Source organism: Rhea pennata, chromosome 1, assembly GCF_028389875.1.
Source record: "Rhea pennata isolate bPtePen1 chromosome 1, bPtePen1.pri, whole genome shotgun sequence".
Classification (NCBI taxonomy): domain Eukaryota; kingdom Metazoa; phylum Chordata; class Aves; order Rheiformes; family Rheidae; genus Rhea; species Rhea pennata.
Genome location: NC_084663.1, coordinates 56,271,738 through 56,341,181, shown reverse-complemented (window position 1 = coordinate 56,341,181; position 69,444 = coordinate 56,271,738). Strand labels below are relative to the sequence as shown.

At 50.5% G+C, this 69,444-nt stretch overlaps 3 protein-coding genes across 5 annotated transcripts; all 3 read right to left on the bottom strand.

Moving 5' to 3' along the window:
* Positions 1-4,093: 4,093 nt before the first annotated feature.
* NPTXR (neuronal pentraxin receptor) lies at positions 4,094-14,932 on the bottom strand. The gene is made up of 5 exons (XM_062587890.1): positions 14,345-14,932; positions 5,970-6,192; positions 5,531-5,775; positions 4,696-4,875; positions 4,094-4,318 (listed from the first exon to the last, which is right to left on the bottom strand). Exons 1-5 carry the CDS (start codon positions 14,903-14,905, stop codon positions 4,094-4,096), a joined length of 1,434 nt encoding a protein of 477 aa, XP_062443874.1. The 5' UTR covers positions 14,906-14,932.
* Positions 14,933-18,514: 3,582 nt separating this feature from the next.
* Positions 18,515-38,947, bottom strand: CBX6 (chromobox 6). 2 transcript variants are annotated; one of them, XM_062587865.1, is made up of 5 exons: positions 38,839-38,947; positions 38,633-38,676; positions 38,436-38,501; positions 38,137-38,203; positions 18,515-27,366 (listed from the first exon to the last, which is right to left on the bottom strand). In XM_062587865.1, exons 1-5 carry the CDS (start codon positions 38,905-38,907, stop codon positions 26,401-26,403), a joined length of 1,212 nt encoding a protein of 403 aa, XP_062443849.1. In that variant the 5' UTR covers positions 38,908-38,947; the 3' UTR covers positions 18,515-26,400. The 2 variants fall into 2 exon arrangements, with proteins under 2 accessions (XP_062443849.1, XP_062443860.1); XM_062587876.1 differs by having other exon boundaries at positions 18,515-27,312.
* Positions 38,948-43,800: 4,853 nt separating this feature from the next.
* CBX7 (chromobox 7) lies at positions 43,801-60,817 on the bottom strand. 2 transcript variants are annotated; one of them, XM_062587844.1, is made up of 6 exons: positions 60,535-60,817; positions 58,891-58,934; positions 54,831-54,896; positions 54,245-54,311; positions 53,286-53,625; positions 43,801-51,257 (listed from the first exon to the last, which is right to left on the bottom strand). In XM_062587844.1, the coding sequence occupies exons 1-6, from the start codon at positions 60,601-60,603 to the stop codon at positions 51,109-51,111; spliced, it is 735 nt and encodes a 244-aa protein (XP_062443828.1). In that variant the 5' UTR covers positions 60,604-60,817; the 3' UTR covers positions 43,801-51,108. The 2 variants fall into 2 exon arrangements, with proteins under 2 accessions (XP_062443828.1, XP_062443836.1); XM_062587852.1 differs by having other exon boundaries at positions 43,801-51,254.
* Between the last annotated feature and the right edge of the window lie 8,627 nt (positions 60,818-69,444).

Sequence of the window (69,444 nt, the reverse complement as noted above, 5' to 3'; positions counted from 1 at the left end):
CCTGATTCCCTTCTCTAGGACTTTAAGCTCGCCTCTGCATTGCTTTTAAGCTTCCCACCTAAGCACATAGTTATCTGTAGCTCTTGCTGATGGTTCAGGAGCTCTGTTTCGGAGCATGGCACCTTGAGGGATTTGTTTGGTTTTGAAAGGAGCTACTGCTTTCAGCTGGAGCCTGCTTCTCCTCCCTTTTTGGGGAAGCATTGCTCCATCAGGTGGTTGTCTCTGCAGCACCGGCAGGCCACAAGCACTTTGTTCTCCCTGTGTTCCTTGTTCACCTGGATAAAGTTTGTCTGGCTTCTCCGACAGAGCCTGCTTCTGCTTCGGAGGGGATGCGCTGATCCCTGCAAACAGACCGCCCTGCTCTTAAAAAAGCAAATCTCAGCCTGCCCTTTCTTTCTTTGAGTATCAGGTGCTTGGTGCACAGCCTGCAGATGCCTTGGGGCTGGAACTTTCCTCCTGGCTGATGTTTATCCAGCTCCCAGCACAGCAGTGCCTTTGCCCATAGCTGAAGCTCACGCGCACTGCACTGGTGAAATGTTAGTGATGCTACTGATGCCTTCGGTATGCGTAGTGACGCGGCGGTCCCCTCTGCAGAGGTGGCAATAGCCCTGCGAGCATTACAGGGCAAAGCTTTCTAGCAGTCTAGGTTTGGATTAGTCTCTTGCCTGCATTTCTCCAGCCCCATCTCCACCCACTCATCCCAGGTGGGAAGCGCTGAGTATGTGTCTGGTTCGGGTAGCCCAGGGGTTCCCCGTCTTTCCCTCTAGCAGGATGGCGAAGGGTGAGGGGGCTGGGGCCGGACCATCTCCTCTGTCCCCGCCGGCCGGGCGCGTGCCGCCAGCTGCCGCAGGAGGCTCAAACAGAAATGCCATGTTTATTGTCAACAATATAAGCTTTACAAAATAAATTGTCCCGATAGGCCACGCTTACTTACACGCACGCACGCGCACCGGCGCGTGTCCGGGGCCCGTTTCACAAACGTACAAAAGAGAGCGCGAGCGAGCGAGCGGCTTGGAGCGGGGCGGGCGGTTCACCTCGGTCACGGCGCACGAAAAATCGCCGTGTTTCCCACTTTGCACAGCGGCTGCGCTTCTCTCCTGTCCCCTGGCGCATCCTCCCCGTCCCCCTCCCCGGGCCGGGCTGAGCGGCCCCACAGCTGGTGCCCCCCCCGGGCCCGAGGGCGGCGCAGCCGGGCGCTGGGGAGAGGAGGGATGGGACGCGAGGCCGACGCTGGAAACGCCGCGGCGGGTCCGGCCCCTCGGGCCACCTGCCGCCTCCCCGCTTCGCCTCCCCGCGAGTGGGGAGGGCAGCCGTCGGCTCGGGTCGCCGCCGGTGCAAAGTGGGACCTTTCGTTTTGGAAGGAGAGAGAGCAATGGAAGCGGGACACCACATCAGCAACCATGAGACCCCCCCCCCCCCCCCCCGGTGTACACACACACACACGCACACACACACACGCACAGGCACACGCACGTAGACGTCAGTGACCACGCAGGGTGGAAACACCGCATGAACAGGCACTCCACGGGAAAAAGCTCAGCCTCCCCTCGGCGGCCCTCGCGCTCGAGGCCGGCGACGACCCCCCCCGTCCCCATCCTCGTCCCCATCCCCAGCTCGATGCTGCCACCGGCCCACGTCCCCGCAGCCGTGGGGCTCAGGAGCAGCTGGTGGCGGGGGTCGGAAGAGGAGGGGCACAAGGCAAGCAGCCCCCCCCCTCCCCCAGGCAACGCGCCCCTCCAAAAAACGGGGGCCGGTGGGGGGGGGCTCCTCCGGCCCGGACCGTGTTCCTCACGCCTTCTTGCCTGGCTTCGCTCCGTTTGACAGAGCTGTGCCAGCTGGCTGCTCCTGCCTGGCCACGGGGAGCACCCGAGGAGAAAACAAAACGAAACAAAACCAAAAAAAAAAAAAAAAAACCCTCTGAACAACCAGATGTGCTGGATCTCAGCCAAGGGGTGGTGGCGGCGGGGGGCCGAGGGTACCGGGAAGCTCCGCAAGAAACAGCAGCATCCCGGCAACAAGCCTACCGGCTATTTTTCACAGCATCGCCTCCCTCTGCCTCCAAAGCCTGACTCCCCTCCGGGCAGAGACGCCGCGTACAGGCTCTGGAGGCACAGGAACGAGCTCGGGAGAGGCTCTGCCCTCGCGCATCCTCCCTTCGCCTCCCTTGGGGGGGGGAGGAGGGTGCCCTGGCCCCCTCCTCAGCCCCCCCAAGCCTCCCTTTCACCCTCTGCGTTAACTGCAAAAGGCAACGAGACGATTTTTTCCCCCCAAACCTCCGTAAACACCTCTCTAGTGGATGAGACGAGCCGCGTTAAAAGCTTTCTGAGAGACACCCTGACCCTAACCCTGATCTCAAGGTCCTTGCCAGCCCTGCTCAGGGGCTGTTATACAAAAGAAAAACAAAAACCAACCTCCCTCCCCAACCCCACAAACAGCTCACAAGGCTGCTCTTCAGTTTAAAAGCACTGGCTTTAGCTCTCTGCGTCACCAGGCGCTGACGCCCCTGCTCCCTCCCTCCGGGCGGGCGAAGGTGGGAACAGCTCTTGGCAGGGAGCTGGTTTGGTTTTCCCCTCTGTTTTGGCTGCAGAGGCAGCTATGGAAATCCGCCCCGGCGAGCTGGGCCGCGCGTGGCGGCGCTCCTGGCCGCGGCAGCCAGCGGGCTGCAGGTGAGCGGGGGCCGCAGGGCCCGCTACGCTCATTTATTTTTGCATGCAGGCGACAAACGACCCCCCTACCCCTGGGTGGGTTTGCGTTCACCAACTTCCCAGCCGTGGACGGTTTCGGGTAGAGCCGTCCAGCCATCAGCGTTGCCAGGAGCGGCCCCCGCTTGCTCTTCCCAGGGAAGGAAGCAACTGAGAAACGGGGCGGGAGAAGAAGAGCTGATGGGGGAGGAAGGGAATCTGCTGGAGGCCGCTGTTGAACAGCGCCCAGCTGAAACACAGGCTCACAAAACCACGTATCAGGGCCTTATAAATAAATAAATAAGTAAATAAATAAATTAAATAAATAAATACGTACATTAATTGGTTAATAACTGGCAGGTGTCTGGGGGAGCTGGTCACCTGAGCCCACTGACGGTACCCCACTAGAGCTAGCGCTTGGGGCAGATTAAAGTCTCCGGGTCCCGCTGGAGCCAAACAGAGAAAGGAAATGAGTTACCCCAGTGATGGCAAACCAGTCCCTTAGCCGCGGGGGCTGCGGTTTCCCGAGCAGCCCGGCAGCAGCGACGTGCCCGGCTCCTTCTGCCCTCTGCTCTTCCCCATCCCGGTTCTGACTGGCGATGGACAGCTCTCCGGTCTCCCGGAGGCCAGCCAAGGCCTCGCTCTCGTGCACCAGGGCATGCTGCTTTATCCCTTAAAACAGGCCTGCTGCCAGACCAAACCTCGCCTTGGGTCTCCATCCTCAAAACCTCCCTTCCCGCTTCAGCGCCTGCTGCAAGCCCCACCGGCTCCCCACGGCCACCGAAGGGGCAGATACACCCTGCAGCTTCGCTGCCGTGAAATAACCCAGCGCGAGGGGACACGGAGCTGCTTAGGTGCCTCCAACACTGGTATGGTTACACCAACCCCCCACCCTGGGTGCTGATGGTCCCCAGGGCCATGCTGCCCTCAGCGGCGCACGGTTTGGGGACAGACGATGCCCGGGGCTGGGGGTGCACCAGGGCTGCCGAGCCGGGGAGCCCGGCCGCCCTGGGGCATGCTGCAGCGCGCAGGTAGGGCAAGGTCCTCTCGAGGCAGAAACGGGGTGATTCGAGGCCTCGGAGCAGGCCGGCCGGCAGCGAGCGAGAGGCTGCGCCGGGGGGTCGCCATCCCGGTGCGCTGGCGTCCCCTGCCAGCCCCTGCGGGGATGCGGGCGCGGGGGCCGAGCCTGGCTCCTCCCTAAGCCCGGCCGGGGGTCCCCGCGCTCCCCGGGAGGCCGCGGCGGCACGGGGACAGTGCCGTCGTGGCGGCGAGGCCAGGCGGGTTCGGAGCCCGGGGGCCCTCGGTGCGGGAGGGGAAGGGGCCTCCTGCCACCCCCTTCCTCGGCGGCCGGGAGAATGGGGAGGGGGTCGCTGCTGTGCTCCTTCCCGTGGGTGGAGGGGACGAGGGGCCGCTCACGCCTTCCTCCTCTCCTCGCACACCGTGAAGCTCGCCTTGCCGGCGCCCCCGAAGACCTCCACCGCCTGGTCATCCCACTGGATCACGTTGCCTTGCAGGTGGGAGGTGCAGTTGGCCATGGCCAGGATCTCCGCTGGCGCCAGCATGTGGTCCCAGACACCGAACTGCGCGATCTCCCCCACAAAGGCCTGTGTGGCATCAAACCGGCCGCCCAGCGTGTCCTGGAGGGCAGAGGATGGAGCAGGAGAGAGGAGATGGAGACAGGGAAAGAAGCAGTTTGGGCAGGAGAAGAGAGAAGCAAGGAGGGGAGCAGACAGGCAGATGGGGCAGAGAGAGGAGGAGAGGGATGAGGGGGAAGAGGGAGCACGATGAGCGCACATGGCCCATCTGCAGGAGAGCCCCTCGCCCAAGCACGGAGGTGGCTGCCCTTGCGACACCCCATGGCAGGAGCTCTTGCCCATGGCGGGAGCTCTTGCCCCCAAACCTCAGCCTCACTTGGAGACTCTCACATGAGACTCGCAACCCCAGAGTGTCCTGGGGCTCCTGGCCCCCTGGACCTGCCCTAGAAACTGTGTTGAAGGGCCAGCATGGCACGTACCTGCTCCTGGCCAAGGATTATCACCCCCTGGGGCTTGATGGCATGCCAGGAGGCCAGGTTCTCGCCAGCGCCCCGCTGCTCGCCGTCCTGGTAGGCTGCCCACTTGCCATCCCGGGTGGTCCACGCCACGCAGATGTGGTGCCAGGCCTTGTCCTTCAGTCTCAGTGGCAGCTGGGCAACCTGCAAGCGAAAAGGCCGGAGCCTGGCACTTGGGTACCCCTTGCAGGGGAGGCCGTCAGGCATGGCCGCTACCGCAGCACCTCAAAGCCTAATGACAGCCAGATTTGCTGCTTCTCCCTCTCAACCACCCCTGCTTCAGGCTATCTTCCCCATGCTGCTGCTCCTCCCCATCTCCAACCCTCTGTTCCTTCCTCCCAGCTCTTCCTCACACTCCTTCATGCAGGTTCCAGCACTGCCACAGCTATTTCTAGGGCCCACGGCAGTGCAAAGAGCAGGGCCAGGCGTGCTGCTGCCTTGTGGGTTAGATTGCTGCTTGTTGGCCACTTCACAGGACCATGTGCTGGCTCTCATCCCACCGCACGCAGAAGGAATTCAAGGTGGTCTACCCACCTGAGCTGTGAGAAGTTTCTTGCTACGCAGAAGAACAAAAACAGACTGTAGACTGTTACCACAGGGCAGCTGAGGTGTGGTAACTCGAGGTGAGATGAATTAGCCCAGCTATATCTGAGGGACACCCTCCCACCCCCCGAAGCACCCGTTCCTCTCTGGGTTGCTTGTGACAAAGCCCAGGCCTGGAAAAGCTGTTGAGACCAAGGAGAGAAAGGAAGGAGCTTCATGCCTCTTCCTTTGCCCTCAGTGCCCTGGCTCTGCTGACCTTGTCGTTGATGAGCAGCTCCAGGGGGTTGGTGCCCCACTCCAGCAGCACAATCTCGTTGGCCTGCCCTGGGACGGAGTAGGAGAAGGGGGTGCCGAGCCCACCCGAGGCCTTGGACTTCAGCCACATGCAGATGGTGAAGGCATAGAGCTCTGGCAGAGTCTTCTTCATGCGGGCATACATGTAGTTGTTCTGCACGGGTATGGTCACCTTGAAGGCATCGGGAGGGCTGTAGCTTGGTGGCCCTGTAAGCCAAGCAGGGGGAGAAGGGAGGTCAGTGAACGCCCACTGTCGGGGGTCAGAGTGGTCAAAAGGGGCTGCTCCTGCAGCCATGCACCTTCAGGAGGGGCCCAAGGGCTGATAGCGAGCCCTGCGAGCCATCCAAGAGGGCAGGGTGGGCACATGGGTCCCAGGAAATGGGCCCCGCTGCAGGACTCACCATGCTCCAGCTCAGCGACCCGGTTCTGGAGGGAGTTCAGCTCCTTCTCGATGTCATGCTGCTGCTGGCTGCGGTCGCTGTTGGCCGCCTGGCGCTCCTTCTGCAGTGTCAGGATCTTGGAGAGGAGCTGCTCCTCCAGCTGCTCCATCTTGGTGTGGAGTGCGTCTCGGGTCAGCGCCGGGGAGGTGGGTGCCGTAGCATTCGTTCGGGCTGGCAGCTCTTGCTGCACTCAGGGCAGCGGCAGGTGGACAGCAAGAGGAGGAAAGGAAGAAAAAGAATTCAGCATAATATTTCCGGAAAGGCGTAAAAAAAGAGAAATTTCCAGGCAGCAATGCTGCAGAGAGAGCTGAGACCAAAACTCTGGAGCCACCCGCATCAGCAGGAGAGCCTTCTCTGAGAGCCTCTCCCCTTTAAGCTTCCCCATTAATTTCATTGCAGCCTTTTGCTACAAAATGAAGCTGGCCACCTGGATACTTTTAATGACTTTCACTGCTTCAGAGACAGAGCAAGGATGAGAAACACGAGTGCAGGTCTTCCCTTAGGTGAAACCTAGCCCATATGTCTCCCTTGGTCAATCCAAAACTTGTTTTAGGAGCCGGGTGAGGATGCTCCCAGCCATTACTGCATTGTAAAAAGATCCCAGTCCTCAGCCACTAGCTTGCTGGGAGACCTCATCCTGGCTGGCAGAAAGCAGGGCTTTTAGAAAAGCAGGGGAGCAGGTGGCCCTTTGCAGCCCTGCAGCAAAGCACGTGCATATGTGCTGACCCGCTGCAGCGGAGCTCGCAGGAGGCTGTGGAAAGCCCCAGTCCATGCCGGCCCGGCTCTCCCCGTTCTCGTGGTAGGTGCTGCCACATCCTTGTGCAGGCTCCTCTGCCACCTGGACCCCATGTGCACCGGTGCAGCTCCCAGATGTGTCCTGCAGTGGGGCCTGCAGCCCTAGCAGAACCCCACTGGGCAGCACGGTGGCCTAGGGGAGTGCAGGAAGAGCTGGGGCGGCCAGCCAACCCCCTGCCGGTGTGCTGGGCGGGCTGGTGGGCTGGTTGGCGTGCTGGCAGCTGGTGCTGCAGGTGGCCGCCTCCTACGCTCCTGGCTCCCAGGCGTTCCTCTGGAAATAGCAGTCCTCCCTCCTTCTCTGTGCCTGGGTCACGATGCTCCCAGCCCCCCCAGCGCTGGGCAGAGGAGGGAGTCTTGCCTCGGGGTATTGGCATAACCAGGGAGTCTCCTGCCAAGCTGCCTCCTTTATAAGCCAGTGTCTCCAAAAGGGAGGAGAAACCACCGCAGCTCTGGGTAGTAAGGGAAGTTTTGGTGTCTGTTCCAGCACAACCTCCTCCTTTTTCCCCGATGTGGCCTTGCCGGTGTTGCCAGTAGGACATGAGGTGATGCCATCCCTGCTATCAGGACAAGTGTGCATCCCCTCCGACTGTAAAAGGAGGCAAAATTTCCCCTGAAGGTCTCAGCTCCTGAGCAAGAAAGAGGGAAGAATTGCCTTCTCCAGGCTGTATCTAGGATCACCGACCACACAAAACAGATGTGCTCTGCTTCTCACCCCACACAGAGCCTCAGGGCCCATGAATGTGCTGGGCCCTATTTTCTTCTTCTCATAGGATTGCCTCTGAAGAAGGTGTCTCTCCTGGGCGGCCGTGGGAAGCTCAGTAGAGCTTCCCAAGTGGTGCAGAGTGGGGTGTGAAGGAACAGGGCAGCTTTGCCACTGCAGCTGTGGCCTCAGAGCTGGCCTGAGAGAGCATTGCATGCACTTGTGGTTCCTGGCTGCTTGCTGCTGAGGTAATTACTTGTCAAGATGGCATTCGGGAGAAGAACCACCTTGGAGAAAGGATGATACTGCCCTAAGTGGCTGTAATGCTGCCAGTGCCCCTCTTGCAGTATGAGCACCATCTGTAGGGGTCAACCAGAAGAGCCCTGGTGCCTCTAAGTACATCCATGAACCATGATCAAACTCCTGCAAGTTTTGCAAGTTCTTACTACCATGCCCAGCTGGGACAAATAAGCCCACTCTGGGTATCTGCTCACAACACAAGCTGTGGGAGGCCTTCTTCAAACAGCTCTCTGCCCATCCTTGGCTGGCCAACTTGTTCCTCAGCTCCCTAATCTGAACCGCACTCACGCAAGGCTTCTTTGCGTGGTGATTGCCTCCTTCACATTAAATGGAGGTGAGCTGCTGGCAGCGAGGGGGCAGTCGCTGAGCATCCCTGCTCTCCTCCCCGCTGGGGTGGAGGAATCTCTTGGGGAGCTGAGACTGCATTTGCTGTCACATTTCTCCACTGAACTTATGCGGAGAAGTTATACCGTGCCCCTCCGCAAATCAACTCAATGTGACAAGTCCTGCCTTCTACCATGGGCCTGGTCCAAAGTGTTTCCAGCTTTTTATTTTTCTTCTCCATACCTCTTTTTCCAGAATGGACAAGATGTTAATGTATACAAAATACAAGGAGGGAAAAACCCTAATGCACCTCCAAAGCTTTTCTATTCGTCATAAACAACAAAAGGGAGAGAAGGCAAGCCAGAGTCAAGGAAGACTTCAAGTATTTCCAAATTGCTGCCAGGAAGGGCATGAAGAAGGCTCCCAGCACCCTCTGAGCTCTACTGGGGTTTGTTGAGAAATAGCTCGGGGGCTCATTTTGTGGCACCTTTTAGAGGCCTCACGGTGTCCACAGCCACCTGTTCCCTCCCACCACAGGGTCTCCCCCTTAGCTCCATCCCTGGAGATTTTTGCTCGTGGCCGAGGACGGAGAGCAAACCAGCACCCCCCTCCCAACACACACACACACACACACTTGCTTGGGCGGTGATGGAGCCAGATGTCGCCTGGCATCCGGGCATGTGTCCTGCTCGCACAGGACCTGCAGCGGAGCGCCTGTCCTCCCGGAGGAAAGCCAGGGCACGAGGCCGGCTGCGGCCGCACGCGGCCACTGCCAAGGAGGCCGGCGGGGGGGGAAAGTGCCGGGGGAGGAAGGGCTGAAGGATCCTGACGGATCGGAACCAGCCAGGAATACAGCAAGGCTGGGAATTAGACGGCGGCTGCCAAGAGAAGCAGGAGGATCTGGAAAAGCCTCCCAGAGGGAACCGCGAGGGCAAAGCCTTAGCTGCTTGTAAAACCGAGCGTCACAAGTTTATGAAAGAGGCTGTACGGCCTGAAGCAGCCAGCAAGAGGATCCAGGCACTCGGGGGACTCCTCCTCCGCCTGCCGTTGCGAGTTATGTCAAGACTCATCCTCCCAGTTAAAAAAATAAAATAAAAAAAATAGACAGACGCTTCTCTCCTAAGGGTCTCCGTCTTCGTCTCCCTGCCCGTGGATCCCGCTCTTCTGCCGTTTTGTGCTCTGCTAAGCCCGAACGGCGTGTCCCGCCCCGGGGACACGCGGGAGCAGAGCCGCGCCAGCTCGCCCGCGGGACGGCCGAGCGGCGCCGTCGAGGCGGCTCTGCGGGGTGCGCAGGAATGCCCGGCCTCTGTCGCTCGGCTTTCGCGAGCGGCTCCTCCTCAGCAAGCAGGAATCATCACGAAGAACGAAACGTCTTTCAGGAGGGGAGAGAAAAAGAGAAAAAAGAAAAAAAATAAAAATAAAAAGGCCGCCGCCCCTCCCCCCCCCCGCAGCCTCATTGCTTTTCCCCAGGAAGCCTCCGTTTGGGCCTCTCCTCTCCGCGGGGTCCTGCGCGGCCCGGGGTGGGACGGCAGGGCGCAGGCAGCAGGGACAGCCGGGTGGGCGACGGGCAAGGCGAAGGCCGCGGAGACGGTGCCCGCGGCACGCTTTGCTCGTGCTGCCTGCCGCTCCGTGGCCTGCATCCCGCTCTCGCGCACAGTTCCCTCTGCTAATAAGGGAAAAAAAAAAGAAAAGACTCAGGGCTTTTGTCACTCTTTTTGCCCCCCTGATAGCCTGGCCTACATTTTTCAATAGCTCCCAATGGCTTTTTCTTTTAGGTTTTTTCTCCCCGCCCTGCCCCCCCCAGCTCTTCTCTCTGCCTCTGTTTTATTCTGCCCTCTTTGAAGCTTTTTTCCCTTTGGCTTCTTGTATTCCTATTCCTTTGTAATTTCTCCAATTTTCCTTCTCCCCGTATACGACCTCCCTCTCACCTCCTCTTCAGTTCCCTCCCCGTTTCTGCCCCTTTCCAGCGCTTCATCCCACTTTGCCCCATCCTCTCCATCCCTCCTCCTCCTCCTCCCACCCCGGCAGTCCCCGGGGTGCTGCTCAGGACCGCCAGGTTGCAAACCCGCCTTGGAGGCTGCCGGCAATCGGGAGACACCAGGAGCACCCGCTCGGCCCCCTCGTGCCCAGCCAGCTCCTGGCCCGCGGGCAAGGATGAGGCGGTGGGTGGGATGTTTTCCTTTTTTTTTTTTTTTTTTTTTTGGCCCGGGAGAGGCTGGGCCGTGGGGCGAAGCGAGACCGCGGGCTCGTCTTGGAGGGGCTTCCCCGGTGCTTTTTGGCCAGCGAAAAGACCAAAGCGTGCCAGGTTAACGTTACTCATGAGGGGCCGGCAGCGGCCGGCGCGGGGGCGAGCCGGGCTCCGGCGGGCAGCACGTCCGCGCGCCCTCTCCTCCAGCGCTCTCAGGCCAACGCACTTCCACTTGCCTAAGGAGCTCAGAGCCTCATTTGCTAATGCGGTGGCAAATCTGCTCCCCGGCACCCGCCTGCCTGCTTGCTGCCACTGTGGATGGACAGACGGACGGATGGATGCCCGCTTCCCAGCGCCCACCACCCCCAAAGCTGTGGTGCTGGGGTGGGGGGGAATTTCGGAGCACCCTGGGCACCCACTGGCTCTCCCCCTCCCCCCCCCCCCCGCTTTGGGGGACATCAGGGAGGAAGGGGGTATCTGCACCTGGGTGCGGTGAAGGGGGCCGAGGTGATTGCCTCCCCGCTCCAAAATCGCTCTGGTTCAATTTACAGCTGTAATTAAAAGCCCATAAAAGGAGCATCTGGGCTGCCTAGCTCTGCACACCAAGGAGATGTGCCCACACGTATGGATGCAAGCACGTGCAGAGAGAAGGGGGGGGAGGGAAAAAAAAATAAAACAAAAAAAAAAACAGAGGGAAAAATCCCAGCCCCGCTGTGCGTGAAGAAGAAACAAAGAGAAATTCATTCAGGAGACTGCACAGCTCAGGGGATTAGAAACAGGCTCCAGAAGATGTTCCTGCTCGAGTTTAGCCTCGGGTTAACAGCGACAGTCGACCCACCCGCCCCTGCCGCGCGCCTGGGGATCCGCGCGTACCGCGGAGGGGAACGCCGGCTGCGCGCGCTCCCTCGGCGCGTGCCGCTCGCCCTTCCCCTCCCTCCTCGTGTGCCAACGGAGCTAAATCGCTTCTCAAATATTAAGACTCAGGCGACTTAATAGGTTTCTCGGCGCATCGACAAATCTCGTTATGGCTCTTTACGGCCACGCTAACAGCATCCAGATTATGTCAACGACCCTGCGGCAGCTCCCTCCCCGCGCCTCGCTCCTCGGCAGACTCGAGCGTCGAGCCTCGCTGGCGAGGGAGAGGCCCTTCGGCACGGCCTCCCTGGGGTTCCCCGCAGCGCCTCGCTTGCCCTTCCTCTCCTGAGCCAGGATCTTCTCCCGCGCTTTCCTTTCTGTCCCGCTCCACCCGTGTTTCGCGGAGGAAAGGCGGGGAGGGAGGGGGTCAGATGCAAGCCTGGGGCCGGCGACCACTGCCCCGCAGCCCTCGTCGCGGGGGCGAGATGCAAGCAGCCGGCGCGGCCTCCTAGGGCTGCACTTGTCCCTGGGCCACCCCGGGAGCGAGTTACGGCAGGCTAGAGCCAAGGCAGCGCTAGCCCAGCCCATCCGCGATGCGCTGCCCCATTTCCTGAGCCTGCAGGGCTTGGAGCGGCGAGACGCTACGTCTCTGCTGCAAAGTACACTTGGGACCTTCAGCTCCCAGGCAACACGAAAGACAGCATTTTTTGGCAGCGTGCCGGTTGTCTTTCTCGTAGGTATGTGTGTACAAGCCTCTTCCTGGCATCGCTTCCCTTTGCAACCTCCTTCAAGCCATTCAGGCTCTCTGAGCGCACGCGAGAGCCTGATCCGAGCCTTGCTGCTGTGGGCTTGTGTCCACATCTGCATCTGTGACCTGACCCTCCTGCACCCCACGGCCCAGAGCTTCCTACCATTGCAAGAAATCCCCAAAAATATGTCAGCGCAGCTCATGGGTGGCGCAGCCCCCTCCAGCGCTGGAAGCTGGGCTTGGGGAGGGTGGCAGAGCACATCTGGAGAGCAGCTAAATGCATTACCCTGCATCCAGCCCAGCGTTTCCTGGTGTTCAAAACGTGCCTTGCATACCTCTGCTGGGCATGAGCCCTCTGGGTATTGCGTGCTCCTCACGCATGTACACACGTATGTGTATGCCAGAGCTTTTTTCCTCTCCATCTGCATTTCTGCATGTATAGATCTGTTGTCCACATGCATCTGTGGGTACACTTCTGTGTTATCCTGCATGTGTGAGTCTGTTTATTGGGGTAGCAGGTCTTCGTAGGAGATTTTTGGAGGTGGATGTCTGTCTCTATCTAGCTGTATTAGTCTCTGTGCCTTTTTGTCACCTGGGTTGCACATCCCTCTCTCCCTGCATATGCTTAATCCATCTGTACGTATTTGTTTCTGTGCATGCATTACTCCAATAGCTCATGGGCACTTCTTCCTGTCTCAGTCTCTGTGCATGCATTTGTTTACTTGCCTTTCCCCCTCTTTAAGTGGGTTCACACACCTGTCCATTAGAATATCCCTCTCTCCCCTAACACTTTTCCCCCTAGTTTGTCAGGCCACGTGACATACGAATGATCTCAGTGGCTCTGAATTTTCTGTCCAGATCTGTGCCCATACACCTGCCCAAGTCTGCACATTTTTTTTTCTTGCATGCTTCTGACAGCAGTGACAGGGACAATGAGTTTAACCACTGCATTGTTTTGGCTGGAGCAACACCACAGCTGCCTCTAAGGGGGACGGGGACATTGCTCCACTGCAGGTTCCTAAGGACAGGATATAGGATATACAACCGCCTGATAAGCGTAGCCCAAGTCAAAGGGGTCCTTGGGGGGGGGGAGGCCACAGCCAGACCCAGGGCTTGGGAGAGTCCTGCTGGCAGCCCCAGAGGAGGCAGGGAACAGTTGCAAGAGTGAAGCATGAAGCCCCAGAGGTGTATCCTTCCCCGGGTGCTGGCTGATGGAGCCTAACAGCAGCAGCTACTGCTCCCATGAGCCTGGGTGAGGTGGGCAGAAGGGCAAAAGCAGCATTGAAGACATGGGCCATGACCTCGCCGATGTGCCCCAGCAGAGAGGGGCCGCATCAGATGTTGTCCCACATCCCTCCCCGCTCTGCAGGGCTGGGATTCATGGAGAGAAGCAGCCAGGGCAACAGAGAGCCAAATGGGAAGACTGAGAGGTTCAAGACTTGGGATGCACAAGGCTCCTTGCAGGTGGCCCTGGCCCCTGGCAGACCCACAGGCACAGAGGGACAACACAGCACCCTCGAGAGAGGTGGGACATCTGGAGCAAACACCACTGGGAAAACCAGACAGATTTCCCCTCCTGGAATTCACCTACCCAAACTATTCTCACAGATATATTCTGCGAATGCAGCTCTTACAGACCTAAGGACCCAGGACAGAGCGGCTGCGCTCAGAAGCGTGCTCTTTCCCACGCCCTCCTCCACGTACACCAGTTCTCCTAATAAAAGATGTCACTCTTCCCTGCAAACCCTCATTTTAGCAAATAATCAAGGCACCAAACACACTGCCAAGGTCTTTCCGACCGCTGAGGCCGCAGCAGCCCAAAGCAATTTCCAGAGACGCGCGCGCACCCCGGGACGGGACCGGTCGTGGTCACCCCTGTGGGGCATTCGTGGTTGCTTGCTCGCAGCTGGGCCGCAGCTGGGCCTGCCGGTCGGGCACCCGCTGCATGGGTGCAGCAGGGACCAGCAGAGAGGGGCAGGAAGCGAAATGCCGGGCGGCCCGGTGCTCTGCTTTGCGCGATGCCCCGCAGATAACTGCGGGGGGATCCGGCAAGGATTTACCTTCCCGTGAAGGGCAGGGGCCAGCCCGGAGCAGACACCCTGCCACCCTCCCGCCTTCCCTCCCGCAGGGGCTCTGGGGAGAGTGAGGTGTCCTGTGCAGGCGCAGGCTGGGGGGAAAGCGGGGTGATCCCACAACGCAGGGAAAAGCGGGCAGGGAAGGGGGGTCAGGGTAAACCTTGAGGGATGCTGCTGTCCCTCAGAGCCCACGACCAGGGGCGGCGGGGGGGGGGGGGACCCTCCTGGAGGCTGGCGGAGACGGCGGGAGCTTTGCAAAGAGGGAGACGGGCGCGGGGTGGCAGCGGGGCTGGGGGACAACTTGTGCGGGAGCGACCCCTCCCCCCGCCCGCCGCGGGGGGTCCCCCGCACCTCGATCCGGTCGATGCGGTCCTGGAGGGCGCGGACGGCCTCCTCCAGCTCCCGCACGGCGGGCGGCTCGTCCGGGGGGTGCCCCATGGTGCCGGGCCGCGGGGCGGCGCGGAGGCCGGCGGCAGCGGCGGCGGCGGGCTGGAGGCCGCCCTCGCAGCGGCTCAGCTTGCCCGTGAGCTCCCGGATGGTCTCCTGGTCCATGCGGATCTGCTCCTTCTGCTCCAGCGCCGTGCGGCGGAGCTGCGCCGCGGCGCTGCGCAGCGCCAGCAGCTCCTCGGGGCCGCCGGCGGCGGGGGCGGCGGCGGCGGGGGGGCACTCGGCGCTCAGCGGCGTGCACACGAAGCGGCTGAAGAGCGGCGGCGGCCCCGGCACCCGCGGCCCGGCGCTGGCCAGCGCCTCGGCGGGGCCGTGCAGCGCCCCCAGCCCCTTGTCGGCGGCCGGCAGCAGGGCGGCGGTGGCGGCGGAGTCATTGTCGGCGGCGGAGGCGGCAGCGGGGGCGGCGGTGCCCGCCGGGTGGACGCTGGCGATGATGCAGATGATGGCCCCCAGGAAAGCCAGCATGCCCGCCGCCAGCAGCACCGCCAGAAACTTCAGGGTGGCAGCGGCGTGGGGGGCCCGAGCCCGCGGACGGCGAGAAAACAAACCGTCGGGCCGGAGCGGGCCGGGCCGGGCTGCACAGGCGGCGGTACCGGAGCAGCACCGGCGCCGGGGAGCCTGGCGCGCCGCGCCGCGCTTATATGGGCCGGGCGGCGCGGCACGGACCGCCCCCGCCGCCGCCGGCGGGCCGCCCCCGCCGCCGCCGCCGCCGCCGCCCCCCGGCCCGGCTGCTTCGGGCAGGGCGGCCCGAGCCGTGTCCCTCATGGGGACCCCCCGGCCCTGGCATCCCCCCCCTCAGCCCTGAACCGCAGGAGGCTCTCGGGGGGTTCGGGAGCCGGGGGGCTCCGCGGCGGCAGCTGGGCCAAAGGAGCCGGGGGGGCAGGTAGAGGGGCACAGGGCTCTCAAAACGATCCCCCGGTGCAGGGCTGCTGCGGCCCAGGGCTCGGCGTGGCCTTGATGGGGACCCGTGCGAGGGAGGGCAGCCAGGCTCAGGCTTTCTCTTAGCCTCGCTAAAAGGGAAGGCGCCTGCGGGCTGCACGCGGTGGGCTCCTGCTCAGGCGCAGGCGAGGTGGGCAGCTTAGAGGCGGATTTTACACCGAGAGATCTTTGCGCTGAAAGTCAGAGCCCTGCGTTCGTGTGTGCTCCACGAGCACCCGCCAGTGGCTGCCAAGCCAGCGGTCAGCGTGGCTCTGCCGGGCTTGCACGTGCTCCTTTCCTTCCCTGCATCGCCTTTTCCGTGCAAACGAAACCGCCAACCTTTCAGCTCCTCGGAAGATGCCTTTTCCGGAGGGCTGCGAAGTGGTTGTCCTGCTCTTGCCCCCGCGAGGTGTGACTAGAGAGAGCAGCCGTGAGGTTCCTCTCCCCCCCCTGCCCTTCACACCCCCGCCGTCTGGGAGAGAAATAAATAAGTACAATTACTCTTCCCCTCCCTTCCCCGCCGAGCCGCTCGTAAAGAAGGTGCTTCGCGGGCGTGCTTTCTCCTCGCTCCACGCGCGCCCGCGGCGAGGCAGCACATCGACACAAGCAACGCCATCCCCTCTCCCCTTCGCGGACGTGCCGCTATCCCAGCTGCACCCGGCAGTGCAGTGAAGAGGAGAGGTGGAGAGCGACCAGACCAAATCGATATCAAGCTCTGCTCGGTAATGGCAGGAAATCTTTTCTAGCTGGCAGGGAAGAGGAGGCATGTGTATTTAAAACAGCACCGGCGCTGGATGTGAAATACCATTAAAGCTTGCATCTCCTACCCCGGGTGCGTTTTAGCGGGTAGCAACAGAGTGAGAGCTGCAAAAGCCTCCTCAGCCCCCAAAGTGTGCGGATTCGGCTCCCCCCCCAGCAGAGGAACGGAGGAGGGGAGGGAGCCGGGCGGTGGGTGCTGCTTCCCGACACGTGAGGGCTGGTTGTCCCCAGCGGTGGATGAGCCCTCGCCATCCTGCCGGCCAGCTGGGACGGGGTTGAAGGGGGGGGGGGGGGAGGAAAGGTTCAGGGTGATGGATGGAGGAGAGGCAGAGGGAGGACGTGTTGTGAGGAGGCTTAAGCAAGAGGGAGCTGGGGGAAGGAAAAGAGGATGTGGCTGTGGTGGGAGACGCGAGCACAGCCGTGAATACAGAAAGAGCAAAGCAAAACTCCCCCGGGCGCAGCAGCAAGGCCGGTGACTGCTCCTGCCCAGTAAAGGCCCGTTGCATTGGCGCGAGAAGGCGCTCAGCGATTAAAGCATTTCCTTTCTTCTGCAGTCAGCGCCCAGGCGGTGCTTTCGGCTGGTAGCTGCTCCGAAGGGGCTGCCGCGGTACTCGCGTGCCTGGGGGCCGACAGCGTGGTGGGGTGAAGAAAGGGGACAGCCCCCCCTCATTACCAGACACATGAAAGCAGGCGCGCTTTCCCTCGTGTTTGATGCATTTCAATACAAGAAAGTATCTATCTAGGCAAACGCAGCTGGCATTTACGAGGGCAGTTTTATCTGAGCAGCATGCCCACGACGCACCAGGCTCGCTTCGCTTGCTAACCCACGCGGCAGCCTGCGGCGCTCTCTCCGCTGCCTTCCTGGGAGCCAGAAATTTGCTCCCCCCTCCCTTCCTTTGCACAAACAGGTTAGAGCAACGCTGCCAAAAATCCTGCTTCAAAGCCATTCCTGCACCCCCAAATTGGCAAGCTGGTGCATGGCCTTGGCGTGGCACAGGCCCCGCTTGCAGGCTTGCCTCCAGGGGAAGGGCAACACACGGCCTCTGGGGCTAGGGATTTACCACCGGGGCAATTGCCCAGCATGGGGGCACACCTAGAGTCAACCTAACGAGGCAAAAGGCTTCACTGACACCTCTCTGCAACTGCCAGCCCCCCTACCCTACACAGGTGCCCCAGCTTCAGCTCCTGCTCAGACCAGAAGCTTTCCGTCCTTCTTCCTTTGGGATCTGCAGAATCCACACAACAAGAATGTTCACCAACAGTCTGATTGCTTTTATTTCCAGGTCTCAGGTCCCTGCGAGTGCAGCTTGGGTCACCTTACACAATTATAGGGTCTGCCAGCATCAGTGCTGACACAACAGACCTCACTGGAGGTGTCTCTGGTCAAGTTTGGCATCTCTGCCTCTCCAGACAGCAGAGGTTGGAGGGAGATGGTGGTTGATGGAGATGCATTTGCTTCTGAACAAACCCAGCAGCACAGGCAGGAAGAGGAGAGGAAAGGGTTGCTTTGGGCTGGCCCTGCTGGCATTTTGGCAGGCAGCAGTAGTGAAGGAGGAAGGCCTACCAGCACGATACAAATGCCGTGAAATCTTGGCTGTCCTCCACTTTGGTGGGCAATAGTCCCTGCTCCCCGTGGGCCAGAACCTGTCATTTCTGCCCTATGACTTTTTGAAGCTCAGACCCTGCTGAGATATCTCAAGCTAACGCTCTCAGTAGTCACTGACAAAGCAGTGACTCTCCTTCAGAAAGACCCAAGGAACTCATTTCAGTCTCTTCCCCTAAGAGTGAAACCCAACCATGACTGTGTAGAAAGGTGTCATTAGGGCAGCTTTGGTCAGAGACAGCTGTAAAGGTAGAAGTTTTGACTACACATATTATGTTTTACTGTATTTCTTAGGTTAGCATTTGTCATAACATGCATTCAGGCTTTTCCCAACTCCCGGCCTAAAACGTTTTTCAGCCAAACACTGTTGCTCTTAGACTCTCATGAAAAAAAAGACGAGGGAAAAGATCAGAGGTTCTTCAAAGCACGTTGAAGGAGGGAGTTCTGTTTTCCCTAAGCAGCAAGCTTTTGAATTCAACAGTTTGGGGTTTCTCAAATGTCCCCTTCCCCCCAGTATTACAGAAGTCTTTTTTTTGGACTCTCAGCTGTCCTTTTTTTGGAGCTTCTCTGCAACCTCTGTGTCCAGTCAGCAGCACTTCATGCTCCGTGGCCAACCAGCTCAGGGCAGGCTGGCCTGCTCCTGTGGCTAGCAGTGTCCATCCCAACAAGGCACCACACAGCCCCTCTGCAGGGGAAAAATTCTGGTGTTCACAAGCCATTTCAATCCCAGCTACCAACTCTGTAGGTCATTTGCACTGACAGTAGGGCACAAATCACCCAAAGAAAACAATATGTTTTGGAATGTAACAATTTATTGGGGTTATTTTTTTTTTAACTCCCCATTTCTGGCATTGATACAATATTCAAGAGCAGCAGAAAGAACAAAATGTACAAGAATACAAGAGTAATTAGCACAACCCCCACCCCCAAACCTGGAGCAAACCATTTTCTTATGGGAAGCACCAAAGGAAGGGGTGATCAAATCATCCCCCCCCCCAGTGGCTATGCCTCCCACCCATCCACTCTAGACAGAGTTTAGCCAGCTGGGAACTGGATTAACAAAAACAAAACAAAGAAAATGCAAACACTATATTTAAAATGAAAATTGTAAGACAAAAAAATATATAGATATACAATTCATTCGTGCACAATTTTTAATTAAATGTTTTTTTTCAAAATAAAAAAAAATACAAGATACATATTTAGGTTTACTTTAAATTAAAAAAAAAAAAAAATCACCACCTTCACTCTGTGCCAAGTGAGGGGAAATAAAGAGACAGATGGGTTGCATCAGGACCACTACCACTCTAGGAGTTAGGTCTGACATCCTGTTAGATAAAGAACAAGGTCCTGATGCTGCCAAAACTCAAGCACAGTGTGAACCTGGAGCACTCAAGCATCACAGAGTTCAATAGGATAACTTGCCTGCTCCAAGTTAAATATTTGCAGAAATCTGCAGGACTTGATGCCTAAGCTTGGCACTGGGGAAGGTGAAAGGAAGAAACAGATGAGGCAGGCCCTTGTCCTCCACCACCACTGGACAACTTTCTACCCCAAAACAAATGAAGGAAAGAAAATGAAACAAAAACACTACACTCCCCAAAACAGAGAATTCTCTATTCTTAAGGAGAAGATAAGGTTTAATAGCAGGGGTAAGTGAGCAGAAGAGGGGAAGGGCAGGTCAAGTTGTTTAGCTCCAGGAAACAAAAAACAAAACAAAACAAAAACAAGAAAACCCAAAAAACCAGCCCAACAACAAAAAAATCCAGCTTTTTTTCTAAGAACATCATGGCAAATTTTTGTTCTGCTTAAGAACTTGATCCAAGACTACCTCCTCCTGTGCAGCAAGTATGCCTGGATGCAGCAGCAAACTTACTCCAAGGCAGACAAAGAACTGAGAACCCACCTGCTGCCTTGACCTGCAAGGAAGCCCGCAGCACCTCTGCAGAATTGGGCACAGTTGGGTGTTTGCTCTGGAGTTAGTAAAAGCCCTGCTACTCACATGAGGCCCCAAAGCCCCATGAAGTGCTTTGATGCAGTGAACAACGCTCCTGAAAGTTTATTGCAAGCTTTAAGTGCTTGGCTGAACAAGGAATGAAGTCAAGAACGTGCTCTAGCAATTTGCTGGAACAGGGCCCTGCAAAAGGAAATGCTTTTTCAACTACTTGTTCCCAGGCCCCTTCCCTCCCACCAGACATAATTTGAGTCATTTCTGAAGCTGGTATCACTCTGATTGCATCTAGCTGCTCTTCTGTCACCTTATTTCTTTCTCTCTTCTACTACATTACAGCCTCTGCTCTGTGCTTTCCAGCCTCTCCCCAACTCTGGCTCCCCTCAGCCCAGGAGTGCTGAGGGAATTCCCCAATAACTCCACCCCCAGCACTGCCTCTTCTGGGGCTCCCAGGTGGGCCCTTGGAAGGGAAGGGTGGAAAACGCAACACTCCAAGGAGGAGGTAAAACTCCCACCCTAAGGACAGCCTGGAAGCATTTCATTTCACACCACACAAGCCAGAAGGGTCAGAAGAACTGCCAGGGACAATCCACCACCACAGGAGGATCAGATTAACTACATCATCTTTCACTCCTGGAAGGAGAAATTTGGAAGAAGAACTCAAGGCTCCTGAACACCTCTATAAGAAAGGACACAGGGCACATTAGATCCACTATGCAGAATGCCTGGGAAGTTGCTAGTGCCAGGGCCATCGCCCCTGCACAGATAAGGGCACAAACCCCACTAGACATGTCAGTCTGACAGAGGCCAGCATTAGAAAGGGACAGAAGGATGCAGGATGGGGGGGAGGTTTGGGGGTAAGGGTGGAGACAGATGCCAATACCTCCTCCCATCCACATCCCAAAAAAGAAGCCATACTCATTGCACTCTGGGGAGGAACATAAAAAAAATAAGTCACTTATTTGCGCAAACCCAAAGCAACAATGAAATAAAGTCGTTAAAGTTATCTACAGAAGGAACCACAGACAGGGAGAGGGGGACTTCTGAAGCAATGCTCAGCACTCCTCTAGGTCTCTGCAAACATCATTGGAGTCAACCTCCCAGCACCCTCAGTGGGATCGCCCCCTCCACCCACTGCCACTTTTATACTAGGAAGACAGAGGCACAGGGCAGTGAAACAGCTGGCAAAAAGGCCACAGCAAACCAAGAAAGAACAGAAGCCAGGAGGCACCTAATCCCCAGCCCCAAGTCAATCCTCTACAACACTGCTTTCAGAACAGAGATCAGAACAGGCTACACATGGGGTGGTGGGTAAGGAGGAGGGAAAGAAGGGAGAGGGGGTTTCTTCTATATTTATATATTTATATATAAAAAGTAAATAAGATCCCAGCTCTTGCACGATTATTGGGCGATTGAAAAATGCAGCAAAAAGCAAGCAACATTGGAGTAAAAGGATGCACCAGGCAAGGAGGAAGAAGTCTTGTCAGAAGGTAGGGAAGGAGGCAAGGGACAAATAAGCACTTAGCCAGACACATACTCCAGGTTTGCTACACCTCTCTGGGAAGAAAGATCTGCCCCCAAGCAGTCTCACTAACCTTAAAGCCACTGAAGTGGGTAGAAGCACGTGGGACTTGGGACACTATCCTTCAGCACAGCAACCCAGAGAAAGCTGTTCCTCCCTGCTGGGAGGTCCCCAAGAGGTGTGAGCTGCTGAAACCTCCTCTACAAAGAGGGGCTGTGAAAGGGAGTGAAATCCCTAGGAAGACTCAGCTCAGAGACAGCTCCTACCTGGTAAAGGGCTGGATTGGGTTTTTTGTTTCATAAATCTCCCTGGGAACTTCGGTAATGGGAGACATGGAGAAATGCTCCCTTTCCCTTCTGAAAACAGATTAAGCTAATGGCTCACTACAGCTGGGCCTGCTCGCTGCAGTCTATTTCTATGTTTTCCCACCCCGAAAAGAACTTGCATCTCATTAGCTTCACACATCTCTATTCCTGCTTTGCGAGGAGAAGAGAACACAAGACAGGAGGCTGCCATTCCAAGTTGAAGGCTGAGGCAACCACTAGCAGAGCTCAGTGGGCAGAGAAAAAAAAGGTCCCAGAAAGACCTCAGGCTATGGGAGGCATGGATACGCCCTTTACCTGCCATTTCACACCTAAGGGCACAAGAGAAGTCCAGACAAGTAAGACTATCCTAGCATCCCCTGCCTGCCACCTTTAGTTCAGACACAAACATCTGGTTGCTTCCCTCTTCCTTGCAGTCTCTCCCACACACCAGATGAACACATGACAGAGACATCTTGGATGGGGAAGCCAATACACAAAAGCCACCTCCTCACTTTGTAGAAATGTTAGGACACCTCTTCCTTCCCACCCCCCATAAAGCTGGGGCAGAAGAATGCAATCCTACTCAAGTGAAATCCCATCAGGACCCTTGTCTCTCCAGCTCCTCCAGCATTTGCTGGTCTCTGGCAGTCTCAAGGACAAGGTATGCCTCACTTGGCAGAAACTTATCAGCACACAAAGCAGCTCTCATCTTCTCCTGAAGATCTGGCCACTGTCAGAGGTGAGACATTGGACTCCAAACAGATGGGATTCAGTCCTTTGTCCTAATGGGGTGAATCCTGTATGAAAAATGCCACTCCCCAGAACTGACACTGGGAGAAGCTAAGAAACCCTAAGGAGGGGAGGCATATCTGTTTCTGAGGAGATAAGCCCATCATGTTTAATCCTGCTTGGATACAGGGGAAGGAAAACAGAAAAGACAGCAATTTGGCAAGAAAGGTACATGCCAACCCCAAGTCTTAGCAGCTTGCTGTGCATGCAAAGTCAACTGTTTCTATGTTGCTGGCCTGATTCTGGCAGAACAAGATCAACCATTTTTGAGGGCCACTTGGCCAGAAAATGATTTGAAGACTCCACCTTAGCTCACAGGAAAGGTATGGGAGGGGAGGGAAGGAAACTCACTCCAACACTTGGGAGGCAAGGACGGGAAGGGTTTGTAGACAGGGTTCCTCCAACATGCAACTTGCCTTTTCAGCTCAGATTGCTGCTTAGTCCCAGAATGCCTTTCTCTCCAGTTCAAGCAAGCCAAACACCATCCCAGACATACATGCTTCAATACTACAAAATACTCTTTTCTCTAAGGACCATCTAAGACCGCTACAGTTTGTGCAATCACTGCATTTATTATTCATTTTTAAACTCTCTCTCGCTTTCTCCCTGTAGAAATTTTTTTTTTTTACTTTTCTTTTTTTATGCAAAACTAATCATTTCACTTTTTCCACTCCATCATAAAATCTCCTCTAAAAACACAACAACAAGAGAACAAACATGGCACAGACACAGAGAATATTTCCCTGTTTTTGTTTTTTTTCTAGGGGTTACGGGGAAAGGAAGGGGATACTTTCAAATGAACTCCTCCACCAACCCCATGCCTTCTTTAAAGGGCATGGATAGATCTTCCTTCCCATCTCCAGTAAAGAGCAGGAATAAAAATTTAGGGGGAGGAGCGTAAACCATGTGAATGCAAAGGTAGGTTAGTCAGCCCCAAGTGGCTTGTCCACTTGAGACTGTTGCTGCATTCAAGTTAACAGATCTCTTAACTCAAAACAGCACCGGATCTTGATTTCAGATCCAGAGGTTCAGGGTTGATTCCCACCTGGCGACCCATCCAAGAAGAGATTTGTCACACAAGTGGCTGAGCTATGTCTGCAATCCGGATCATACTCCTTTCTTCCTCCACAAAGAGGATCTGCTGCACGAGTTCCTTTGCCACAACAAATACCCTTATTGCCTCACCTCAGGAAGAAGGTCCTCACGGAGTATCCCTACAATGACCCACTGTTTTGCTCTTCACAGACAATCCCCTTACTTGTCACTCTGGAGAAAGGCAAAAACCCTTCATTAAACAATTCCTGCCCCCTGCCCCCAAAGAACACCATACAAGAGACACTGAGGAAAAGAATTCTGCCAAGCGAACACATCTTGGCCAAAATACATCAAGAGTTTCCTATTCAAGTTCCCTTTTATCTCCCACTTAAACTCTTAAATTTTTTTTTCAGAATCTCATCACCACAAAACAAAACACATCACCACATACACACCAAACAGTAACTTAACAATCAAGAAAAGTGACTGGCCAGTATGCATCCACCCCATAAAGAAGTTCCTCTTATCTTGCAGCCTCAGATTACAGTTATTTGTTTAGACAGGAAAAAAAAGAAAGAAAGAAAGAAAGAAAGAAGAATCTTCTTGCTATTTCCCTAAGATAGAGCTTTTCCCCATAGCTACAACCTGCTCACTTTTGAGGCTGCAGTCATAAGGATAAGCTATGTTAAAATAAGGGATCCTTAGGTGGGTCAGGCACAGGAAAGATGCAAAAATAAAGACACAAATACAGACAGGTATTAATACAGACGCACACACAATTCCAACAAGTTATAGGAAGCCTTAGCTTGGTGAATGAATTGGGGAAGCTTTTTTTTCTCCCCATCCCCAAATTCAGTTATAAATGCAACTGCTTCCCCATGAAGTCCACTAAGCTTTCTGAACAAGGGGTAGGGAGGGGAAAGGTATGCAAAGGGTGGGACTAACAGCACCTGGAATCCCCCCTCAGACTGTCTACACAAGCACTGAACCACAACTGGTTTGAATTCATCATGCTCTGCAATTTTGAACTCTACCCTCTGTGAGGCGATGTTTGTGGGAAGAGCAGCTAAGATTTTATTACACCAACTGATGAGTTGGAGGAGGGGAAGAGACAAGCTCTGGGCACAGAAGCCCTAATTAAGGTCAGAAGATGGTCTTCCTCTGCCATAACAACTGTACCACTTGCACAAATAAATATTACCTCTCTCCCACAAACTGCCTCATTTCTACCCTCAGACCATTACAACCACAAAATCACTACTTCACACGAGAACACTTCTCACAGCTGATAGCTTCCAGCTCCTAAGTGTCCTCATGCACAAGCACCAAAGGGGTGAATTCCACTTGTGTTTGCTTGTCCAGGACAAATTTTTACATAGATGAGCCCTGATGCAGGGAATTTTTTCCACCCTTTTCACCTCTGCAGCATGTATGTGAAAGTAACACCCCTCTGACCCATCCCAGGGGACAGAGCTGAGAAGGTGAGTCTCCCACAGACTGATACTTCAGCACCTCTTTTCCTTGCACCTACAGGTTCAGCCATGGGCAAGTAGGGCAAGAGAGAGCAAAGGAATGGTATTACACCGCGAAGCTTAGGAGTGACAGAAATCAAGCAAGCCACAAAAGGCAGGTGAAATAAAGAACTTATTTGGGACATGAACAGCATGTCCAAGAAAGGGCAAGAAGGAACTACAGGTAAAAAAAAAATGACAAGTTATGGTCTTGCTTCCTCCCACTTGCAAGGGGTAAAGATTTCTGGATCAACTCACAGGAATTTGGGTGTGTGTGTCTGTGGGGAGAAATCAACACACATGCATATGATGTGAGAAAGTTATCTTATTAGCACCTTTGGTTGACAGTTGTAAGGGCCATTTCAGATCCTGAAAGGCAAAGGGAAGCCTTCTTCCAGGCTATCCACAAAAAAGGGGAGAAAAAAAAAAGAGATGAAAAAAACAAGAACAGAGGACCAGCATTAGCGTCCCTCCCTCCCTCTGAGGGAGTGGAGTAGGCAGGAAGCAAAAAGGTTCAGGGGAAGCTGACACACAAAGCAGATCAGCCTCACCCAGCTGGGGGAGCATCGCACCATCAGCATATCTTCTCCCAAACTGAAGGATGGATGTGCAGCCAGCTCCCACTTCCATCACAGAAAGGCTGGGGAAGGGCATTTTATGCCCTCTCCTCCAGGCAAGTGCAAGTAATGAGAACATGAGGAGGAATATCTGGGCCAGAAGTAGAACTCCCCTTTTCCTCCCTTCCCCCTGCAAGGCTGGGCAGGTTGGAAGATACAAAGAGGAGGGACCAGACCACATGAAAGTGCCTATACAACTGCCAAGGTAGCACCAATAGCCAAAAGGGAAGCCAGTGTGGGGCATACGTCGCATGGGGCAGGGCCCAACCACCCCAGCTTTGTCACAAGCACCTTCTAGGCATGACACATCACCTCCCCCTCTCCCTACTGCTCTGTGGGCCTCTGGATCAGCCACTGCCATGACTGCAGCATATGAGTTGGCAGATCCAGGCCACAAGCCAAGAAGGGGGAAGACAGTAGGATCAGAGTCACGGCAGCAGGAAAAACAAGAGGAACGGAAGAGACTGCATGCACATTGTTGGAGAAGGCTTAGGGGGAGTGGGTGAGGGCTCCAATCCTCTTACAACCCCCTCTCAAGGGTCTGGAGCTCCTCTTCATTTTTAGAGAAAGATGGAAGGGGAAGGAGGGGAAGAGCACCTTCCCCACCACCCCCACACATACACACATTCACTGACCCCTCATCCTCAAAGGCTCCATGGCCAGTTGGACAACACCACATTCAAGGACAAACAACCACTCCCCAGCCCCACCACAACCTCCCCACTTTCCCCCAGCAGCAGTGGCACCCAGGAACATTGGATGCCCCTGTCCTCTCCACTGCAATGCCACAGCCTCTGAGCAAGAGGGAGTGGGCAGGAAGAAAGGAGGAAGAAGGGTGGTGGTGAGGGCAGAGGGACAGCAAAGGGGAGAAGGAGAGAACTAAGGACAGCCATTCACACAACCACAGGTAGAGCTCCCCCCACACTCCCAGAGTAGGGGGACCTGGCTGCTCACTTGCTGCCTCCTCCGCCACCTGCTGCCACTTTCTCAAAATCCTCCGCGTTGCAGAACTCTTTGATGGTGACTGTGAGGAGGTTGCTGGTGACATCTGTGACCACCACATTAGAGCAAGGTGACATCTCGGGACGCCAATCGCTGGTCTCCTGCTCTGGGTCAGAAGAAAGGGACAAGGAGGGCGTCTGCCCCCCACCACACCCTCCTTGAGGGGAGCGCTTGCTGGTGGCAGCTGATTCAGGCGGGATTGAGAGGTCGAGGACCTCTGACTCACGCCAGTCAGGGATGGCTGGGCTGAGGGTCTCGGGAAGCAGCTTCGGAGGGGAATCATCTGGGTCAGATGAGGAGTGGGGGGCAGGTGAGGGGCAGCCAGAGGAGCTGGAGCTGGGGGCATCGTAAGGGGTGGAGCCCATAATGAGCCCACAGGAGGCCGCTTGGGAACCTTCAGCCTCCCCTTTGCCCTCCAGAGAGGGGGCAGGTGCAGCAGACGGTTTATTGTAGAGTGAAAAGGCGCCAAACTTCATGTGGCGGATCTGGGTACGGAGGACACTCTCACTGAACTTTTTGCTCTTGCCGATGACACGGTTTCGGGAAGGGATCTTGGGCCGAGCCAGGCCTCCAGCCCCATTGGCAGGCTTCCCACTTTTGTCAATGACTTTGAGGTTGAGGATGATGCGGCTGCGCTTGGGCTCACGGGGCTTCACCTTGCGGTTGATAATGCGGACGGTCTCAGAGAAGGGTGAGACAGGGGGACGGATGCCAGCCCCTCCACCCACACTCCCACCATTCTGGGGGTCTGGACGGGGCAGAGGGCGCCGGGACATGCGGTGGCATCGCCGGATATCTTTCTTGAGCCGGTGCACTGCAGCACTGGAGTGAAGCTTAGGAGATGAGGTGCTGGAGCCAGGCTTGACAGAAAAGTGTACATCCCCAATGTGGAGGGCCTCCGCTTGGGCCCGAGCCTGCGGTGGTGGGGAGAGAAAAGAAAACAGGGTCAGAGAGGCAGTCTAGATGCAGCCATGTCTCAAAAACAGGCCTTCCTCACCTGGGGACAGACCCTTTCTGACAATGCCATGCCACAGGATCTCATTTATACCCACACTGATGATAACTGCCTCCCCTGCCCCTCCAACCTTGTGCTTAACCTACCAGTGAGAGGGGACAGACAGCCTCCCCTCTGTGCTGGCTCCACAGAAGGGATGAGACAAATTCATAACCCCTCAGCTACAAAGCTTCATCTCAGACTGCAAAAAGCCATGTTTTCAGCACCAAGGACTCCCAGTGCAGTCTGCAGCCTGACAAAGAAGCAGGTGGTCGCCACAAGAGACACCACTGCATGGTGACAAACATGCTGAGGATTTTAGAGATGGGGGGCAAAAAGCAGGTATTGGCTGATGACCTATGGACTATCAATAGCTGTGGCAAAGGCCCTATGCAACCAACAGGCACTGTCTACATCCTTTGGGGGCAGCTAATTACTCCCACAGCAAATGTCCCTGACAACACATGCTTCTCCCAGGAGGAAGCAGACACAGTCTCTAGCTATGTTTCAGAGGCACAATTAATGGTTTCTAGCACCCTTCTCCTTCACCAGACAGTAGATAGAGCTTCCCACTGTCAGCCACACAACTAAGCACCCTGCTAGGTATTTGGGCTGTTGGTGGGGCCCTGCATCAACAACATGGCTTCCGCTGAGAACCCAAACCTAGAGGACTAGACCCAAGTGAGAGAACTGCATTTGATCATCTAGGAGATGATTAAAAGACAAAGGATAGGGGAAGAGTAATGCATACTCTCCCCCTCCCCATAAGCAGACTCTTCTGCTCTAGTAAGCATGTTAGAAAGGGGTCAGGAGAGAGATGGAAGTGGTGAAGATGGCCTGATGAACTTAAGTATCAAATCCAAAGGTCAGAAGAAAAGAAAAAGAGAGGTTATTTCAGCAGATCAGTTCCACCAGAGCCATTTTAGTTAAACACAAGAAACAGAGCCTACAAATCACAATCCCAACTCTGCCTTAGGAGCCAGGTCCAGTATTCAAAGCCGGAGACTAGACCAGCTAGAACTCAAATCAAAATTAACTGTCTCCAGAGAAGAGACTGTCTTGTCCTTTTGAAGGCTGCACTTGTTTAAGAGGTACTAATGCAACAAAATAGGAATAAACCAGGAACAGGAGCCTACAAGGAAGGGTGTCCTGCTGGACCTTGTCCTAATCAACAGAAAACGACTGACTGGAGATGTGAAGGCTGGGGGCAGCCTTGGCTGCAGTGACCATGAGATGATGGAGTTCCGGATCCTGCAGAAAAGAACTATGGCAACAAGCAGGATTGCAATCCTGGACTTCAGGAGAGCAGACTTTGGGCTCTTCAGAGACCTAATTGGTGGAGTCTCATGGGTTGAGGCCCTAGAGGAAAGGGGGGGGCAGGAGAGCTGGCTAGTATTCAAGCATCACTTCCTCCAAGCTCAAGAGTGGTGCATCCCTATGAGTAAGAAGTGCAGCAAAGGGGGCAGGAGACCTGTGTGGGTGAGCAAGGAGCTCTTGGCCAAATTCAGACAGAAGAAAGTACACAGAATGTGGGAGAGAGGACGGGCTACAGGCTGCTTGGGAAAATTATAAGAATGCAGTCAGAGTATGTAGAGATGCGGCAAGGAAGGCTAAGGCCCAGTTGGAATTGAGTCTGGCAAGGGCTCAATTAATGTTAAGGACAACAGGAAGGGCTTCTTCAAATACATCAGCAGCAAGAGGAGGACTAGGGAAAATGTGGGCCCTCTACTGAAGAGGGCAGGGGCCCTGGTGACAAGGGATACAGAGAAGGCAGAATTACTGAATGCCTTCTTTGCTTCACTCTTCACTGCTAAGGGCAGCCCTCAAGAATGCCAGAACCTGGAGGCAAGGGAGAAAGCCTGGAGAAGGAAAGACTTTCCTTTGGTTGAACAGGATAGGATTAGAGACCTTTCTGGGCAAGCATGACATTCACAGATCCATGGGCCCGGATGGTGTGCACCCATGAGTACTGAGGGAGCTGGCGGGTGTTGTTGCCAGGCCGCTCTCCATCATCTTTGAAGAGTCATGGAGAACTGGAGAGGTGCCTGAGGACTGGAAGAAAGCCAGTGTCACTCCAGTCTTCAGAAAGGGCAAGGAGGAGGACTCAGGCAACTGTAGGCCAGTCAGCCTCACCTCCATCCCTAGAAAGGTGATGGAACAGCTCATTCTGGATGTCATCTTCAGACATATGGAGGAAAAGAAGGTCATCAGGAATAGTCAGCATGGATTCACCAATCTGATAGCCTTCCATGATGGAATGATTGGCAGGGTAGATGAGGGGAGAACAGTGGACATTGTGTACCTTGACTTCAGCAAGGCTTCTGACACTGTCTCCCATAACATCCTCTTAGAGAAGCTCAGAAGTGTGGGTTAGAAAAAGTGGACAGTGAGGTGGATTGAGAACTGGCTGAAAGGCAGAGCTCAGAGGGTTGTCATCAGTGGCACAGAGTCTAGCTGGAGGCCTGTGGCCAGTGGCATCCTCCAGGGCTCAGAGCTGGGTCTCATCCTGTTCAACTTCTTCATCAATGACCTGGATGAAGGGACGGAGTGCCTCCTCAGCAAGTTTGCCGACAATACCAAGCTGGGAGGAGTGGCTGACACACCCAAGGGCTGTGCTGCCATTCAGAGAGACCTGGACAGGCTGGAGAGGTGGGCAGAGAGGAACCTCCTGAGGTTCAACAAGGCCAAGTGCAGGGTCCTGCACTTAGGGAGGAATAACCCGAGGCACCAGTACCAGCCTGACCTTCTGGAGAGCAGCTCTGCAGAGAAGGACCTAGGAGTGCTGGTGGACAACAAGTTGACTACGAGCCAGCAAAGTGCCCTTATGGCCAGGAAGGCCAACGGTATCCTAGGGTGCATTGGGAAGACTGTTGCCAGCAGGTCGAGGGAGGTGATCCTGCCCCTCTGCTCAGCCCTGGTGAGACCTCATCTCGAGTACTGTGTCCAGTTCTGGGCTCCCCAGTGCGAGAGAGACATGGAGCTACTGGAGAGAGTCCAGCATAGGGCTACGAAGATGATCAGAGGGCTGGAGCAACTGCTCTGTGAGGAATGGCTGCAAGAGCTGGGCCTGTGTAGCCTGGAGAAGAGAAGACTGAGGGGGATCTTATCAATGACTGTAAGTACCTGAAGGGAGGATGTCAAGGGACAAACTCTTTTCAGTTGTCCCACGCGACAGGACAAGAGGCAAAGGGAAAAAAAATCCAAAAAACACCACATACACACAAAGAAAACTAGCTTAACTGCACTGTGTCTGCTCTCCCTGAGGGCCAGGGACAAGAAAGTTTAAGCTCTGCCACTTTGAGATAATGCCAAAGCCTGCCCTGGTCACACACCAGACAGACAGGAACATTTGCTGGTAGCAGAAAGAGCAGCCTCATTGGTAAGCTAAGCAAGTACAGCCTGAAGACCCTGTGGGCAGGGAAACTCAGAACACACTCTTACACCTTCTTATTCAAGGCAGAGCTACTCTTGCTTTGAGCTCAGTCTCCCAACCTGCACCCTGCTCCTTGCCCCCAAACTTCTTATCTTATTCCCTCACCCCCAAAGGCAGTCACTGACAAAAGTAACCCACACCTTGATTCCAGAGGGTCAGCCTCTCTCCAGTTACCCACCTAGCGAGCTGCTTTCCCCATCTTGTGGGCACGAGAAGAACTGCAGCACCGAAAGACAGCTGCTTTTCCTACCCAACTTTTCTATCCCGTTGCCCCCTAGAACACGCCAAGATCAGGATGGCTTCTTGCCAACTATAAGCTTTAGCACTCCAACACCATCTCCTTTGTCCCCCTGCAGGCCGTGCCTCCTACCAAGGAAACGGCTGGGGAAGAATGTTCTTGTAAAGCCCGTGATCTTACAGATTCAGGCGAGGGGCCCAGGGTAGCTCTGCACAATAAGCTCAGAGCCCTGGGCCCACACCCCTGGAGAGCTCCATTGCCACCCAGTGGGCTTATTATCCCACTAAGATCCCAATGAGAACTGCAGAAGACCCAGAATAAGTAAAGAATGGAGACACGGAAGACATTTTGTTCCTCCCTGGCTAATGCTGGATCATTCACTGCAGCATTTTTTATGTCCTGGCTTTAAAAGGGCTGCAAAAATGAGGCCTCCTTCACCTGCTTTATGAGAAAGTGCAAACTGATGGCTCACCTGCACCAGGTATCTTCAGTTTTATATTAGATGACTGACAAATACTTCAGGACAAGTGACATGACTGCAAAGACAGCACAGACAATGCCTGAACCTTAGCTCTGGTGTGTGTATAGCTTCTTAATGTGGCTAGAAGTAAAAATTCCCAGCACAGATGGACCCCAAAATGTATAGGAAACATCTCGAAATTCAGCTAGCTTTTCTGCTCAGCTTCACACATTATTCCATGCCCCAAGTCAGCTCAGAAAATGAAAAGTTAGATAGTGTTCCTGTCCTGGGACCCTACAAACCAGAATGTAGTGGCAGTACCATGAGAACTCCCTTCATCGCACACAAAGTCTCCCCCTACACACACACCCCAAAGCACTGTGATTTACAGACACCCCCGCAAGCCACAACCTGAGAGGAAGGCAGACCCCTGCAGACTGTCACAGGCATAGACTGATGCAGATTTAGGGCTGTACTTGCTTCTCCTTTTCATGGGTCCCTCTAAAGACACAAGGACAAAAACCTACAGAGATGGTCGTGTTTGCTTTCTGGTGTTACCATACCAAGACAGTCTGGGTTAAGGACTTTATTCCTCCTTTTTCCCCTTGCTCACCATAGCCAGCCCTTTAAGCATAGCTGCTCTCATGCTTTGGGCTTCTCTCCAATTTACCATTGTTCAGTGGAGAATAAAGTGCAACACAATGCCCATTTCCAAAAAACAGTACAGTGAAGCCAGGCAAAGAGTACAGAGACAGATGGATTAGCAGAAATCCTTGATCCACACCTTGGGTAGACACACACAGACATCCTTCAGGATTCTCCTGCTGCCAAGACCGCATGTCTTCTAGATTAATTTACTGTCCTGTATCACACCTCAGACTGATGAATTCTGCTACATGTCACTTTCAAGGCCTCCTCTGTGCCTCACTGCTCAGTCAAGACATCTAATTGCTACTGGCCTGCAATGTTACCTTCTATCACCCACTGGGGAAAGAAGCAGGCCTTCCCCCAGCAACACCCCTCAAGCTTGGTGGAAGCAATCACAAACATCCACAGCTCCCTTATACACTGCAAACTCCTCAGTGAAGTATCCCATCAGCTACACTAAGCACAAAACAGTAATGCTGGCACGGTCACTGCATGGCCACTTTCATACCCCTGCTGATCGTACTTTCTGTCTTTGCACATTAATCTATCAGCTCATGTCTTGTTTTTACCAGAAGACCTGTCTTTGTTTTGTGCTTACATACCAGCTAGCACAGAGCCCTGGCCCATGACTACTACCTTTAAAGTGTGCCAAAAATACTAGGTATCCTTTATTTGCTACATGTCTGCACTTTCAGTTACTTCTGGGGCACTTTTTCCAGCCTGGACCTATTTCTAACTCATGTTTCAGCTCTCTGCCTTTACTAAAAATTCCAGCTTCAGTAGTTTCCATGCAGAATATATGCACCATTGATCTCCTCTGCCAGACTATTAAGAGATAAGCTAAGTTGAGACCTAACAGTCCTCCCCAGGTGCATCACTGCTATTCCCAGTGACCAGGTTCAATGTGAGCTCCAAAGAACAGTATGCAAATATTCAGCTTACCTTGAGCTTGTTTTTCCAGGTAAGGTTTCAAGAAAAATAGTATCAGATGCTTTATCTAAGACCAGCCCCCACATTCCTCTCACTTGCAAAAGGTCTGTAGTTCTACCAGACATGGGATCAGGTTTAGTCGGGCATCAACTATACAAATTCAACTCTACTCTGCAGAGGACAGCGTATTTTCTGGGCTCACTCATTTCTATTTCTTGCTTCTAAGTGCCTCCTGTTCGCAGAAGGCTCACCATTTAGTTTTACCTGCTGCAAATGCACTTCTCCCTGTTATAGATCCATTCCTCTATCACACTCGCATAATGTTTGAGCACAAAGTCTTAAAAACAAAGCTGTTTTGTCCTTTCAGCTATGCCAACACAATTTATGCTACCTAGCAAGAACTTTTCCAAAAGGAAACTTATTCTTTGCGTTTTTCCTTTTTTTTTTTTTTTTTTTACCTGCAGGATTTGCTCAGTACTGAAAAGTTACTCAGCACACATAGAGAATAACTCACTTCCTACTTACAGCTCAGCCTACATCAGGATGCAGTTTCTAGAGACTTGCTGCAGTGCTCTGTCATGACAGCAAAGCAATTGCTAGGATTGCTTCCCTTCCTTCCCTCCCTTTTGGGACCTCTATCACCTTTATTTAGCTCATACAGCTCTCTCACTGCCCCAGGAATCATCATCTCCATTGTTCCCTACTATTTCTAAATAAATGTCCCTTGAAGCCCAGCAAGCATATTTGTTCATTCCCTTAACACACTGAGGTGCATGAGTAGATACACTAAAGTCACACTTACACATGCTCTGTAAAACCTCACTCACTCATTTATGTCAAAGTGTCTGCAACTTGGAAGTAAAAAAAAAAAAAAAAAAAATCTTGTAAGGCAACAGATTCCTAGTTAATTATTTCAAAGTCAAGTAATATTCAGTAGTGCTGCTGCAATATAGTAGCACTACTCTCATAAAAGACAAAGCAGAACCAGTAATGCATATTTCACCAGCATTCCCACAGTCCCTGCTCCAAACAGTATCTGTAAGAGCTCTTCATTCCCCTTTTTGGCTGCCATTCCATCTTTTTATTGCCCTTTCTTCTGCAGCCTTCCAAGTGACAAGACAACTGCAAGCTAGTTTGTGGTCCAGTTCTACCAAGCAACACTGCCATAAACTACATAAACTAAAGTCTCCTCACTGGATAGTGAACAAAATGCTACAAAGAGGAACAGTGGTTTCAAACTGCTCAGGGATAATTTACAAACAGGGAGGAGATCAGAAGAAACTCAGGTTCAAGGAAGGGAGAAGTGACCACGCTATTCTGTCCCTTCTTCCACTCTGCTGAATTAGACAGTGAGGGAAGCAAATGGGAAAACTCATTCTGCAGCTGGGCCCCTCCTCCTTACTCTGCTCTCAGTAACCTCTTCCTCCCCCTTAGCCCTTTCCAGCATTTTCACCTTAGTATTTGCAGCTACCCAGAACAGAAATATTCGCTAGCCACCCACTAAGCTTAGAGACCAGGCTAAGTCTCTTAATAGTACTTGCCAGACTTTAGACTGGTGAGTTTTACATTCCTCACAGCCTAGCACTGAGAGGAAAAGTAAAACAAAATAAAAATCACCCCCCAAAAAAACAAAAAACCCAAACAAAACAAAAAAGCAAACTAAGCAGAGGAAGAGAGAGTGGTTACTGCAGCATTTATGGGGGTTAACGTCGTTAACGTCTCTTTCTAAGCTTCCATTCTGTCCTCAAGCTGAAGCGCTCATCCTCAAGGAAGAATTCTGCCACAGGTACCTAAGTAGTACGGCAAGAGCCTTACATGTAGTGCTACCTGTTTCAAACCAAGGACTCTGCTTCTCACACGAAGAGCTTACAGCATATCATCAGCTTCCCAAAAATTACAACTGCCTCCAAGTTTGATCTCAGCTGTGGGAAAGTTTGCCCCTAGACACACAGAATAAAGACCCATTTCCTTTCCCAAACTTTGGGATTGAAGTTTGAAGGGGTCACTTTCAAGGCCAGCCCTCTTGGTAGCGATATTACAAAGCCTGGACTGTGATTTCCCTTTGAGTCTGATCGAAAGGGCAAGTGTTAGACAGCTCACACCAATCGGAGCCTGGCTTACAAAGGCAGCAGGTGGCCAAAGATGCAGCTTTTCAGAACTTTTCCAAAGGCGTGGGCAACTAACCTGCTGGAATGCTTTCTGTAAATCCCCCTGGGTGCCTATCTGCAGCTTTTCAGAACTAATCCCTTGAAAAAAAATCCAGCCCCAACTGCAAACTAGAACACCCGCACAAGACGGTGGCTCAGACAGCACCACAGCACTTACTCGGATGCCTTACTAGAGGCTCAGTTTAAATATACGAAAAATCCTGGTAAGCCACTGATTCAAGGGCAGGCTAGTCCACCAAAGCAGTCCTAGGCCAGACCCCTATTTAAACATCATTCCATCCAGGCCTAATCTGTTTAGTTGGTAGATCAAAAGGAATATTGTTCTAACTGCCAACTCTGAAGACTCCCTCTGGGATGTTAGAGTCAAATTTCTCCCCCTGCCTCTGAAATTCTCATTGGCAAACGATTCTGCAGCTGAGGGAACTGAAAACACTGTTAATGATGTGCGAGGCAGAACAGAATCCCGCTACTCCTGTAGCAGCATTCAGTCTGCAGGATTAACAAGGTCAAAGTCCCGTCTTCACCAAGTCAGAAGAAGTGACTGAATCAGATATATGGACCAAGCAGAACTGACTAGCATGTTGGTCTTAGCTGGTTTTCTAGCAGCAGTAACACTGCTAGCTGTTTGTCTGAACAGAGCTTGAACATGTTCAGATAGGGCTAACTGAGATAGAGTTACTTCTTGCTGCCTGGCCGGGGGGGGGGGGGGTTATTTTTAGGGTAGGATCAGAATTCACAGAAAACGACAAGACAAAACTCTAAACAGTTTCACCAGTATGTTTCCCAGAGCCACAAATCAAGTGGCAGTGCCAGTGTTCTGCCCCGCTCAGTGTTTCCCATAAAGAAGCATCAGTTTTCATGAGATCATGTCTTGCTCCCTATCTGAATCCATCCTCTCCAAAGTCTCAAGTCAGTTATACAAACCCGTTAAGTTTTTCAGTAATTTTTGACAAACTGGGAGAAAGATGATGTACTACAGAAACACTTCAGGGATGCAATTCAAAAGATGTTATTGAATAATACAGGTTCCAAATTCCAGGGGTTTTAAAGAGCGAGGAAAGAAGAAGAAAACTGAGTGTGAAGTTTTGTTTTTTTTTTTTTTTTCGGGGGGGGGAAGGGGGTAGGGGAGACGAAAAATTAGCAATGGATTTTAGAGACACCTGTTACACACGCAAAGTCAAAAAAGACAAAACTGATTACACACAGTAATGCTAAAACTATAGCATAAACACAGAAGAAACGCTTGTCTGCCACTATGAAGAGTGTCAGGTGTTACAAGCGACACTTTTTTTTTTTTTTTTTAATTCAAGCAGAGAACTATTTTAAGCTGGTGATTTCCCTTTAAGTTTTCTCTGCACTTTTTGAAATCTAAACAAAAGGCTTTCGTTTAATGCACAACCGCCAGAAAAACCAACTAGTCCAATTTAACTGAATAAAGAGTAAGAAGTAGCACACATCACTTATGTTTATGGCTTTCAGTCTGTAGAGACAGAAAAACGTTAGCAACAAAACAGGCTGTGTGGGAAAAGGCAGACAGTTCCATCAACAGGACTTTCACAGCATCACCATAGTTCCCTGGGTTTTACTTAGGGCATCTGAATACCCTTATTCCTGCATTTCTCCTATGTACTTTCTTAAGTCCTCTCAAAGCAGGGGACAGATGACACCCTACCCCTCACTGCTCTTCTCCAATGCTCATATAGTTAAAACGCTACACTAACTTGAATAAAGCTCCAACATCTGTCATGTAGACAAGAGTATTAACCTTTTTTACAGATGGGGAAACAGATACAATGACTTAAGCCACAGAATAACTAAGAGACACCTTACTAGAGGAGTAGTACCTGGTTGTTCCAGGGCTTTTTACTGGATCAAACCAGGGAAGCTGATTACTCCCTTAACTGTCTTAACCGCAAGGGTGTGTTGTGTTTCTCCATTTTTTTAAGGTCTGATATTGGGATAGTTGGGAGGAGGAAGAAGGGGAGAAGGGAGCAAAGAAAGGAGGTTTGTCTGTGGAACAGTAATCCACATAACTCATATGAGTTGTCATGCAACTACCACATTTCCTAGTTAAAAAAAAAAATCAGAGTCAGGGGAAGGTGTGCTAGGGACTATCCTCATTATTCATCTTCCCCACAAGAATACAGAGATGCTATAAAGATACCTTCTTGTAAAGGTATTATCTTGTAAATAAGATTTGGAAGATCTGAGAGAAGATCTTGAAGATTTGGAAACTTCAGCTGCTTTCCTAAAGAGAAATGAAACGCTCCTCCTTCCTTCCCCCCCTCCAAAAAAAAAAAAAAACAAAAAAAAAACAAGCTTGCAGTTTTCAGATCAAAACACAAACCCTCCATAAAACACCCATACAGCATCTACATGCTGAAAGATGGTAAGAACAGTACAAATGGCAGTTAGGACTCTAGCCACAGCTGCCCAATTACTCAGTGTGCTGCTAAGTTACAGGACACAGACTGAATAGAATATTCTGCTGTAGGAAGAGGGAGTGGGGCAGGCTCACTCTCTACTGCGACAGCAGAAGGCCGTAAAGAGGGAGAGAATATTGGAAAAAAGAATGCAGCCTCACCACGCACATCCGCATGTACTGACTGTCCTGCTGGGGCACCCGTCACACGCACACCTCATGCGCTTACTTCTGCATCCCTGCCCCCCACCCGCTTTCCTGTCCAGTCGTCCCCATATTCCCAGAGCAAGGCACACACAAATCACTTGAAAGTTCAGTTCTTCCAAGGGCATAAGTCAGTGAGTTTTTCTGAGACATTTAGGCAGGCCTAAGTTATTTAAATAAGAGTTACCTTCAAAAGAAAAGTTTTAGGCTTAGGTCCTCTCTTCTTGGGCCCATACAGCTCACGTTCTCGTTCCCTTTAGGGAGTCAAATTTGTTCAGAAGTTAAAACTTTTCCCAAAGGAAAAAAAAGCCAAGCACACAAGTTCTTTTTAAAGGAAAAGAGGGAAGGGGGAAGCGTATATGTCTTTTCCCGCTCAACCACACAGAAGCCAACCAAACCTGCTTCCCCCCCCCCGCTCCCCACCGCGCCCGCTCCCCCCGGGAGGGGGAGAGGGGATGGGGGGGGCGGGGGGGAACGGCCACTCACTTCTGCTCGAAGGCCGCGATGAGCCGCGAGTCGAGGATGTTCTCTTCGGGCTCCCAGGTGCTGTACCTGCCGGGCCAGAGGCGCCGAGGCGGCGCGCAGCGACGTTAGCGCCCAGGCCGGTCCCGCGGCCCCGGGGGCGGCCCGCCGCGGCGCCCCTTGCCTCCGGCTCGCCCCCCCCACCCCCCGGCCCCACTCACTTGATGGCCCAGCCTTTCCACTTCACCAGGTACTCGATGCGCCCCTGCAAAACACACAGCCGCGCACGGGGGCGTTAAGGGGGTGGCGGGCGGCGGCGGGGGGGGGGGGGGGCGCCGCGGGCCGCCCGAGCGGGAGCGGGAGCCGCCGGCGGTGGCGGCGGCGGCAGCAGCGCGGGGCCACGGCCGCCCCCCGGGCCGCCCCTCACCTTTCGGATGCGCCGCTTGATGATGGACTCGGCGGCGAAGACGCGCTCCCCCACTGCAGACAGCTCCATCTTGCTCCTCGGTGGCGGTAGCGGCGGTGGTGGCGGTGGCGGCGGCGGCGCCCACAGCCCATAATAATCCCGCCCGCCGCCCGCTCGCTCCGCCTCCCCCCCCCCCCCCCTTCGCCGCCCTCCTCCTCCTCGTGCCGCCGCCGGCTCGCGCACGCCCGCGCGCCCCCTCCCGCCGCGGCCGCGCGGCGGCACGTGACCTCCCCCCCCCCCCCGCCCCGCGCCCCAACCCCCGCGGCCATCCCTCGGGGGGGCGGTTGCTAGGGGAAGGGGAGGCGGGCGCAGGCGCCGGCTCTTAAAGGGGCCGCGCGGCGAAGGACGGGGGGGCGGGGAAGGAGTGTGAGGGAGAGGCTGCTTCCCGCGCTGGTCAGTCGGGCAGCACGACGGCTGTGCCCCCCGAGCCCATTTCCTTCCCTCCTGCCTTCTTTTATTTAAAACGTTATTCGCCGTGGAGACCACACAGCCTCATCTAGGGGCACAAGCACAGGGTCAGGGCGAGGTGTCGCCGCCCTGCGCCTCGCCTGCTCAGACCAACATGGCGGCGGCAGGAGGCCTGGGCGGGGAGGGAGGTAGCCTTAGCCTGGCGGCACAGGCAGAGGCCGGCCACAAAGGCACTCGAGTCTTCCTTTCTCTTTCCTTTTGACTGGCAGTTTTACGTGCCCTCGTTTTTGAGCCAGCGTGGGGTCCTGCAAGGTAAACGGGCCAAGCATTAAAAAAAAAAAAAACATTTTGTTAAGTCACTTAAAGGAATTCCCCGTGCTGCGTGTTACTGCAGAATCCTGTTTAACTTGCAGTGTGCTTTACACTATCTTTGCAGGTGCTAAAAAGATGGAGCAAACTTCCATCATTTAAAAATAATTCCCTGTAATTCAAAATGGAAGGCCGTGGCCCTGCGGCAGTCAGGGAATGGCCCCTGGTGCTCGTGGCTCTTCCCCAGGAGATACTCCCTGGCTTGGCTTCAGTGCTGTTTTTAGGGCGAGTGAAAGGGATGCATCTCAGAATAACGCTCTCTGGAGGAAGAGGGGGCTGTGACGGGCAGTTCAGGCATGGCCAACTTGCTTTTTGCTGCTCCGTCCCAAACCAGCGTGAGCTCGCCAGCTGCCTGCAGAGCGCTAGCACCCTTTGGCTACTGTTCACCGGGCCTCAGGGAGCGCTCCCAGGGCCTGGGCCTTCACCGACCCTTTCTTCACTCGTCTTTCACCAGCAGGGCCCGGAGAGGTGGATTTCCCCCAGATCGAGGGAGGCAGAAGGTAGAACTAAGCATTTTGTCACAGCTGGCACCATGCTTGCCATCCAGGCAAGAGCATCTCATACTCGTTTGGTCTTTTTCACCTTGCAGCCACCACCAGCTGCCTGCGTCAGAGGGAAAGGACTTCAAGAGGTGACGCATCCCAGCCACGTTGTCCACATCTGAGGCGGAGGGGATGGAGAGGTTCCTGAATGCTGACAGAGAGGAGGAAGGTGAGATGGGAAACGGACAGAGCCTTACAGACACTGGTTGCAGGGCTGGCCAAGACCCGGACTGTGCAGAGAACAAGGTGTTTCTGTGGTCAGGGCCTGAACCACAGTATACTCCACCATTGGCGATTCTGCATTTAGGTCACATCACTCACTTTAAGGGCCTCTTTCAGCCTGTACGCTGGTATTTACCGTCGCAGGACAACAGAGTACAAAAATCCCAGACAGATCCCTTAACTCCCTCATGTAGAACAGGACAAATCCTTCTGGACTGGACTCACTTCCCTAGACACTGTGTTTTTCCCTCCCAATCTTTTATACACTACAAAATGACTTCAAAAGAACAAGCTGATCACACTGATCACACCTGCTACGTTTTGCTTTTCACATTTTAACTGATTTCAACTTTGCACTTTCAGTGCTCAGTAACACAATTCACATTTCAATTGGCGTATTTGTTACTGTTCACTTTGTTTAAACAATTGCTTTTACGCTGGTGGCTGACTGTCAAGTAATTTGTTTAACTTCCAACCATCAGTATCATAAACCTATTTCCAAGTAAAACAGGGAAAAAAGTCCTTACACAGCTACACTAACACACATACAACAACTTGATTGATGGCCTTATCCCCAAACAGCCATACAGGCCACAAGCAGCACATACCACCTTGAGGTAGAAGCACAAAGCATCCCTGATCCATGGTCCAGAAGGAGTAGCAACATTTCAGAGCACTCCACATGCTTTTTTCAACGTACTTTCTCCTTCCACCTGTTAGCAAGATGCTCTCTCCAGCTACAATAGTTGGTAAAATCATTGCAAGTAGCTATTTTACAGGTATTACTCAGCTCCTGACTCTTTCATCTAGCCTTTAGTTTCCCATAGCAAAACAGCAGCAGTTGTTCAGTTGTTCAAAGCAATATCCAGTTGTTCAAAACATTGCTGGGTACTTTGTTTCATTCACTTTCCACTTTTTTTTTTAAAAAAAGCTATTGTTCACAGTGGCCACAGGAACAAAATATTTTCTTGGCATCTCACTGTCCTGAAGACCCTGGTGGCATAGGTTCCAGCAGATCACTTCTTGCTCATACTGATAAGCCTGCAAAGGGAAGCAGTAAGCTTTGTGGGAGCAGCAAGAATGACCTTTCTCACAAGGAAGATTGGCAAGTGGTGCACGAGAATAGGGGGAGAGCAGTAGTTTCAAGAAAACATGTTTTTTAAAAATATGGCACTTGACTGTGAGAAACTGACCTGCACAAAGCCAGTAACCACCACCAAGTTCTTTTTTTTTTTTTGCAGACTTGTGGCCTGCTAGAGGTAGCAGTGCTTATCTCCATTAGAACAACTTCAGGAGTTGATCAACCAGCTCTAACTCCAGGTTGCTCGAGGGAAGTAGCTGTCAAGAGCAGCAGACTTGTAGAAAGAAATGGTCCTACCCTCTTGCATACTAAGCAGCAGGGATGTGTTCTGCTACACCAACTCTCAAGCAAATTCTGTATGGGTTTTTAAGCAAATACTTGATGTTGTAGTCATTCGTGTCCAAATAGTGATATTTCCTGGCTACAACTCAACACACAAGGGCAGAGACAGATCAGTTAAAGATGACAATGTATCTGCCTGCGCTGCAGTTATGGATGGCTCAGCATGGCCCAAGCAGTGATCAGTAGAACAATCCCTCCAACCCACTACCTTTTTGCTGTAGCCTCAGTTGAGACTGGAGAAGGCCTTTGGGCTTCATCCAGTACCCGTACCACCACAGTACTTAAGATATTCCTAGAGCCTACCTTTGAGTTTCCAAAGCAAGTCCAGCTGCCCAGGCTGACACCAGATCATGGGTAGATATACAAATGCCCCAGGTTTCTAGGAGATGTGCTTCAAAACTAGTAGCTTGGGGAACAAAACCCCAGGAACAGAAGGACCAAGAGCAGAGGAGGTAAGCAACACCGTGTGAAGCTGCACCAGACAGACGAGGTGCACGCCAGTCTCTTGGCTGCACTCTGTACTGTAAGAGTTGCAGTTGCTACATTTCACTCAGTGCTCCTCAACAGAGAGGGCTGAGAGCAGCTTCCCCTTTCAGGTGATGCCAACCGTAGCAGGTCCCCAGGGACAAGTTTTGAGGCACGGCTGAGTCCCTGAGTTCTCAAGCATCCTATTAGAAGAGCCGTGCAAGCGAACCTGGCAGCAGCGCACGGATCAGAGAGGCAGCATAGCAACGGATGATTAAACAAAATTTACTATCCAGATTAATCTTTAATCCAACCAGCACATGTGTGTGAAAGTACAAGCCTGAAGGCTTTCTAATGCCAACCAGCCTCTGCAGCATTGGCAGGGGTGTAGAGAAACAATCTTTCGAGTAGGCTTTCCGGTAACTCTGCACTGCAGTTTCTTGCAAGTTCACCTGACTCACTAGCTGCTGCCAGAAAATAAGTATCTGGCTGAAGCCCTGCTGTGATGCCATCCATTAAATCCAGCCTTCCTGGCTCAGGGCAAGCACAGGGACTACCCTTTGGTAACACAGGCAAGACACAACCACACAGGCTTGAGCTATGATTGAATCAGGAAACACAGCTCACCCCGCTGCTTTTGCTCCATGTGCTTTTGTGTTTGAAGTCAAGGCTACATTCAGACGCAGGGCTCATCCCCATAACATTGCCAGTTTCAGACAGCCCTGTTAACTTTCTGAAGTACCTCAGTTAATGGGAGCAAGTCAAAAACCAAAATGGAGTACATGAATACATTACACTTTGTGATTCTCTGGGAAACTAACTTGGGAAAGCCCCAAGTTAGCTGCAATACATCAGGGTCAAACACCACTCAGGAGTTTCTGTGCTGTGTGTTGCTCCTTGAAAGCCCTGCAGTCCTGCCCACTTGGGGCTTTAGCTTGAAGAAGAGCGGGCTCCCCTGCCTTGTCAGGTTGGTAGTCAGTGCAGATGGTGTTTGGCTGCCCAACCTCACTTGGGATTTTCTCCATTCACGCAAGAGACCAGCGAGATGGGGCACACCAGCACTCTCTTCAGCATAGTGCCAGCAGAGCTTCCTGGCATGGGGGATTTATGCAAGGCTTCAGAAACTCACTGAAACCAGAGAAATAATCACTCTGCAACTGGGCTTCTCCTTTTCAAATTCAAATCCATCAAAGACTTTAAATGTACCAGGTCATATCTGTACAGCTTCAACGTACTCAGCTGGTTAAAAATTAATAAAAACCTAACCTCCTTGAATCAAAGGAATGAGAAATGTCAAAAAGAGCTTTTGCAGGCTCCACTCTTCACTGATCCTTCTTAACCGATCACGCACACATGTACACACAGACACACACACATATGCTTTCCACTCTTTTTCCATTGTATGTCTATACCAACAAAAGTGACTGGGGAAAATAATTCAGCTGTAGAATTAAAGCAACGGGAGGTAAATGACCACACAAACAGACCATTAGGTAAATGTCAGTTCTCATATTTAATATTTTAATAATTTTGTTTGCAACATTTACCACATAAATCATCTAAATAAATAGATGCTGTACAGTCTCTTATCCATATCAGTACAAAAATAAAACCACACTTTGTGTCAAATTATACTTGAGCCTGCCCTCCCTTTGCTATTACAACCTCCATTTACAATACACGCTTGCTCAGAAAAGGCATTATACTCTGATTGGTTTGTTTGGAATTGGTTTGCTCTCTATTTCCCCCCCCTCCCCAAATACATTCAATTAGTCTGTACAAAAGCTAGAAGCTCATTCTGTGCAAAAGGAAGCTTTCTTTGTGCAAAGACTCAGATACTCTAGCGTGCTGACAGAACAACAGCAACAACTGAAGGGACAGGAACAAAAATGGGGACCCTTGCTCCCTACTGATCCTATCCCCCACCTTCTCCCCCCAACAGAAGTGTACCAAATTAGATGAGTCAGAGTGTGTAAAAGAGACCAGACTGATGTGTATAAAAGGGTGGGGGAAAAAAGCTCGTGCTGAAGACCCAGCAAGACAACTGGGTTCCTCCAGCTCTGGAGCTTGAGCTTGCTAGGGGAGGAAGAAAATACTTCCATCTTAGCCTTTCGAAAGGTTAAAGATATGCAAGATAAAAGCCTTGATTGATTTTTATGCCCCCCCCCCAAGTTATCTCATTGCCATTCTGTTGGAGATAAGGTGAGAAAACAGCCTTTGGAAGAATTCAACAGCTACTGAAGACAGCTTCTGTTTCACCCTCCTTTCCTCACCCCCATTCCCTGTGAATGGGCAAGTAACTCTCCATTCCCCAAGCGAGCTAATAAGGTGCTATTTGTCAAAGATGAAACTAAAAAGATGCCTCCAGAGCTGAAAGAAGTGATCATAGTTCCACACTAGGACCACTAAAACCAAAACAGAACTTCATTTTCCCCCTTTCTCAAAGTGTGTGTTGGGGGCGGGGAGAGGAGGGGAAATGCCAGCATGAATCCTGAAGGTCAGTTAGGGATTCTGCAAGTCTCATCTCCTCTCCTCTCCTCTCCTCTCCTAGGGAGCCCTTCTTCACTTGGGATGGCTGGAGTAAACTCCACCTTCAGCCATGGGAGGGAAGCAAAGGGCCCAATGGCAGCTCTGGAAGAGTGATAGGGAACAGCCAGAAGCCTGTAACAGATGCATCTTTTGCTTTTCAAATGCCACTTTCAGAGAAACGATAAGGAGTATTTAGCACTCCTAGTGCTTTGCATTTTCAAAGTGCTTCAAAACATACTTCAGACTCAAAAGCCAAAAAAGCAGCTTAACATTTTGACAGATTTGCAAAGAGCTTCTTTGTGCTGACACTACACTTTCTGGTTTAAAAAAAAAAAAGAAAAGAAAAGAAAAAGAAGGGCTATCCTCCTCCTCCCAGATCCCCTTCCCAGTCAAAATTCTGCTACACCAATAGCGAGATAAGCTGGGACAGAGGTTCTGAACAGCCTCATGAGTTTTCCCATTCAACATCAAGGTGGCATTCCCAGACATCTGCAACTGTGGATGACCAGCATCAGGTTTTTACTTGTCTCATCTTAACAGCAATCTATCTCCCTTTTACCAGCCATTACAAACTTCTACTGAGCTCTGTCTTCTTTACAGCTTCCAGTTATCTGACCTGTCCCCTCCCTGCTAAACCACTGTATTTTAAGAAACTAAGGGTGCAAGAGAACAAGGTCTGGAAGAGAGAAAGGGGTCATCCCTTGAGGAAATACTTCTTATAAGGAAGAATTAAAATTCAATTCTAAGTGATTGCTTCTTTATCTCTGACTCTTGGTCCCACAACTCCTCACCTGCAGGATGGTTTTATAGGCATTTCAATTTCTTGGGTGGAATCCAGGTGGGTCAACACCCAGAACATTCGTGCTTTCTCTGCAAGTTCAGCTCCCTGGCAGTCAACCTCAGTTGGCAGAGGACAACACAGTCTCTTGATCATAAGCTATTGTCTCAAAACAAACTTGCCATGCCCCTGGGGACAACTGTTTTGAGGGAAGAAATGTGGAAGAGACACATTCCTCTACCTATATTTGTCAATGCTATACATTACTATGTAAAACTTAACCTATATAACCTGTTTACACATATATACCTCCCTTGCTTTCCCACTGTGAAAGACAGCTCTGAGTGCTTCCTCTCCACATGGCCCCCTCAAAACTCAGGGACATCCACCCGTTGATCACACTGAGGCATTGATACACCAATACTGATGTGAGTGGTCACAGGTTTGTGAGCAGAAGAGCCTGCATTTGAATAGTGGCTAAACATACACCAATTCTATTCCCCACTGGTCTCCTCTTCTTATATTGACTTTTCCCAACCCCCATTGTTTAATTTTCATCATCTTCTTGGAGACTAAGACAAATCTACAGCCAAGAGAAGAGTACTCACAGCCTGTAAGGAACAGATTGCCTTAATGTGATGGCCAGCAACTAAACTGGGCCTTGATGGACGGCAGTTAACATCAGCATCAAAAACATTAAAAATAAAGTTCCATGTTTATCACCTCAGCATTTCTTTTTAGTCATGGTATTTTTTCCCCCTGAGGTCCTAGGTGGGTCTTGAGTTTCACTACAAGTTACTTGCATTAATAATATGCCTTCTTCGTTATAGTTCACCCAAAGGCCTGTCCTCAACAGCCTAGCAAGCGCAGCTCTAATGCCTGGAATGCCACCTCTTTCCCTGCCTTCCCCTAGACAAGCTGAGCTGCCCCTACCATTTTCCTACAAAGTTACACTGTCCTCTTGTTCTCAGGCTGCAGGACACGTAAGCTGGGGAGGAACAGAAGAGAGGTAAATATCACTTAGTTTTAGAAAAGTAGGTTTTTACACTTTCCCTGCTTCAGAAAGCACAGACTTAAAGCTTGAGAGGAGAGGAAGGGGTGGAGAGGTGGTGGTAAATTTAGCTTTAGCTCAAATACCTGGATGTGGCTAACAACCCTCAGTGCTGTCTTCCCCACCCTGGCCTCTGTTGTGGCTACCACTAAGGGTCTTGCATGAGCCATTCTGCCTATTTTTTGAGCTATGCAAGGCCTCCCCTCTCTATTCTAGCAAAAAACAAATAGCAGTAGCTGGCAGTACTGGGGCCAAGGAACCTCTGTGAGGTGAACAAACAATTTTATACATTCACTCACAAAACACCAGAAGAACAATTCTGGACAGTTTCACAACACTAACTACAAAAACAAAACAAAACAAAACAAAAAAACCCCCCAAAATAAAAACAACCCAAAGCCATTCATTTCTCAATAGGCTTCTTTCTGTGTGAGGCTCTGACGTAAGCAAGGGTCAAATCACTAACAAAATTGGGTTTATTTTGGCAAATGGAACTGCATTTGGGTGTTCTCACAATAAAATCCCGGCTGTGCTTGAAAAAAAAACACCTTGGGCTGACTTTATGAGCAGAAGGGCCTCCAAGCAAATGCAAGACAATAAGGAGCATGCAGGAGCTGTGAAGCTGCTTAATGCCACTATTTACGTGTTAAAACTTGCTGTTCCAAGGCATCACTTAACAAATATCAGAGCAATAACACCTAGTATACAACCAGCAAGGAACAGAGACTGCTTCCCAATTTTTAACACAGTGTTAACAACAAAGCTTTCCTGATCTGATGAGGCCCCTCAGTTCTGTCATACCACATACAGTAAATTTACTGCAAGGTGTATGAAGTAAAAGCTTCTGTCTCCAAAACACGGCTGGTAAATTTTCACATGGAAGCAGTTCTGAAGAATGACTGTCAGAACAGTTCAAGAAGTTTGTTTCTTGTGTACAGCTCAGTAATTTCCACTGGCTGAAGTTTGTTTTCCTTGATTACAGCCCATGGAGCCAAATGAGGTATGGGAGAGTTAGCTCGATTCTATTCTTGGCTTGTGCTTCAAATAGAATTATTAAACTCTGCTTCAACTGGATGCTATTTTAGCTCTTCTGATCAAATGGAACGCTTAACGAAACTCCAAGCACAACATCAGATTTTCAAGATATATTAATTTTCAGTTTTTGGGTTGAATATGCAGATAGGATTAGGGAGAAGGGACTAGTTAACTCAAACTCAGCAAACCTCTCCTGCCCCCAAAAGCAAGAAAACCTTATGCATCTACACTTGAAGTGGAGTAAAGCTGATTTTAAAGCCCCCGAAGACCAGCTCCACCAAGTGAATCTACAATGTCACAATGTCACCAGCCACTATAGAAGTGAGCCACATTTTAAAAAGGCAAGAGTTTCTGTTCATGAATGTAAAAAAAAAAAAAAAAAAAAAAAAAAAAGTGCTTGGTTTCCTACCACAAACTTCTCTTCATAAAAACCCAACCTACGCACATGTAACTTGTGTCTCAACCGATAAGGGTTAACTCCTCACTGACCTGTACACAAAGCAGCATGGTACTAAGGGACTCTATTTAACACTTCATGTCAGGAGATGATTTATTAGTCACCAAAAGAACACAAGCTAGCCTGATCCAAAAAGTGATTAAGATATGAAGCTGTGGGTGGATCCTCTTTTGAGAGCACCACAGGTTTTTGAAAACTCCACTCTAAGAGGAAGAAAAGACATTTAAAGAGAAGTGCCAAAACAAAACATTGAGAAGTCTCAGCTGGTGAGTGGAAAGAAAAAGCACAGGATGGAAATCCAGTTACTAGGACAAGCTCTTCTTTCATGCCACAGGATTGGTATTGCTTCTGACTTCAGCCAAAGCTAGAAACATCAGTAAATAAGTCCCCCCCACCCCTGGCCTCGTATTTGTACACTGACCTGAAGACAGAACAAAGGTGATGGTAGCTGTATTAAAATAAAGAAAGCAAACCTTATAAATACCATAAAGATTTAGCACAAGGAGACGAGTTCGACTTTTCAAAATTAAGCTAAAATATTAAGCTTCTGCAACCATAACCACACAAACTGCTGTTATCCTGATGAGCAGGCATGCTGAGTTTCTACTGATCACACCAAACAAAAGGAAGATGCAAATATTCAGCACATTTTGCAGGTGTGCTGGTGGAGGTGGTGGGGTACTCTGTGACCCCACTCCCTGCAGAAGAGGGTGATCCTACCTATATGATACAACTCCACATTCAGAAGCCTAGCTCCAGACACCCACATTCAACAAACATCCTGGGTCTATATGCTTACTTCATCAGTTTGCCCTTGCTAGCTATTCTAAGCTTCTTTCCCACTCACTCTTCCTCCCACCACATTAAAAAAAAACACCCCTCCCCTCAAAAAGAGAAACCCCCGCACAATGTGCTCCACTTTTCACCCTCTCAGATTTCTCCGTAATAAGATTCCCATATCACTTCCTCTGTATGTACTTAGGGAGACAAAAGACTCGTCCTGAAATTCAGGATCTACCCAATGGTCCTGAAGCTGCTGTCACACAGTGGAAGGTGGTCCTTTTTGATTAGCTTGGAGACAGAAGGGGAAATCTTAAGTCTACACTGAGCTGCATATCCTATTTAAGGTAAAACCTGCTTTTAATAAAATGCTCAGGGCTGTCCAAACACTGCCAAAAGTAGAAGTTTGGAGGACCAGAAGCCCCAGAGTTCCCAAATTCTGCGGGTCAGGAGCCAAGCCCTTCAGAGGAATTGCTGCAGAGGTCACATTAAGGATTTCCACAGGTGTCTTTACCTTAGGGCTCAGCAGGCTCTTAGCTTCATATAACATAAATACAGCAGATAAAAGATGGAGGTGGAGCAGTGAGAGGAAACAATGGATTTAAAGATAATTATGACAGTAGCCAATGTTGCCTTGTAGCACTCTGTCCTGCAGGTCTCACCTTAAGATCTAGCTTACCTTTCTTGCTTGCCATAGGAAAAGATCTATATTTATAAATTTAAGTTATTTAAATAAGATTTGACTGAAAAAAGGAAGAGGATACACATGTGCAAAAACAGATGCTAAACTACCAACTCAAAATACAGCAATTCTTCAGAAATCTCTAAGTGTCACAGGCAGTCCAGCACAAGGCATTAAGTGCAAGATCATGCAAGATCTGTTGAAATGCAGACCACTTTCCTTGGCAAAGATATTTAAGCTTTCCAAGGGGAAGTTCCCATTGGTTAAGTAGTACAAGATCACAGATACTGTGAGCAGACTGGAGTCATGGAAGAATATTACTCAGATGGTAAAATCCAAGAATTCTCATTAGTAAGAATTAAGATTTTTTTTTCCTTCCTCAAGTCTAATACATGCCTTCCCCACATGCTGTTTAACCTGGGCCTCTCAATGGGATCCAAGAACAGAATTTGCTGCTAATCAAGGTCCATTTCCAGCTCAGTTCTATCAAATTCCTCAGTCCTGGGCCTGTGCCAGCATCTTGGATATCTCTGCAGTGCCAGGCAATGCCTCAGTCCTCCTATGAGCCCCTCCTCCCAGGAAAGAGGAGTCAGTTTCCAACCAACTTATTACCACAGATTCAGGACAGCATTTGTTATTAATACTGAATTTAGCAAAGGCTAAAAAACACCTCACTTTCCATAATGCATTTCTCACACAGCAAAGACAGGGTTTGAAATGTTGTTTTGTGTATATGAAAGGTAGAGTCTCAACTGTGCTGCATTTCTGAGCTTTTAATGAGGGTAAATTCAATCTGAGTAGCCAATCTAGACTTCAGAGATACATTTTGGTCTCTCCCTGCATCATCAACAATCAAAGGGAGAAATCTCTGCAGTACACATGGACCTGTGCTGCAAAGACTTACTTACCACAGCCAGACAAATATGGTTCTGAAGTCCTGACAGCAGGCTACAGGCAAAACAACTCTGGGGAGAAAGCCTTAACAGACTGGAGTTATCTACACAGGTAGGATCCATCGCCTCTCACTGCTGCAGGAAAAAAGGGAGGAGGAAGGTGGGAAGAGCAATGCACAGAGAAGTATCTTTATCCGAGGGATATCAGTTGCAGAACAAGGCGGTAAGCTAGAGATCTAACTCTTTTCCACCTCCACATGCCCTCTCCCCACAAATGCAGCTGCTGCCACTTAACAGGATGAAAGGCGAATTGTTCAGCTTGCTGCTTTCACATCTAGGAGGGAAGTCCTTGCCAGGGAAAGGGCTGTCAGTTTTTCAGATGGACAAAGCAATGACAAACACACACCCGCTACACTGCCCTTTGTTTTTGCATATCTGAAATGGGGAAAAAAAAAGGAGAAAAGAAAAAAAATTGAAGGTATCTGTAAACATTTTAAGAGGAGACATTTTGGATTTTTTTTTTCTTAAAGGATATAATAACCCTTCCCTAGCCCCACCCTAAAAGCGCTGGATTTTAGAAGCACTGAAAATGGAGATTCAAAACTGTGCACTCCGGTCTCGGAAGAAGCCCTCAGCCACTTGTGCTTCTCTGAAGGTGACGGTAATGGAGTTTGCCGTGATGTCCGTCACTGTCACTTCGCTGGGGGGAACAGTAGGGATCCAAGGGAGACTGCCATCCACATCTGCTGCAGACAGAGAGGCAGATAAGAACATGTTAGTGAGAGGAAGAGAGGGTACAGGTGGCAGGGGAAGAAAGGAGAAAGTAGAGAGGAAAGGGATGAATGGAAAAGGAGCCTCCTTCCTGACAAATAGGTGCAAATGCAGATGACATCAGCCTGCACTGAGTCTGCACATTCAACAAGGCAAGAAAGAGCATGGGCAAGCCCATACCGCAGAGGATCACTTCAGGATATAATGGGAAAAGGAAAAAAGAGCAGAGTAGAAAGGGCGTCCAGACACACACCAGCATTGTAACAGCCTACACATAGGCCAGCAAGATCTAGTAACATCACTCAGATTCCCTGACACATCTCTCCTCAGTTCCTGATTGCCTCTGTGTTCGCAAAACGTTCACCCAGCTGTGAGCTCCTCTGTTTGTAAATGCCGCACTCTGCTCAAAAGTCAAAAGCCCAAGTTCTTACAGACTCTCCTCAAACGTCTCTATGGGAGTCAAAGGAGCTCCAAAACTGAGGGTCTTCCCTGTACTGCATCCACAACACTGCCTGGCTATGATTCTCTCCAAAACCCGTTAATACTGCTTCATGGAGAAGCTGCTCTCCCTTTCTCATACCATTCCTCCTCTATTTGATAGTGAGAAACCCAAACACCTCTCCGCTTTCTCACTGCAAGAAATAATTTGCAACTGAACAGTCTCTCTTCCACCCAAAACTCCATTTCCCCCCACCTCGTGGTGAGAGTCACAAAAATATATGGAGAGAGGAAGGAAGATCGTTTCCTCTCGCTACCACTTTACCTGTACTGTATCCTGCTGTCCCAACTCAGACAAGGAACATGTGCCCCTCAAGATAGTATTTCCTGGCTTCTGTCTCAGATACTGGGGTGTCTACTGTCACCTTGGAAAGAGTTTATCCACCTCAACAGTAACTGGAATTCTGCATAGGCTACATGTCAGGTGGAGAACAAAAATAATATTACATTTCTCTAGCACCTTTCATTCTTCAGATCCCCAAGTAACTTAGAAAGACCAGCTCTTCCCTGGAAGAATGCACACACATTTGCCTTCTGCCATTATGAACAGTGGGCTGCTCTGTGCTGGACCCATTGCTGTCTCATCAAATACGGACCACTGTTCAAGTACCCCTCAGAAGGGAGAAAGAGTAGCTTTTGATTTCCAGAATACACCCCAGTGTCCTGCCTAAAACAACCCAGGTAACAACTACTCCTAGCAAGGAGTAGCATGATTACCTTAACTACTACAAGCAGCACAGACTCTGGTTTTCCGCACAGACTCTGGTTTTCCGCTCTTCAAGAGGGCTACGCTTTCAGAAACTCAAATAATGCAGGGTAGCGTTTCCGTGGTAACTCAGTGCAACATGTACAACCCACAGCCATCCTGCACAAGACACTGGTATCCCTCCCCAAAATGTCAAATGTACTTGGACATCTCCCTTGCCAACACTCATGCTGCCTACTCAGTGGGCTCAGGCAGGTGTTACTGTCCCCACTTCATCTCTCTCACATAGTTCTAAGACAAGAGTCCTAGAGGATGTAGGAGTATGGGGAAGAAAGGGAAGATGGGGCAGAGGGAAGGCAATAGGAGTTTCTAATGGCATTTCTGTACACTCCCCAAGGAGGCACGGTAAGAGGATTGCTGATGTCTGAGTTTATTCACTGTCAAGCTCCCTTTGGCAGAGATGGAGTTCCTCATTGTCACACCTGTATGTCACCTTTGCTGGGAATCAGCTGGAAAAAGGGAGTAATTTCTAGTAACTTCTGCATGTTTTCTAACATGTCAGGCGTGTCGCTGATATAAGATCATAGAGAGGCAACAGCACTAGAGAAAAATTAAGTTGTGTTATGTACCCAAACAAGAAAAGGACTTGCATACAGGAAGGCCACAATATGAGCCAGCTAGGGCTGCTCTGAAGACCTGACCTAAACCACAAATCCAGGATATAGCAAGCAAGGAGGAAGCACACAGAGCACCCTTCTCATGCCCTAGCACTCCACAATCAAGGAGTATCCAACCTTACCTTCTTTGCTGGTGTGCTGCATGGCCTCCCAGTCCTCAGAGCCTTGCCTGGCTTCCAGGCCCACTGCATCATTCAGAAAGAATTCACGTCTGCAGTTTCGACTCTCCAGGCTTGTCATGCGTGGGAACTTCTTCCTTGACAGTCGCAGGTACTTCTGGTTTTTGCGTTGCTTTCTGAGAGAGAATGGCAAGACCGCTCCCCCAGTCTTCTCTGAGAACTCTGCCTGCCCTGGCTTGGCCCCTGGCAGGCTGCTATCTCCTCCTCCAAACCTCCGTGCAAGAGAGAAACAGAGCTTTTCCTTTCCCTTGTGTGCACTCCTCAAGTCCATGCCATACAGCCGCTGCCAAGATATGAATGCAGCAAGGGTCAAAACAGGAATCTGATAATACAGTCAGGGCTACCATCTGGGAGCCAGGAAACAACCTCTATTCTTAGTTCAGTCCCTAAGCATCTAGGTGATCTAGCATAAGATGTGCTGCTTCTATAACACTGCTCCTCTCACCTCTTCAGCTGCATCCAAGCTCTTCTAACATGTGCTTCCCAGGATCAGCTGCTTTGCACAGCAACAGTAAAAGCATGCTAGAACTTCACTTCCATCCTGCTACTACCCTTAATATGCTGAACAGTCAAAGCTCAGTTCAATTTTAAAGAGCATACAACCTGCATCCGTGGTAACCTGCAACCACTCAAGCCCCAAATTTGTAAGATCCTTGTCTGCAGAGCAAGAGCTTTTTTTCTCCCCCTCCCCCTTTTTTTCCTGTAAACACAGGTTAGCCGGCTGTTGAGCTAACAGGTTAAAACCTCCCTGCCTACCCACTGACTTCATGTTTTTATGTTAGCTTTTCACCTCCAAGTTTATCCATGCAACAGCAAATGGACAGTTCCTACCTCCCTGTGGGCAGAGTAGCAGCACAGCAGATAATGAGTTAGAAATACACAGGAGAAGAGCAAGAGGCTACCTGCAGTAGGAGGCGCTTTGGTTTGGGACCTCTTTTCCTGTACCCTGAAGCACGGTCTCTCTCTTCTCTGTGAGGAAGAAACAGAAATCAAACCAAGTACTACATACCACAGCATAAAGCCTAGTTAGGACTTCTACTTTCTGCAGCGCAGTTCCCTCATTTTCCTCCATTAAAACCTAATGATGAGCAGTGTAGGCTTGGAAAACATCCCAGAACTGATTTTTCTTGTGGGAGCAAAAGCCTCGCAATAAGGGAACTTCTCTGACTCAAGGATGGGTTAGAGAAACTTATCACTTCTGCATCAATCCAGTCTAGCCCTGGCCCTGATTAAAACCTGTGACAAATTGCTCTTTGGCTAAATGCTGCTTGTGCTTAGTCTCATTTCCTGAACAGTGCCAATTAGAGCTGCTTTAACTCTGTCTTGTCTGCCTTGGCCAACAGCAAGGTACAGAGATGAAGCCAGGCTCATTCTCGTACATCCCATCCTTGATGGGAATAGGGACAACAGGGGAACTTTACGTACACTACAGAATAAAGACACTATTGCCTTTGCTGTGTCCAGGAGTGAAAGAACATGCCCCCTTACTTTTCTTCATAAGCCACTACCAGGCGAGGGTCCAAGATATGATCCTCTGGCTCCCATGTGCTGTATCTGAAGAAAAACATGAGGAATATAAAGTAAACAAGGCTTTAATGAAACATTCTCTCTGCAGGCCTGCTACCCGGGCTGCTGAGGCCCTGGAAACTGTCTTTACAAGGGTCAGTGGGGCCTGCCACAACATTGCTAGAGCTCTGAGGAATCTCAGCCATTCCCTCCCCAAAAACTTCCTGCCAGAAACCACCTCCCCTTCCCAAAACAGGCAGGGCCAAGCATCAAGCAGTTCTTTGTAAGAAAACAGGGCAAGCTTTCCTCCACAGGGCCCCCTCCATGCTGTTCACAAAGCCTGCGCAGAGATTCAGAAACTGCTTTTAAGTAGGTGCCTAAATAGGTCTCATTTGCCTCATTTGCAGCACTCCTGCAAATCCAGGAAAATGTGTGAAACAATGGGACTTGATCCGATAAAACTTTCTGGAAAATAGGTCTCTCTTAATTTAGAGTGCTCAAAGAGTAAGTATGTTTCCTCACCTGCATTATTAATTACCTCTAATCACTGGAGCTGAAAGCATTCATTTAAGAAGAGTTTAATTTTTCTCTACGAATGCCTTTCAACTAAACGTGCTTAGACCTGGGCCCTGAGGCAAGTTAATGGCAACTTTCCAGCTACTCCCCTTCTTGCTCAACTCCCCCTGCAGGTTATTTCTGTCTAGTAAAGGTCATCAGTATTTCTGTATAGGAACTGGAGGGACTCATTTGCATTGTGGTTAGGGCTGAAGAAACTACTCAAAGTAAGCTTGATGCTCTGAAAGAAACCTGTGAACAGTATCACTGACCCATGTTCCTCCTTGACTGCCTGACAGCTAAGACAGGAGCCAGATGCTCAGAAAGGGTTGAACCCACCTGGCAGGTGACATTAAGAACTGTTTCCAAGGGGTGCAGCTGCATTTAACATGAAGTAGGAGCAGCCCCAAACTCCCATTGTGGACAGTTAATTTCTAAGCGGTCAGGTTTAACCAAAAAAAGACGGGTGGCACATAATCTATCAGAGAAAGTCAAAGGCAAGTGAGCAAGTCTGAAATCCCAAATGCCCCAGAACACTCCAGAGCATTTCCTGGCATCTGAGGTCTGGGGCCCTGTGGAAGAGGGCCAGAGAGGAGTTGTGCACAGGTGGGCAGTGGTGCGTTTGTATCAATGCCTCTGAATTGGAGAAAAGCAATTTAGGAGGTTTACATTTTTGGGTGATGAGGGCATGTGAAGGCATATGGATGCATGCACACATGTTTGTAGGGGAGGTGGTTTGAAAATACCTTCCCTTTTCCACCTGCCCATTAGACAGGAGGTAGGTACTGAAATACTGGAGATGCCCTGGAGAACAGTTCTAGAAACTATGGTACATTTTTTTCACAAAAGGGAGAAAAAAAAACACATAAAATTCAACTATCCCAAGGTGCACTGTGTGTTAGAGGGTTAAGAACAAACATGTCTTCATAACCAACTGATCCCTCCCTCATTGCCTGAGTCTCCTGCAGCAATCTGACTGTGAGCTGTCAAAGGCAAGATGCTATTTGAACAGAAGAAGCTTTCCTCCCAGCTGCAGGGATTTTAGCACTCATTCTACAAATGTAAGAAAAATAGTAATACTTGGGGAGGGAGGAAAACATCAGACTGCTATCCATGGGCAGGAGAAGAGAGGGGATTTGCTGTTAAAAATACCAAAAAAAAAAAAAAAATGGTGGGTGTTGCCTTTTTCTCTGCAGCTCAATCCCTGGCTTCGCTGCAGTGGCAAAACACCGCATATAAAAAAAACATGGTTCGGTTTGCCACACACACACGCGCACACACACACACGCAGAGATATATATACAGCGCGCACAGCCCAGGCTGCAGCAGAACTGCAGAGAGCAGGCACTCTGGAAAATATAGATCATATGATCTTTCTTCCCCCTCCTCCTACTCCTCCTCTTCCCCCTCCCCTCTTAACTCCAACACAAGTTGTAAACAAGCTTGTAGCTAGAAGCAGATTGTAACTCCTCCATTCCCTGACTGTAGCAGTACAACCTAGAAATCTGAGGGATGAGGCATTAACAAGGATTTTTTTAAATGTGGAAAATATCAAATACAAGAGAAAGAAGCAAATTTCTGTCCTATCCTTAGTTCCCTCCACAGAACTCCCAGTTGGAATCATGGGATAACAGATACAGAGATTACAAAGAGCAATGCGACAAGGTAAGGGAAGGGAATAAAGAGAAATAGAACATGTGAAGGAAAAGGAACATAATGGAAGACAAGGATGCAAATAGCTTGTGGTGTTGCATGCCAATGCAGGCACATGTATGTTTATAAACAAGGAATGGAGACCACTAGCAAGACGAAAGCAACTTGCATGCTCAAAGAATCTTTATTTTAAGCAACTCAAACTACTGAATTAACAGTTAAAAAAAAATCAGTGCTCTTCATATCTAGTATTAGGTGGGAGGGGGAAGAAGGGAGGTGCTTGGAAATGTCACAGCATCAGAAGAAGGGAACTCTAATATCCCTCTTGTCCCCTGGACAGAAGGCGGTGGGTTTTCATTCCCTAAACAGAGTTTCTGGTTCCCTCAGAGGTCCAAGGCGCAGGGCAAGGAGAGACAGCAACAAGAATAAGGACTGTTCTCTCAGAGGAAAGATTACATCATGCCTCAGTCCACCTTCCTGGCAAGTGACTGTACAAGAGAAAGATCTCAGTGCCTTTGTGGAAAGAAGAATGAGATAAATGTCAATATTCTGGCCAAACAGGGAATGGTGCCTCACAGACTATTTTCCAGCCTCCAACAGTGGTTAAATTAGGCTTAGCTATGTAGAAGGCTGATATGGACCAAAAACTGACCAACACTGTATGGCAACTGATACCCAATAAGTGCAAAAGATTAAATTGTGACAGTAGACCTTATAGTCAGGAACAAAGTCACCCTCTCCCACCATCACCAGAGAAGGGAAGCTGCTCGTATTCATGCATGCCCCATGAGGGTGAGAGTTAGGCTTACGGGAACATATTCCAACTGCTCAAACACCAGGTACAATCTATCAGGACCACAACCTTGCAACTGTGAGGATGAACTAATAAAACCAGATCCCACTGCTTAGCATCATCCAAAGCAACTACACATGAAATTTAGCCATACCCAAGCACATTGTGCTTGTACAGACACACACACACACAAACAGAAAAGCAAAAACAGGTCCCCACATGGATTGACCGGGAGGCAGCTCTACTAGAATGCTAGTTAACACAGTAATATTCTACAGTTATCTAATGCTTTTAAACTCAAAGCATTTTACAAATAGCTTAGGCACAGAACAATTACTTTTCTTCAGAAACAACTGCATATTAATAAGGAAGAGAAGTAGCAGTAAATAAGGCACAGCAATGCTACACAAACTTTTTTTTTTTTTTTTGGAGGGGGGGTGAGGGGCAACAGCAACCAAAGCAAAAGCAGAAAAGGCACTCAGAACAATGGGTTTCAGACAAGAAAATGAAGGTGCAGTGGTAATTCTCAAGAAACTAGGATTCCCTATGTTCGGTTACAACTAGTTAATCTGAAACATTGCCCCTTCTACATTTGCAAATTGTTGAGGGGATACAGCATGGCAACATGACAAGGTCACCACCTTGTTATCTATCACAAAAGACTGCATATAGCCCTAAAAAATAAAGTGAGGTTCTCTTAGGGCTGATTCACATAAGCAAGCGCCATGCTGTGTTCAGAAGAATCAGGGTTTTCTGCAGAACTCATACTGAACGTATAGGGATTCATATCTAGAGAGTGTCTCAATAGAATATTTCAGCAGTGGCAAAAAACAGTCAGAACAGATTGGCACAGGATCTGCATCCCTCAGCTGCCAGTTTGCAAATAGGTACAGAGCTTTGGGTTGTGGCTCTGTGTTTCTGTTTACGATTGTTGAAATGAGGCACAAGATGTTACCCATTAAGAACGGCATGCTTAGCTGCAGAGATACAGTTAAATCTATTACCAATTATTAAAGAAAAGATAAGTAAATTACAACTTACTTTGGGGGCCATCCTTTCCACTTCACCAGGTATTCTACTTTACCCTAAGGATGGAAAAAGGAAGAAGAAAACAAGTGAACTCCACAACCAAATATGAGCTACAGCAAGAGATGCAGCCAATCAACAGGACTAAACTCTGCAACTTGAAAAGCTCATTTCCCATCACTCTATTTTCAAAACAAACTACTTCCTCCTTCAACTATACTGACTATATATATATATATATTTTTTTTTCCCCAGAAAATGGGCACATAGGGTTATTTAAGAGTGTTTGAACTATTATCAGCTTGGGTGCATAGCTTTGCAGGAGCTAGCAGGCAGAACCCCAAAAGCCCACTGGAGAGCCATTGCAACCATTCTGGCATTTGCAGGCAATCCTACAAGAAGTCAGCATGCGTAAATGTGAGAGGGAGACATATGCCAGGAAAAAGTGTCAGAGGAATTTGCTTAAGCAGAGAGAAGAAATACAAGATTTCAGGACCTATGAAGTGTCTCTTTGGTGCGTTCCCTTCCAGTTGCTACATGCTCTACTCAAACATGGTTCTATCCATCAGTCACTCAACCTTTTGACCCAAAGAAACAGCAATTCACAACTAAACTTCACAGTTATCCATTTATTTGTTCACTCTAAGTACAAGATTAAAAAAAAAAAAAAAAAAAAAAAGTAGCTTTTGGAAACCATATTCAAGGGTCCCAGAGAAACATGCACAACTATTAAAATTTGTAATAGTATACAGAGAGACTTGTTAAACACTTCCCAAAGCATGAAAAAGGCCTCCGTACATTCAGGACCACCTCTAGAAGGCCTGCTATTGCAAGTGTGAAAATCTTTAAGTGACAGCACTGAAACCAAACCACTCAAGTACATGAGCCAGGCAACTAGTTTCATTTTCCTGATTGGGGCGGGGGGGGGGGGGCTCAACTTCAAAATGTTTGAAAACACTACCCTATAAGGAACTTTCCATCAGATGATCTCTACACACCGTAAGCTTGTGAGTTAATCCTCCTAACACCCTGTGGGGATGGATACAGTTTTTACAGCTGGGGAAACTGAGTCACTAAGCTCTCAGCCAAGTCTTTCAAAATCATCTCTTGATGTAGGGTAAGCAGTTTGTCATCACCAGCACTGTATTTTATTTATTTTTATTTTTTTTTTTGAGAAACTGAAAACCCCAGCAATGAACCCCAGGCTGTCCAAGCACCCCATCGACAGAGTCCCACGCTCGCTGGCCCCGGGCACTGCACCTCAGCCCCTCCCACCCTGTCTGCCCGCCCTCCCGGCCCCCGAGGAGGTGTCATGCCTGCTCCACACCTCCTCCCTCGCTTACCCCGGGGCCGCTCGGGACAGCGCCTGGTGAATGTCGGGGCTGGGGCACGCAGGCCCCCTGAGCCTCAATAAATAAATAATAATAAAAAAAGCCCCGTTACTTCGGGAGGGGGAAAAACGCAGGGTCGCCATGCGCGCTCCCACCACGCCCCCCTGCCCGCAGCGCCGGGCGGGCACCGGCGACAGGCTGCCGTGCGTGTGCGTGTGTGCGTGTGTTTGTGTGTGTGTTTGCGTGTGCGTGTCACGGAGCGCGTCTCGCCCCGCCGCCCGGCGGAGGGCGGCAGGTGGCCCCGACGGGGCGCCCCGCCGCAGCCCACCTTCCGCACGCGCTTCTTCCGGATGCTCTCCACCGCGAACACCTGCTCCCCGATGGCCGACAGCTCCATGCAGCGGGCAGCCCACGGGACACCGCCACCAGGAAGAGCCGCCGCCGGCCCCCGCGCCCGCTACAAGCGACCCGGCTTTCGCAACGCGGCGGGAGACCGGCGGGGAGCGAGCCAGCCCCGGCGAGAGGGCGGCGAGGGGCTGCGGTTGCGGCGCTCGCCCGCTGACGGCCGCTGCCCGCCGTTGCCCGTTGGCGGCCGTTGCCCGCTCGCGCTCCCCCTCACACGCCCCCTCGCGCGCGCGGCCGCGCCCCCTTCCCCCCTCCCGCCCCGCTTTAGAACCTGCGCAACGTTTTCCCCTGCGCGCGCGCGCGCGCGCCCGGGGGGCGGGGCCTGACTCACCCCCCGCCCCGCCGCGGCGGGAGCGCGCCCGAGCGGCCGCCCGCCCCCGCGCCCAGCCTGCGCTGTGGGGCTGCTCCCCTCCCGCTGCCCCTCGGGGCCGGAACAGGCCGCAGGGTGCCCCCCCCCCCAACACACACGCCCCCGCCCCACGCCCCCGCCCCACCGCGCGCCGCTGTGGCAGATCCCCCCCGCCAGGAGAGGGCCGCTGGGGCGCGCGGCCGGGCCGGCCCCACCGCCGCGGGCGCCCTCCGCCTGGGCCGCCCGGTCTCAGCCGGGCTCGGCGGCGGGGAGAGGGCCGGAAGCTTTCGAGGCCCCCGCCCGGGCGACCAGCGCTGCAGCTCCGGCCTGAGCCTGAGAGCTGCTGGCTCGGGCTCAAGTGCCCCCTTCGCAGGAGACGGAGCTCTGCCAGGGCCTGCCCGAGACCGCTGAACGAACCCCTCCAGAGACTGGAGGCCACCTCAAAGCTCTCCGCCGTCTCCCGCTACCTGGAAAACGTGCATTTCTGTGACTTGCAAGTCTCCAGCACCTGCAAAGCAGGAAATATTTCCCAAATGCTTTCACGGAAATGATCCTCAGTGGTCACCCGTCCCTGATGGTGGATGAGAAACCACCAGAGGACAAAGCGTTCGCACGCTAGAAGCGGGGAGCACGGAGTGATGTGGGGGAACCCCGGTGCGCAGCCCTCAGCAGCTTGCCTCTGTGGGATTCGCTTCGACAGGAACATCTGCCACGAAGCGCTGAGGGGTTTTGCGGGTGCAATGCATATCCAGCTATTTAACATCTTGCAGTAGGCAGGTCCTAAGCCAACCTTTTCAAGGCGGCAAAGACTTATTTAAGTAAGAGCAAGAAAACAGGAACATCGTGAGTAGCTCAGCACTGAGATATCCAAGCTCATTTATACGTTGATCTGGTACACAGAAAAGTGTTTTTAGTGGCAGAACACTACATTAAAAATGACAGTTTTTTTTTTAAGTTCTCCTAGAACACTTTTAATCAGAGCAGGCACAAGTTTCTACATCTTTAGCCATCTTTCCTTCACAGCTGTGCTGAACTACTTTCTTACTGTGACTACATTTCTGTGGATGCTTTTTGTATACAAAGTTCAAGAAGGGATTAAGCTGACTATGAGTGGCAAATATTAGAGAAAAATTACTATGAGAGTAAGTTAATATAAGTTAGTCATTTAGTTCTAAAGCTTTCATTTTCACGCAACATATTCGATCTGTTTACTTGCAGGTGAAATAATTGTCAGAGTCGTTATTCTTTCTGCAGCCGTTCAAGAACAACCTGCTCAAAGTTCACTGTTGAGGATTATAATCGTTGGGCTAACCATTAAATAGACCTAACAGATTACAACAAATCTGTGGCTCTGTAACAGCATTGTCATCGAATATTCAGGGTTTCTGAATTATATTGCAAAAATAAATAAACTTCCAGTTCATTTTTAATCATTCTTTTCTTATATTATGTTTTCGTGTTTTAGAAGGAATAGAGGAGAATATTTAGTATAAAGTTTACTCAGCATCTCAAGCTGAAAGCTTCAGAAAAAAAAGAAGCAAAAGAAGGTCAGAACGTTTCTCAGAATTGCAGCAACCTGCTTTTAATCTCTTTCCGGTGCTGGACTGGAAAATGTGAAAAATCATACTCCGTTGATCAAGTTGAAATAAAAAGAGAAAAAAAAACACTATCAGAGCAAGTAAACTTAGAAAAAGAAAAGAAAAAACAGAAAAAAACCCCAAAACAGTATTGATAACCTGCGGCACTTTTCAGTACAGGAGATTTACAACCTGATATTTAATATCTGTCCTTTTAAAGTCAAAAGAATTTCTTTTCAAAATTGAAACAATATTAATGATTACTAAAGAGTTCTCAAAATGAAAAAAATGGCGTTTTGATCACAAGCTATAATTCTTTTCGTATAAATACATATAATAAGAATTCACACACTTGATACCATCAGTGTAATTTCTGCAGTTATTCCCTTCTTTCATTCTGCTTTTTGCTTTCATTTTTTTCATCTCAACAATTGACCAAAATTATATTCAGACAGTTATTTGAATCAGTTATACCATAGCTTTTGAAAAACGTCGCTCTTTTGTCTGGAAGGATGTCTGATAAATTCTAGTCACAAGATGACATCAGCATGCAGCAAAGGTCCAGGCAAATTCCAAGACATGATGATGAAGTATGTTGCTTGTTTGCTGGGAGGTGTTTCTGGCAGTGTGGAAGCTGATCTTGCAGTCCTCATTCATTCAAATAGCCGTTATTCTTGCGTGCACTTAGTTATACTGACTTTAGTGAAACAGATCTCTATAATTAAGGGCTACTTCAAAGAGAATGCTTCTCTGCTTTTTAAAGTGCCTTTAAGTACTAGAACATGCTATTTGTGGCTTATTTTATTTTTCAGAAAATGCTATCAAGTATCTAACAATAATCTGGTCAGTTCTGCACCTCACGGAGGTCTTATTTAGAAAGAAAGTGATACTTTTTAAAACTGCTACACCACAGTTACTCTTTATTCTAATAACGGTTACAATGTAATTTGAGGGGTTTTTTTTCTTTTTTTTTCTTTTTTCCTTCTGATTTGACAACCAGAAGCCAAACTCTTAACAGCAAGGAGCAAGAAGATTTCTCTTCTTCCACCTCATCCAAACTTTTGAATTACTAGCAAATGAATTTAACAAAGCAACTTATAGGGACTAGAAATAATTAAGACAAACAATTTAAGTAATCAAGTTTTTCAGCTCTTCAAGCCTGTTTCAGTAGTACTTAAAAGATATTCTGTGATGAAAGTCCTCTTTAAAAGTATTTCAAGAACTAGATTACAGAAATCTTTATGAGAGATAGCCTTGTTATGACCAATTGTACAGTTGCGCTAATATATAGCAGTGAACTCAATGTGCAAAAAGCCAAAACAAATATTGAACCTTCCTTAGTACAAATTCAGAGACCCAGATCCAGGAGCCTTTAATCAAAATTCCAATTAACTTCAAACAGTTTTATATGAGTAAAAATTGCAAGCAGAATGTAGTACAGAAAAATTACCATTTTAATTGCTACTAGTTTGATTAAGTGATTCAGCTTGCCATTGATACAGGCACTTACATTTATACTAAAAATTTATTAATGATCATTTATATTCTGCAAAGCCTAATCTTGCCAAGCATTTTTTTTCCCCCAGAAGACTGCAGCAAAGATCAGCAGAGCTTCAAAACAACCAAGCAGCTCCCTGAGGAAACACTGTCTGATGAAGGTCCAAGAAATGACCTTGCAGTGGAAACAAGATTTGGCAGCCTGGTATCACGATGCTGCCATGATTCCATAGTGTCACAGGAACTGGCAGCCGTGAAAAGCAGCGCTGTTGATGCCGTTTGCAATGTGTGACTTTATTGTTGAACCCGTCTGTCTCTGTGCGGTGCTATGTGTTTAAATATCAGTAGATGGCGTTCTTCATGCTGCTCTGCACGTACAGGCCCATTTTATATGCAGACCACGGTGTCTGTACGCATCCTCAAAATACATCACAAAATAAAAGACAGTGATACACATCAAGGCTTGTCAGCAAACGGACAAGGTCAGTGCTGCCCTGGTCTAGGGAACCAGCCCAGCTGGAGCCGTTAGCAGGCTCAGCAAGCGGAGTTGGCTAGAAGCATGGCAAGGCCCAGATGGGATGTGCTGTCTTTCAGTGCAATGAAGCCCAAGGATATTAGAGAAACTACACTCAATGGCTGGAGCATTTTTAACACCGTGGTTTTTGAAAGCCCTTGAAAAGAATGCAGTTGCCCTCTACAGCCAGTTTGGTGCCCCCTTGGCTTACCCAGAGCCCTTGCAACAGGAGCCAGGGAATGATGCACTTTTGCCATGCATTCCTCACCCTGGATCTGACCCTTGCAGAGCACAGGGATTTCCTGACATTGGATGACGTGCTAGCCATCGCCCCAGTGCAAAGCCATGGGGCTTTTTGCCTCTGAAGGTTACAGCAAAGAGAGCCACCTGTACACCAGACACACAAGCAAAACAGGCACAAAAGTCCCATTGCTTTGGCCAAGGAAGGCCTGAAAGTTAGTCCTAGAGGGTAGACAGAAGATTGTTTGGCCTCAGCCTAGCTCACCTCTGAGAGAGCTAGTTGGTGTCTGCTAAGAAGAAAAACACCTTCTGTCGGTTCAATTCCATTTCACTTCCAGCTTCAGGATAGCCCGTTAACCTCTTTTTGACAGCATGAGGTTTCCCCACCCATTACAAGACATATATAACAATTTTCTAACTTAACCTTTCATCCTGTTTTGATCAGAGCACCCAGAGTTTCTCTTCCCTTGTGCAGATATGAGGTGCCTAGAGAACTGCCTAAATGTAAGCACTGAATCCAAAACTGGGATCCTCAAAACACTACACAGCTGGCACTTGTCCCTTATAGTCACCTCAGCTTGGTGGGCAACTCGGTTTTCATCTGCATCATGGCCCATGGCCAGACGCAACCGAGAACCACTGGTTAGGAGTTTCTTCCTAGTCTTCCTTGAAAAGCTCAGCTAGGTCCCAGAACCGGATCAGTGCAGAACATAGCAGTTACCATTTTTCTTTGAAAATGCCACTGAAAGAGGACATGGTGTTCTGTTGCCTAGTAAAGATGGCTCAGCAGTTACATCACACAGTCTGCAATGCTAGTGATCAAGGTTCAGTCCCTCTTCTGTCTGTGAGGTTGTGAAATCCCATCTTCTCAGAGACTACCCTCAGCACCAGCTTAGCATCTATCTCAGAAGTAAGGGGGCCACATATTCAGCCATTGAAGTTGTCTTGCTTGGTGCAAGACAAATTAAAAGTTGGCTGAGCCAGGGAAAAGGTAGCCAGGTGACATATCTCTGCTTCACAGCTATTTGCCTGGACAAGAGGAGATCTGTGTCCCAGTCTCTTTTCCAAGAGCGTGTGTACATTTTATCCAGTCCCCGAGTCATGTGAAGTACATAAAGGTTCCTCATGAAGGTGCTAAAATGCAGAACTCTACTTTCCAAGACAAACACTTAGCTAGAGAGTCATGCTGTTCTCTCTGGACCGCTTTGAATGCTCTGTACTTCTGTGTAACAGCAAGACCAAAGTACACAGGTTTGGTACACAAAGTACACCATTTTGATAACTTTCCCTCTGGGAAGCTGTAGTAGGATTTTCTATGCTCTGAAACCTAGATCTGAAATGTGGATTGGCAAGGGAAAATAAGTGCTTTTAAAAATACATATTTTTGTGGTTTCAGTGGATTTAATTTTTGTAGTTTCAATGAATTTTAATGAATTTTGTTGTTTTAAGGGAAGTCTGCCCCATTGAACACATTATATTCAAAAAGCCCTAGTGCACACATATTCTATAGAAATATCTTCAGCTGTTCAGCTGCTTAAAACTTGCAAAGAGTCCACCTTCATATATGAGACTTTCATGGCAGTGGGAGTCTCTGCCATTTGCCTGCATTCTGTCACCCTCCTGCCTATGACACGTCCAGCCCTAAAACCACTCTTTTTCACACAGCACCATTTGCATGTAAGACTGTATATCTCCAGTTCTTCCACTGTGAAGGGGCTAGAGTTACAATGCTAAGTTTTTTCATGCCCAAAGCACCCAGAAAACTTTAGCTTTTTTTGGAAGGCTTGACTTGATTGGCATTTGTATTCAGATCACGTATTTTGGTGCCAGAGGCAGAGATCCAACCTTGAAGGCAGGATGCATTTGAGGTGTACCCATGGGAAGCAAGGCTAGGAAGTGCTCTTAGTTTGTAGTACCACGCTGTGCCATGCCATGCTATGCTATGTCACGGCACACTGTACTACACCATGCCACACCAGTATTTTTCAGGTAACACAGTGATAAGGCTACAATCGGAGTGCAGTTACTATTCGGTTGTTGTGGAGGATTATAGTTTAGGTGAAGTTCCCTGCTTCCTGGACTGGCTCTGAATTTTACATTAGATAATCACTGGGTAAAAATAAAAATAACTTGGAGCAGAGCAGGTAAGCAAATCTCTCAGTCTCTGCTGAGTGCCCAGACTACTTAGGCTGAAGGGGTTCCTCCTTCCCGAATCTTCACTGGCCCCACAAATCTTCCATTCCTGCCTGGATGCTTCCAGCTTCCTGCTAGCCTATAGTTTCCCAGGTAGAGCAAACTGAGGTGGTGAAAAGGGCAGGCTGCAGTACTGCTAGGCTGAGGAGAATACTTATCTCTGCTTTCTGGCAGAGGGCTCTGACTGCACAGCTACCGTACTGCACACATGCCATGCACTGCATAGAGCCTTTGGAAGAGAGGCCTCTGCTCTGTTGGGTGCCTGACCCTGGAAGACGGAGGAGGATGTAGATGGAGGAGAGAGAGAAATGCTTGGGCACTGCCCCTTAACCTGCAGGGAGGGAGTGGAGCTCTGAAATTTTTTCTGCCTGCTGGCTCTGGGCAGCCTCCTGCTGCAGGTGGTGGGTTCCTAATATGCCCTTTGGGTACCTAACTCTGCTCCTGATGTCAGCAGAAGCCAGAAGCCTGAATGCAGTTCTTAGAGGCACCTCGCTATCTGTCTTGCTCCCTGGGTCTGGAAAGGCAGTGGTTGCCACGAGCCCCACAATTGCCCTTTATGTAGAGCATTTGTTCTCTTTCTCTTAGACGATTTCCTATGGGAAAACCTGGACACTGGATGGTTTCTTCCTGAGGTAATGTCGTTCTGGCTCTTTAGTGTGTTTCCTAACCCTCATAACCTGACCGCTGTTCTCACTAATCTGACGAAGCTCAACCTCTACCTTTGGAAAAATGACGGTTTGCAGCTTGTCCCTCCAGAGACTCCTGGTGGAGCATAGGGAGCAAGTCAGAGGGTACCAGGAGGAAGATACAGGTTGCAGCACTGTGCATTGTGTCAGCTCCCTGCCCTGTCCCTTGCATTTCCAGGGGGGTGATGCAGAGGAAGGGGTTATGTTATTCTCTTCTCAGTGCTGCTGTTGACCGCTGGCTTGTGTCTTAGGGCTTGGCAAAAAGCTGCTTTGGGATTTCATTTCCTTGTCCCTGCAACAGGAGTAGTATTATCTGCTACCCAATGACTATGTCATAAGGATTGAATAAATAATTTTTTAAAACATTGGGAGATGGATGAAAGGCATTAGAGAGGAGTGAACTGCTCTGATGAAACCTTAGCAACCGCCTTTGCCTGCTTTCCCTGTGCACACTGCTATGTGTGTCTCACATGCAGTGCTTCCTCAGGAAAGAGCTCGCTTGAAGCACGCGCTGCTCAGAGGCAGAGCGGTAACAATCAGCTGCCCTAGCTGCCTCCTATTGAGACCTGGGTGTAAGAATAAATGCCACAAGGCTAAAACCTTTAGACAGCTGGTCTCTGGGTCAGTAACTCAAAACAGTCCTTCACCATAGACCTCAAACTCTGTAGGATCAGAGGCGAGGGGCCAGAGGACCCCTGCAGACAAGCTGCAATTCCCATTGCACGGGGTATCCTGCTGCAAGGGTATAATAGGTAAAACTGAGTCCTGTAGGATCTCTTTTCTCTGCATCATGTTTCACCCAGAATAGCAGCTGTTCATTAGGTGGCACTATAGGCCCATGATTTCTTGGGCAAGTGCAATCTCTATAGGGCTCCACAAGGTCTGGGCAGGAATCTGGAGGCTCAGAGGCTTCATTGCCCTATTTGCGTATGTTTTCCTGGGGAAACATGCTGTACTGATAGACCTGGAATGACACGGTGCTGGTATTGCAAAAGCAAAGCAGCGGCAATCAAGGCTTCCTGTGCGGCCTCCCGGGCCTGAAGTCTCCAATAATTTCCCTGGAGGAACTGAACAGCTTGAGGTAAAATCAGTGCAGATGATTCAGGCTCCACCTGCTCGCAGTCCTTGGCTGTACAAAGGCAGTGTGAAGGGCAGTGCTGTGGGACCGCTCCTTTCCCCCGAAATCAGGTGACACCAAAGCCAGGTCCCTCCCCGCAGCGCCGGGAAATGTCTCCTCTCAGATGGCCCTCGGATGGGTCTCACAGGCTGCTGATGGCCCAGAGGGAGCAACGTGCTCTGAGTGGCGGCGGCCTCGGCACCGTGCCGCTGTGTCTCTGCACCCCACCTCTGCCGCGGGGCCGTGGCGGGGGGCCCTTGGCCCCGGGGCTGGAGCCTGCTGCCCTTTTGAGTTGAATATGCCCGACACATCTGGGTTTGCACTTTTTCCCACTGAAACATCCTGAGCTGAGATGGAGCAGGGGAAGGTGCCTCAGTGCTTCTCCCCTCCGCCCTCCCTGAGCCACCTATTTCCTCACCTTGATTTCCTTAGCATTTTTCTGGATAAATGTTTATACAAGTTTTCAACACCAAGGAGAGTGCAAGCAAGATCTGGGAGTGCTTCCCTTGCATAATTTGGTTAAAACGCTTTAACTCTCTTCCCCCAGCCCTGTTGTTATTCCAAGTTATTCCTGACTCAGTCCTCACAAACATACGTATTTGCAGCTCTCCCGGGGCACACCTGCCTTCGCTGGCAACCGCCGCAGTTATTCCTCTTGCA

Bases quoted from the DNA above. Each gene is read 5' to 3' on its own strand.
- CBX7 (XM_062587844.1), bottom strand. From the start codon at position 60,603: ATGGAGCTGTCGGCCATCGGGGAGCAGGTGTTCGCGGTGGAGAGCATC. The intron at 58,935-60,534 runs GTGGGCTGCGGC...TTCCATCCTTAG, and splicing joins GGAAGAAGCGCGTGCGGAAG to GGTAAAGTAGAATACCTGGT. The intron at 54,312-54,830 runs GTAAGGGGGCAT...TCTTCCTCACAG, and splicing joins GTAGTGGCTTATGAAGAAAA to AGAAGAGAGAGACCGTGCTT.
- NPTXR (XM_062587890.1), bottom strand. From the start codon at position 14,905: ATGCTGGCTTTCCTGGGGGCCATCATCTGCATCATCGCCAGCGTCCAC. The intron at 5,776-5,969 runs GTGAGTCCTGCA...CTTGGCTTACAG, and splicing joins GGTCGCTGAGCTGGAGCATG to GGCCACCAAGCTACAGCCCT. The intron at 4,319-4,695 runs GTACGTGCCATG...TCTGCCCTCCAG, and splicing joins TAATCCTTGGCCAGGAGCAG to GACACGCTGGGCGGCCGGTT.
- CBX6 (XM_062587865.1), bottom strand. From the start codon at position 38,907: ATGGAGCTGTCTGCAGTGGGGGAGCGCGTCTTCGCCGCCGAGTCCATC. The intron at 38,677-38,838 runs GTGAGGGGCGGC...TGTGTTTTGCAG, and splicing joins TCAAGCGGCGCATCCGAAAG to GGGCGCATCGAGTACCTGGT. The intron at 27,367-38,136 runs GTAACTCTTATT...CCACCACCGCAG, and splicing joins CTAAAACTTTTCTTTTGAAG to GCTCGGGCCCAAGCGGAGGC.